Source organism: Cornus florida, unplaced genomic scaffold (assembly GCF_030987335.1).
Source record: "Cornus florida cultivar Cherokee Brave unplaced genomic scaffold, ASM3098733v1 CherokeeBrave_3.0.0_Hap2_Chr10, whole genome shotgun sequence".
NCBI lineage: Eukaryota > Viridiplantae > Streptophyta > Magnoliopsida > Cornales > Cornaceae > Cornus > Cornus florida.
Window position 1 is genome coordinate 3,923,862 of NW_026775580.1, and position 72,089 is coordinate 3,995,950.

The following is a 72,089-nucleotide window of genomic DNA, read 5'->3' on the forward strand; positions in this document are numbered from 1 at the left end:
AGCTTATTTTGGTGATAAGTACCTGAAAATGGAAATAATACAAAATCAATCTAAAGCGGAAAAATAAGATAGATAAATGTTCTAGAATACGTAAGCTTAAGGGGTTTAGATGTGCACTTTTTAGCGCTCATCAGAATGACCAACAATAACTCTGTAAGCTTCGATATCAGTCTTTTCATCATAACGTTCCAGTTTTAACCATTTCTTTGGGAAAGTATATATAAACACATAATAAGCATAAATCAGTCTAATAATGGATAGAAGTATCACTTTAGGCCTTAACATACGTATATTTAGGGGCTTGAATATACAATATTCAACGCTCATCACCTTGTGGGTCGTAATTGCCTGGAATAATTTGTATGGTCCTGATTGAAAACTAAGATCACATGTCATAGTCTTTCCAACTACTTGATTTCGCATTCAACTTCTAAGTTGTTAATCGTTGATTACTTGTAACTTGTGATTTGGTGCTTGTGTTTTAAATTCCATTTAGTATACTTGTACCTTGTATACTTGTTTCAGATATATTTAAATTTCATTTATCATACTTATACCTTGTATTCTTGCATGTTGTGTATTTCATTTCAATCACTTATGTAGCTTGAGATGAACCCTTAGTTCACCTTAGAACATAGACGTTAGGTGGCATTAACCACATGGATCAATTTATATCAACTTGCAAAACTTTAGGTTATACGCATGTTCATTTCCTACGAGTAACTTGTTTACTCACCCTAGTGGTTTAGATTATTTTTCAGGTAAAGAAATGTTATTTTGGGATGCACAACATCCCTAAGTTGCTAAGATAGTTTGGAGTATTGCATTCATGCACTTGTTAGCATGTTTTGCTTTATTTTAGTTTTATATGCCAAACTTGTATCTTTTGTTCTAAATATGTAATATGCACTTCAGTGCACCTTTTGAGACATATTTGACGTGTATGTAATGTGGCCAAGGGCCATTTACCTTTAAGTTACTTTTATGTTATTTGGATTTCATATTTAATTATGAAAATGATGTAATTCGGAGGTTTGGTATATGATATTTTGCATATGACATGTATTAAGGCTGTAGGCCATTGGAACACGCTTAAATATGCATATTACGTTTATGTACATGTTTACAATTGCACACAGCATTATTATTGATGAAATGAACACGTGGTAGCACTCATTTTCACATTTTTTGCGAAATCTAGTTTAAGGGATATTTAGCGTTTTTCCTTTGAAAAATAAGCTTCGGCCTTGACATGGTCATTTAGAAAACGTGATTTTAGGGGGGGGGGGGGGGGGGGGAACATTTTTCCAAAAAAAGTCGTCTCGGTCTCGAAAACCCCACGTCAAAATATGATTCTGGTGCATGCAGTTTTCAAGAAAAAGTCTGATCTAAGGGGCATTTTGGGTATTTAACTTGAAAAATAAAAATTTCTTTCGACATGGTTGTATAGAAAACATGATTTTGGGGGAAGGGGGGTCATTTCATAACTTTTTTTTTCCAAAAAATGTCATTTAAGCCCTCAAAACCCCATTTGAAACTCAAAATTTGGTGTAGGCCCTATTGGCTTGTCAGGGGGTTGCAACACGCACGCGCGGCGTGCACCGTGGGTGCCCATGGTACCCCGCCTTGGTAGCCTTGACGGCCTGTTTTCATTTGGCCGTAACTCCTTCGTCTAGACTCCGAAACAGGCAATTCTTGAGTCTAACTTCGTTGATTTTTCGTTGTTTTTCCAATGTTGTGCACGGTGGCCCACTTTTGTTTTTAAATGACCATTTTACCACTAGGGTTGCATTTGTCCATTTTTAAAACGTCGCTTCCGCATTTTGTTATCTTTTAAGTTCCATAGCTTCGTAAGAAGTTATGTTGGCATCTTAGGGATAACGTGTATACCTAGAGACTTTGTTTCTGGGTAAAAAGACCATTTTGCCCTTGGGACCATACTTGGTCTATTTTCAACCCTAGCTTCCGTTTTCGTTCTCGTTGAGTTCTGTGATTTCATGGAAGGTCACTTTGGCATCTTAGGGATGATGTACATCCCTAGAGGCATTGTTTATGTTTTTGCTTCCGTATTCGGGATCCATTTTTGGGTTAACTTTTGGGTCATCATAGGACGCACCGAAGTTGAATCTGCTACAGGTCCAATGGGATACCTAAACATGCATTCTAAATGCTTAAAAATGGTTTCATTGGTACCCAAAAATGATGAATAAGCTCCCCAAACATGAATGATCATTTGCAAGTGTGTGTAATATACTTAAGTGTGCAATTTAATCAATAAAAGGGCAATAAGCAAAGGATGACTCTAAGGCCTCATTACATGTAATCCAAGGTTATACAAAAGATGATACTAAGGTGGAAATGACATTAGGGCTCAACCAAGAAGTTTACAAGTCCCAATTCCATTTGCCCCTTAAAAAATGATCCATATTACACATTTCCAAGGAAGCTAAACAAGCTTCTAAATACCATACATCTATAGTTTACAAAGAGAATTAAAAGAGGCATGCTAAACAAGTGCATGCATATAAAATTACACAAAAGGTATTCTAATGTGACCAAGCCAAATCTAGGGATGTTGTGCATCCTAAAACAAAGTCTCCTTACCTAAAAAATGTTCCAAATAACGAGGGTGAGTAAACAAGTTACTCGTAAGAAGAAGTGCATGCGTATACCTCAAAGTTTCAAGTGTCTTGCAAATTCAATATAGACTAATACAAGGGAGCATTCCACCTAACATCCAAGTTGTAAGGTACACTGAGGGATCATCTAAAGCTACACAAGAAATTGAATGATAAAATACAATGCACAAGCATACAAGGCACAAGTATACTAAACGTAATCGAAACCTCAAGCACTAAATCACAAGCTACAAGTAATCTATGATTAACAACTTGGAATTGAATGCAAAATCAAGTTTTAAAAAAACTAGGACATCTGATCTGGGTTTTAATCAAGACCTTACGAGTTGTTCCGGGTAATTACGACCCACAAGGTACTACTTAGTGCGCACATTTGGGAAGAACTCATACCTCCCACACTAAAGCCAAACTTTAGCCATCCCAAAGATATGTCCTTACAAGATTTTCAAAATCAACAAGTTTATAACTCATACTCAAATATCAATGCATGAATCTACCTTCCATGCACAAGTAGGGTGAAACCACACAAACCATGTCCTAGGGTTTCATGTCTACAATGGCATACGAAATGTTGAATCTTTAATGTGTGATTCGCTACACTTACAATGATATTGAATGCAATGTTTTCGTTTTTAATCATTTTCCTTTTTCTGGAATTTTCTATTTTTGTAAGGGTATTTTGGTCTTTTCCCATTTTGTGTGCCGGACACCGTGGTGTGTGCCAGGTGTGTCTGTGAGTTGGTTGGGGCATTTATTTTAGTTCAGGACTCTTAAAAATGCAATGGTTACCATTTCAGCATTTTCCCATTTTTTGGGCCGGACGGTCCCGTGTGGGACCTGCTACCGGAATTGTCGAGTATAGGGGTTTTGGTTGGTCTATTTGTATTTTATTCATTCTTATTTATTGTGATTTATGTGATTATTGTATGGTTTGTGTTTATGTGTGTGTGTGTGGTGGAAAAAGAAAAGCAAGAAATGTAAAAAAAAAAGGATTTTTAACTGTGGGACCCACCACTAATACACTTTAAGGCCAAGAGACCACATTTTTGGTCTGATTTTTCTCTCTCACCCTTGTTGAAGCTTCCTCTCCCTCTTTTCTCTTTATTTTTCTTTTCTTTTCCCACAAAACTTCCATCTTTGATTACTCTCTCATCCTTTAGAATTTTTGGGTGCCGTTTGCGGCAAATCGAAGAGCTCGGCGAGGTCTTCGCATTGATATAAGCAATTTCAACTTTTAGCCACCCTAGGGATTTCAAAATCTAGGGTTTAAATTGGGGGTTTTTGCATTCTTGAAGGTAGGGGTTTTTAATGTACAAATCTCTTACTCCTTTGTGAATTGCCTTAATAATTTGCTACTTAGCATGCTAATTTGAGTTAATTTCCTTATAAATGATTAAATTGATTTAAATAAATCACATGACTATGTGGTTTAGTTGATATATGTGTAATAGCATGCTTGAATGATGTGGAATTCTTGTTTTACGTGCTTATCTTACTAGATTATTGATGAGCACTGAAAAGTGCGTATTTAAACCCCTTAAGCTTAAGCATTCTAGCACTACTTTACCATTTTAGATTGATTTCGTATTATTTCCATTTTCGGGCACTTATCCCGAAAATAAGCTAACTCAGCTAAATAAGAGCTTAATTGAAGCAATTCTGGGATTAAACAAAGAAAGGAGCAAAGTGGAGAAAGAAGAAAGCGAATGAAGCCAAATGTGGGAAGCAGCAAAGTTTGATCGATCCAAGCTCAAGGTTCGATCGATCGAATAATGATCGATCTCAGCACTTCAAGATAGATCCAAGCCCTGGCCCAAAAGCATAAAGTCCAAAAGTTCGATCGATCCAACACCACCCTTCGATCGATCGAACATTTTTGTTCTTATTCAAATGATTGATCCTATCCACATCTGTACCACCCACTAACCACTTTTGTCCTTTTCCCATAAATATCTCCCAAAATATCTCGGATTTGTCTTTTCCCAAAAAGCTCAACTAGTTGGATCGATCCAGCCTAAGTTCGATGGATCTCAGCAAGTTCGATCGATCCTAGTCCAAGTTTCGATCGATCGAACTTCCTCCAGTGTGAAAAAGTTAAATTTCCATCTCATTGAAAGTTGTCCTTTATCCAATCATTAGGGAATATTGTGTGCATGACCCTAGCTCATTTTGGGTGTCATTTTAACCTACCTATATAAGGATAAGGATTGCTTTTTACAAAGAGAGCCAAAAAATAATATCATTTTTGATTATCATCTCTTGGAGAGGAAGCATAGATAAGGAGCTGATTTCTTCCATGGAGTTAGCCCTTGAGGGTTAGAGCAACATCACCATGAGTGGCTAGACATCCTCTTGGGGCTAGAGTTAGCCCCAAGCATGCTTTCTATATCTTAATCTTGTGTATTATTGAGGGATTAGTGTTGTAATTGATGTTTTGATACTTTGATATATATAGATCTTGTTTATTCAATGATTTATGTTGTTTAATGCTTCCAATTGATCATTCCATTCTATCCATATGTTTATGTATGCTAGAGTAGATGTTCATGTGCTTGTCTCTAGATTTTGTGTTATTGATGCATGTCTATGTGTATTGATGCTATAGATTTGGAGATTGTCAAAACATAGTGCTTAAAAGAATGCTCTTATGATTTTCTTGATGGTTCATACTTATTCCTTGATGGATTGTGCCTCTCCCCTAGTTTATTTTCATGCTAGTAGTGTAGATGTAGTGTAGTTGTAGTGTAGTGTTAAATGGGAGGACAATCCATGCTTGTTGTTTGATGATCCAAGGTTTTGAATACAAGTAGCATATATCTCTATCCTTGTGTTGTATTTGGATTGTGAGCTTAATGAAATGATTAATGACTTGTTTTGATCTATTGTGCCTTTCACATGTTGTTTAGACAATATATGCTTCATTGCTTAGATATATTGTGCCTTTCACATGATGTTTAGACAATTCATGCTTAACTAGTCATCTTTGCTTGTTGAATCAACCAAACACACACACACACCAATATTGCAACACACCATTTGCCCTCACTAATCACTTGTCAATAGTATAGAAATGCATTGCTTAGTGGTGATCTCTAAACCCCAAGATCTCTCTCTCTCTCTTACTTACTCTTAATTTCATTCTTTTGTTATCACTTAGTTTAATTTAGTTGTTCTCTAATCAACCAACCAACCAATTGTTTGATCACTCGATATAGTAGCCCTAATAACGATTCCACGACATTGCTTGATCCTCATAATCCCTTGGGACGATCCCTACTCGCCCTAGCTATATTTATAGTGAAAGGTAGTAGTGGCTTCTATAAATGTAAAACTCTTGGCCCTTGCCTTATAATACACACACTCTCAAGCTTGATGTTGTGGTTTACGGCAAACGCCGCACCAATTATTGTTAAATGTGAGAAATGTTATAACTCTTTAGAAACTCTTGTAAAGCATGTTAAATGGCATGAGTATGGTTTAGTTATAGAATGATAAATGTTGATATGGCATGAAAAAAATGTATCATCGTTGCACTACATTGGCAAAGAAATGGAAAATTGAGTTTGAAAGAAATAAAGATGGGATTTTGGGGAAGAATGTTTTTGAATAAGGTTTTATGAAAAACCCGGTCGCCTAAGGGTTAGCGAAGGGCTGTGGTGTTAGTGAGGCCTAGAGGGGACTAGGAAAGTTTTCTTAGTGCAGTTGAGCTATTTGGGCCCTAAATGATGCCATGGGGTTACCATGGGTCAGGGACAGTAGCTAATCCTCCTCTCGAGTCACTAGGGGGTCACCATGGGACGGGTTTCACAACGTTTTGGAAATGACAATGGAAATGGTTTTGGAAACGGGGAGCGACATTGCATGACATTGCATCCCATTCCATGGTATTTGCATCCATGATTTCGGATATGTTGATGATGTTATGTGGCTATTTTATTCCCAGAAAAGCATGACCCCAATGACTTTGTTTCTATTCATTGTTTAGATTCATGAGGTCTCAAGAGGTGTGCCTTAAGCACTACCTACTAAGCAATTTGTTCACGCCTTATATTAACATTTTTCAGGACATGGCAAGGAGTTGGCGGATGACAATCCACCACAGGCATGAAAAAACTTGAAGTGTATTTTGAAATCATTTTGTAAACTTGAGCTCATTTTTGTATAGCACCATGACATGGAATGTATTAAGTTTGTTTAGCATGGATTTGTATTATAACTTCGAGTTTGACTTCATTTTGTTGTAAATTGAACTTGTTATAAAGACTATGTATAATCTTCATGTAAATGAAGAAAATGGTGTTACCTTATATCATAATATTGATGTTCATAACCATGGAATGTAGTATGTTATTGTGGTGCATTGGGACAGGTTTTTAAATCAAGCTTAAACCTTTACAGGGGTTATTGTACACTTTGGAAATTCCGGTATCAGGTCCTGGGCTCTCGGAGCCATTTCGGTCGACCGAAATGGCACTTCCGTTGACCAATTCTTTTACAAGCCTCGGGACTTTGCATTTCGGCTGACAGAAAAGGCCATTTCAGTCGACCGGTTCAGGGTTATTTTTTAGGCCATTTTGGCCGACTGAAACCCCATTTTGGTCGACTGAATGAGGCTGCTTGTGCATTTTGTTCCTCTTTTGGTTTTGTAAGTTTCCCCAAGTCTTGGAATGTCGTCTAGCACCTTAAAAAGCAAATATAAGATGTAAGGATGATGTTTTGACCCAAGATTTGAGGTGATTGACTTAGGTGACCTTAGGTTCGGGTAAGGACCCGATTAACGGTTCAGACCCTCAGGTTCGGGTCGTTACATAGAAGATGTTAAATCTTCAATGTGCGATTCGTTACACACAACAATAGCATCATAAATCATACTAAATCAATCCACCATCTTAGTAAACCACAAGTACTAAATCTACTATAATTTAGTAACAAGCTCACAAGGCAAATATAAATGATATTCTACATGACTCCATTATCATGTCAAGATAAATCTCTAGAATTCAACAAGTTATTAAACACCATAAAATCTCTACATAATATATATATATATATATATATATATATATATAAACTATACATGCTTTAAATCATAAAATCTAAGTCAAGCATATAAAATCTCTATTTATATGCAATACAACAATTCCACAAGCATGTGATCAATATATATTAAACTCCATAAACACTAAAACACTTAAAATATAAACATACAACAACCTTCTACCTCACTAGAGAATGGAATCTCTAGAATCCAAGGCAACCAAAGGTAAAATGAAAAACCAAGCAGGGATGTTCTAGCGGAGGAAGAGGGGAAGCTTTTGTATTTCAAAAGCTAAGCCAAAAGGTGAGAGGAAGGGGCTTGAAATCAAAGGTTAAGGTCTAGGGTTTCAAGGAACAACAATTGAGGCAAGGTGAAAGATTAGAGAAGATGAAAATAAAATCTCTAATTTCTTCACTCACACTAGTCAAAGATAGTAAAAAAACACACACACTCATACACTACCCCTCTCACATACAATTGAAAGACTCCATATTGGCCCTCCACTTGCCTCATAAGATCTCATGTAAGGCCTACACTTGTCACTATTGTAAGCCTCCTCCTAAGGCTTATCTAAGCCCTACACTTGTCTACATCCTAAGCCAACAAGTGGACCAATCCTAGGCCACCAAGTGGGTGAATCCTCACCCTCCACGTGTCAGCATCCAAGGCTCCCAAGTGTCACCAATGGGATGCCTACAAGTGGACCAATAAGAGTGTGACACTTGTCACGCTTTTTTTAAAAATTGCAAAAAGGTCCCTCTACAAAATATCTCACAAAATAAATTGCAAAATGGTCCCTAAGAAAAATATCCCAAGAAAATTTAATTAACCAAAACACCACGTAAAACAAAAATGTTTCCGAAGAAACTATGCATCCATGCCCCTACGGGAAAAGTAAACAAGTAGCATAGTTTTTTACAAAAGTATAATTACGCATTTCATGGAAACTAAATGTATTGGATGCACGTGAAGTCAGAAATCAAATCCAAACTCAAAACCAAACCAAAATCCTATCTCGGGTCTCTAAAACCCTAAGGTTACACGAAAAAAAAATGCCGAAAAAATAAAAGAAGGAAAATGACCGGGTCATTACATTACGCATTCAAGGAATGGTTTAATGATCACAGCAGTGGGTGACAGACTGCCGAACTTGAATTTTTAGTTTTGAACCTGGGCATAATGACCAACAGTTGGATGGGACAGAAATTAGATTTTGTAACCCATTTGATAGATTTGTTTCAGAACTCCACATACTTCTTTGACTAGTTGAATATATTTATTACTCACACTGACACAGGAGTTATATATAGTATTAATGGTTGATGTTAGTACAATTGAAAGGAAATGTTGATATCAATAATAGGAGGATGACTCATTCTTTCCTTATAATATATGAATATAATAATTCCAGCTAATTGTAACTAATTCTAAAATTTTAATTTCACTTTCTATTAAACATTCACAATTCTATCCTAATGTAAATTTTGTTCCTCCTCCCACCTTTCTATTAAATATATATTTAACTAATAATTGTGAAAAATAATTTTTAATTAAATTGAAAAATAATACTACTTGAACAATAACACAATTGTGAAAATAAAATATTATTCACTTAGATATTTGTTGCCCTACTATCAAACCGTTTCATTTAAATAATATTATTCATATATTAAGGACAAATCCATCACAAAAAACTGTTTTACACTTTCTCATTAAAATTTTCAATTCTTATTAAATTATTTTTATTATCTTTTATCTTATACAAATATCAAATATACTATTTACCTCAATTTTTATTTTTAGTAACAATTTATAAAAAAATTTAAAAAGAATACATAAATTTATTTAAATATGTTCAATTATTTAAGTTGGCTGGAAATTGAGTGTCTAAATAAAAAATTTGCATTACACACCCACATTTACACATACATTAACAAATGAAACAGAAAAATACAACCGCAATGGAGTTTTTGTTATGGAAAGGAAATATGTAATTTACGGTGGTAAAAATTCTACTTGTATACCCACATTAGACTACATCTTTACACGACATGGTCGTATTTCATTGGTCAATTGCATGATATGCATATCACATTGACACAGATTGCATAAAACATTATCCTCGTTAATGGGATTGTCATGCCAATTAACAGAACACAAAGTTGGACAACATGACCGATAATAAGCGAGAATAGGGGACCAACATAACTTTCCTTCACTAATGACTGATTTCATCCTCAAGCGGGCTTGTTTTAGGCAGGAATCTGCTAGGTGATCATGCTTAATCTTAGTGAGCATGTCTACGCCCTCTTCTACGTCAGCCTCATCGCCATATAGATAAATAATCCCAACCGCAAACCGGCAAGCAACATGTTCCAAGTCCACACCCATTGGAAGGTAATCGAACCCCTTACTAGTTCTAAAATTTTTTAACAATAACTCATGTGACTCAAATTGAAACAGGTATGTCACGAACGAAAAAAATGAAATGTATTGATATCTTTATAGTATTAGGGATATATAAACATACCATTCCTACCACAAACATGGCATCCGCATTGTCATTCGCGATACATTTGGTGAGGAAGCGACATTCTGGTTTCTTTATATTGAAATCACCTCGCCGTTTAATTGATTTTAGTGAGGTAAAGGGCAATTGTTGTAGAGTGAGGGGTGCATTGCATAATCGATAGAGCTTCTTAGAACTGAACATAATGTGTAACAATATTTTTTAGATAAATTATTACAAAACTTATTAGTCGAATGATGACTTTGATACCCTAAACCATAAAAAATGTAAAGGAAACAAAAATTTAATTGGATAACATAACATACATTATACATAGGATTTGCTACAAGAAGAGAAGAAAAGAAAAAAAAAAAACATGGAAAATAACACAATACATACCATCGCTGCAATGATAGTAAGTCCGATACACTATTCACAGCGACAAAACTAGCAACTTTGGACACCAAGTCATCGGTTAGACGATCCATTAATTAATAATGACTAATATTTACAAGTTACTTCGGAAGAGCAAAACACAAGATTATATTGGAGGAGTGGAGAACAAGCATAAACTATTGTTGTTTTCTTAGAAGCACACACAAACACAAATATGTGAGGGGAAACAATCCTTTTATGGACATATAAGAATTAGAACCTATTAATTATGTATATGTGATAGTATTAAATAAAATAATTAAAATAATACATGGTCACTCCACATATAAACGCAACTAATATAGGCCTATTAATTATATGGACTTCTTCTCTGTAAGATGCTTTGGGCTAAAGGCCTTATTTTCCCTTGCGTCAATATATAATACTATAAAATTCAAGCCAGGTTTACTTTAACATCAACCATCAAGTGTATTTAAAGCCCAACAACTACGGTAAGTAACCAATTAAATAATTTAAGTACATACAACAATACAAGAAAAAAGGTCTTTTACAAGTGTTTGGACCTCCCGTGAAAACTTTTTCACGGGACTTCTGAGCCCCTTGTCTATTATGGTCCTATAAATACTCTCCACTTGCTACGGGAAATAATAACACTAGCAAAAGATTAGAGCACGACGATTCTAGCGTTTCGTAATTAAAACTATCATGAGATTACTACCCTTTCATTAATAATTAATTTACGAGACTACTAACTTCTCATTAATAATTAATTTATGAAAAAAGGTCTTTTACGAGTGTCTGGACCTCCTGTGAAAACTTTTTCACGACCTTTGAGCCCTCGTCTATTATGGTCCTGTAAATACTCTCCACTTGCTACTAGAAATAATAACACTCGTAAAAGATTAAAGCACGACCATTCTAGCGTCCCGTAAATAAAACTCTCACGAGATTTCTAGCCATTTGTTAATAATTAATTTACGACACTACTAGCCTCTCGTTAATAATTAATTTACGAGATTAATGACCTTCTGTTAATAATTAATTTACGAGATATATGAAGTGTCGTTATTAATTAATTAACGAGTTGTTTATCCTTTCGTTAATAATTAATTTACGAAACTAATAACCTCTTGTTAATAATTAATGTACGACACATTTGGCCTCTCGTCGATACATCTATATATATATATATATATAATAAATGCACTCTGCTACCTAATCATTTACATATATAACCTGACCACAGTTTAAACTAAACAATAATATAGAATGCTAAAAATTTACACTTAATGCCATTACCAAAAATAATCCATGTTTAAATTCACCATTAAACATATCAAAAGAGTAAGGCATTAATTTACAATTCATCATTAATTGTTCAACGTGCCAAAATTAAAAAGAAAATTCAATATTTCCCTGAAATTGATATTAATCTTCACATTGTTCATTAATTCCTCGCGTAAGTTGACTTCCAATTTTTCACACTTCCTCCACCTCGTTATCCATTGTACAAAATCCAAGTACGTACCTGCATCACACAAGTCCTAATTTTAGTATGATAATAATGTATATGAAGTAATGATAAAATGCTAGTTTTCTATTTCATACTCTCTAAAATATTTACCATGGTGTGAACATCAAAAATAGAGTCTCACACTTTGAGAAGCCAACAATCAAAAAACCCCCAAAAAGAAACATGCAATCCACATGACCATGCTTTGCTAGGGACTCAACTCCGTCATTTAATCGTCCAATTCTAGATAGAACAAAAAGGTCAAAAAAGGGCAAACACTCGGCAAGTGCAAGTTCCGCGTCTACAACTTGATTACCAAGAATGTAAACTACCAATAAAGGTTTAGACATAGAATGTAAGAAACATAACTGTTATGCTCTTTTAAATCTCTAAGGCATATTGATAGTTTGACATCAAAGAAAAAATAACAACTTTAAGATGGAACAAATATAGTTAACAGTTGTAAAATAACAACAAAGCTAAACTCATGCTAGTAATTAGTTCAATAGGACATATTGGAGAATTCATTGGCTTTAACATAATATACTACAAGAAAAACGTATTGGAGAACTTATTAGAATCATATCAACTAGTGAAATTTTTGTATAACATACAATTCAACAAAAAAAAAAAAGACAGAGAAAAATTTAATCAATGATTTGCTATCATTTTTGTTCTTGTTCTTCCCTTTATTGAAATTATATCAATGGCATTATCTTTATCGCTTTGTAATTTTCTTTAATAATGCACTTAACTATTAGATCCAATCATCCAAATAAAATAGACCAGAAGTTTAAAATAAAGGGGAAACATGAATAATACCAATATGCAAGCAATGAAGAAAAATATTATGAAAACGAATGAGTATTTCAAAGTTACACTTTAGAATTGTTTTGTTATATAATTTGCATTACCATGATTGTTGTTCTCTATTCATCTCTCTCCCTATAAAACAAAAAGAAAGCACAAGAAAGGAATAATTTCTTAGAAAAGGCTCTTTTTACCTGATAATAATTATGATAAGAAATAGTGTTATTTTCCATACCCCTGAACGGGGATAACTGGGTAAATTCTATCTTCTTCCAGCCTAATTTATAATTTATCTTTTGAAAATTTTGAAGATTTAACTTATCCAAGAAATCCCAAATGCATATAATGTTGTAGTTTATTGCTTGGTTCAACTGTAATTACCTTGTGCCATTCCTTATCTCTTTCATTCCTGCCAAAGACGTGACAAAAATATAGCTCTAATTTATATAAGGCCTAAACTTTATAATTAGTTAATATTATGAGCAAAGAAATAAGATATTGGGAACTTAAGAAAGATTATTTCTTGCCCCATTTACTACATATATATGTGTATATATATATATATATATATATATATATATATATTTGATAAGTACTAATAACATAAAAAGGCGTTCAAAAGGGGAACGCGTCCCTTTTACAAAAATGGAACCGGGACTAAGGCCCAAAGAATCCAAAAAAATAATTATATCATCAGAAGAAGAGCAAGAACTTCTCTTCACATAATTGAATAGAGAACAAAGAATGTGATGTTTCACCATTGCCGTAGATTACTCTTTATCTTCAAACATTCTACTATTTCTCTCCTTCCAAATACACCACCAGACACAATATGGGATAACTCTCCAGAAATCGCGACATCCCTTCTTACGTGACAACCTCTCCATACATGAATCAATTCCTTAGTAGATCGTGGCATTACCCAACATATGCCAAATAACCCAAAAATAAGATTCCAACAGTCATTCGTTACAGGGCAATGCATAAGGAGGTGGTCAATAGACTCCCCATCTTTCTTGCATAGACAACACTGATTAACAATATAGTTTCCCCTTTTCCTTAAATTATCAATTGTCAAAATCTTTCCCCAAACAACGGTCCAAACAAAGAAAGTCACCCTAGTTGGAGCCATGGATCACCAAATAGTTTTCCACGAGAAAACATAATTAACAAAATGAGATAGACATAAGAATAGGGATCTTAATTCGGAACGACCGTGGGAAGAAGGAACCCAAATCAAATCATCATTTCCTCTGCCAACACCCTCCTGCCGATACAGAAGATCCAAAAAAACACATACCTCATCTATCTCCCAATCCTGAAAAGAGCACCAAAAGTACTCATCCCACGTAATCCCACTGCTATCAAGATGATAACAATGAGCTACAAAGGCGTGTTTATCAACTGCAATACTAAATAATCTAGGAAATAAACGAGATAGTGGTTGATCACCACACCAAAGATCTTCCTAAAACTGAACGCGACGTTCATCACGAACTTTGAATCTGATGTGAGCAGAAAAGGCATCCCAACCCTTCCGAATAGACTTCTACATCCCTACTCCTCCCACAAGAGTAACCGGACGTGTAAACTAGCCTCCATCTTCTTCCCCAAACCGACAGGAAACTAACCTGTGCCAAGGACGGTGTCTTTCCCTTCCATATCTCCATAACCATTTTCCTAAGAGGGCTTAATTAAAAGGAACTATTTGTCTTATGCCAAGTCCACCTAATTTCACAGGCTTGCAAACTTGTTCCCATCTGACAAGGTGATACTTGAACTCATCTCCCCTTCCTCCCTATAGAAAATCCCTTAAATTTTTTTCAATCTTATCCGCAATGGAACAAGGGATTTGGAACATAGAAAGAAAATAAGTGGGAAGACTCGATAACGTACTCTTAATAAGAGTAACTTTACCCCCCTTGAACAAATATTGCTTTTTCTATCATGCTAATCTCTTCGCATACTTGTCAATCACTGAATCCCAACTCCCCACTATCCTTAAAGAGACCCTTAAGGGCAACCCCAAATAAGGAATAGGAAAAGAACCCACCCTGCATCCAAGAACTGCAGCTAAGGAGGAGATATCCTGAACATTCCCTACTGGGACAAGCACACTCTTAGCTACATTGACTTTTAGCCCGAAGACCGCCTGAAAATAAGTAAGGATGCATCTCAAATAACGAAGTTGAGACACATCAGCATCACAGAAAACTAGGGTATCGTCTGCGAAAAGTAAATGAGAAATCTCTATCTGATGGGCTAAGTCTCTACCCACTCTGTAATGACCCGGTCATTTTCTTCTTTTCTTTTTCCCTCAAATTTTACAGATAAATTTTTTCTGCTGTCTTTTCCTTTCGATGTTTGGTTTCTCATCACTTAGTGTCATCTCGAGTGTTCAAAAATGGATTCCGAGACTCTTTTATTTGGATTGACAACTTCCCTTGAGAACCGAGTCATTCCCACATTTTTCGTTTTTTGACATTATTCACTTTTCGACCTTTTTCCTATTTTGTCTTTTCTCGGTTTCCTTTTTCATTGCATAACCTCACTTTTTGTGCTCGGATTTTATTCTGACTTTGCATTCATCCATGATATTTATTTTTTATGATATCTACATTTTTACTTTTGTAGAAAAGCATGCTAGATGTTTACTTTTCTTGTAAAGGACATTGATGCATAACTTATAGGAAATATTCTTGACTTTTGGTGTTTTAGTGTAATTTTAGAAAGTAATTATTTTTCATCTTAGGGACCTTTTTGCAATTTAATTTGGAAGATATTTTGAAAAATGACCTTTTTACAATTTTTAAAAAATGTGACAAGTGTCACATTCTCATGGTGCCACTTGTTGGCATTGTGGTGGAAAGACTTGGAAGCATAATCTTGCAACACATGGAGGGTGGAGATTCGCCCACTTGTTGGCCTAGGATTGGTGCACTTGTTGGCTTGGATGGTTGACAAGTGTAGGCTTAGGATTAAGCCTAGGAAGGAGCCATTGATTAGTGACAAGTGTAGGCACCAAAATGAGTCTTGCATTAGTGTGTGTGAGAGGTAGTGTAAGAGCACCTAGTGAGTGGAGGATTACTAGATCATCCATTCACCATTTTTTTCACTTTATCTCTTTCATTACACTTGTTCTTCAAAACCCTAACCTAGCCACCATTGAAGAAAAGCTTGGTTAAAAGCTTGTTCCATCATTTTGGCCTCCTTCCACTCACCTTAGATCTTAAACCTTGGGAGGTAAAAGTTTCCTCTTACTCTCCTCTACAAAACCCTTGAAGGATCTATCCTAACTCCTAGTTTTGCTTTGGTATCTAGAGATTCAATTCTCTAGTGAGGTATTGATCTATGTTTTTGAAGTATTTTTATGTCATTATTGAGTGTTTTACATGCATAGAAGAGAAGAACTTGTATTCCGCCCTTAAACTATTTTAACTTGAAATTAATCTTGTCAAATTAAATATAGAATATGAAAATATAATCAATTATCTTTCATTTAGTTTTGGTTTCATGTAATTTGGATTTTAAATGAATTAGTTATGAATTTTTGATTTTCCAAGCTAGTTGTTGGAAATTTAAATCTTTTCCTTATCTGGTCCGGAAATGAATTTTTATATGGAGCTATGTTGCTTCAATGGTCATGGGTCTTACACTACTCATAATTTTTTTACGATTTTAGAGCATGACTAAATTTTATTAAAAATCTAAAACTATCTGCTGTCCATATTTTTATTGCAGCTGGAAAACATATTTTTAGATGATTTATTTCACTAACCTTTTGACATTGGATCATGGTTTAAATTTCCAATTTTGCACTCTCATATATTAAGTTTTCCCAAAATAAATTAAGTTTTCCCAATTTGGATGTCAAATGAATTTTTCATAAATTTTCAAAGTTAGAAGCTACAGGCTAAAAATGTGTTTTCTGGGTAGAATTTGTTTCGAAGTTGTGGGTCAAAACTGTTTCAATTGGGAAAGTATTTTGTTAAACTAAATTGATATTATCAAATTACAGTGTGTAATATTTCATTAGGCTTTGGATTCATTCAATTTGGATTAGAATTGATTTTTTTATGAATTTTCCGAGTTGAAGGTAACAAGCTGAAAAATCTGTCTTGCGGACCAAAAAAATTTGGGGCAATTTCATTTCGGTGGTAATTGAGATTTTCATTCCAATTAAGGTAGGGGATGTTTTAGGATTTTGTGTGTGTTGCATTGAGTGTTTTTCATGATTATACAATTTATTTGCATGCCTTGTATCAAATCTAGAAAATTAGTAATATTTAATTCTTTGTATAAGATTAAATTTACAAAGATGTATATAGCTTAGAATTAAATTGTGGCATGATGATAAATTAGGCCTTAATATGTTTGTTAACATATATTAAATTTTGGTCATTTGCATAAGAATTGCAACTTTTATTTAATATTTTTCTTTTGTAAAAGATTAATTCCCATGGCCGTGCCTTACATGAAATTAATTTATGATATGCTTTTAAATTAAGTCTTGACATATTCTTTAACATACTTTAATTTGAGAGCATTTGGATGAGTTTGAAAATCTAGAGATTTTTATTAAAAATGATTAATTAAAATCAATTTAAGGGTTCCATTGGCTTAATCAAGTTTTTAATTTCATAACTGTGATGACTAGAACTTGTATACTAGCGTATGTTAATTTGGGACCATTTGATATTTTAGAAATTAGGGATCTGATAATCATGATTTAATTAAATTCCATTTTGTTGTTTCAATGGCCTAATTAAGTTTTTGAATTGATATATGTAATGATCAAGTTATGTTGTATAACATGTGTTAATTAGGGACCATTTGGTTGAGAATTGAAACTTAGATAAATTAATTAGTTTACATGATTAATTTCCGTTTCTATTGTATTATTGATTTAATCGTGAGTTGACATTGGTGGTATGTTTAAGGCATGATTTTAAACTTGTGTTAGATTCTTCAGTTTATACTTTTAATATTGAATTATATTGTTATAGCGTGTAATGAATCGCACACTGAAGATTCGACATGTGATGTTATTATAGTGTATAACGAATCACGCTCCGAAGATTCGACATTTGTCATCCTATAGTAGTTGTGGATTTAGAGCATGAGTTGTGTGGTTACAACCTACTTGTGCATGGAATGTAGTTTCGTGCTTTATATATATTTTATATATAAGTTGTCAACTTATTTATTTTGGAGTCACTTGGGACATTGTTATGAAGACATGGCTAGAGTTTGGCTCTAGTGCGGGAGGTATGAGTTCTCCCCATTTATAATGCGCACTTAGGGTGGTATTCCTAGCGGGTCAATGCCCGGAATAACCATTTAAGTCTTGGCTTTATCTAAGATTTGATGTCCAAGTCTTCCACTACTTAATTTCGAATTCAATTCCAAGTTGGCAACCAATGTTTAATTGTGACTTGTTGTTTTGGTTATTGATGATTTAATGTTGTTAAAGTACATTCAGGCATTAAGATTTCTAATGAATCATTGCAGGTTTTTGATGTTATTAAGTACATTCAGGCATTATGATTTCTAATGAATCATTGCAGGTTTTTGATGTTGTTAAGTACATTCACGCATTATGATTTCTAATGAATCATTGCAGATTTTTGATGTTGTTAAGTACATTTAGGCATTATGATTTCTAATGAATCATTGCAGGTTTTTGATGTCGTTAAGTACATCTATGCTATTTTGTTCAAGTGCAACTTATGAATGATCCTATAGATTCATTTGGAATATAGACGTTAGGTGGCATGATCCACTTTAGTTGTTTTCGCATTTTAGATTTCAAGTCAATGGCTTTGAAGATCTATATCTTGTTGCTTTGTATATCATGCTTCTATGTTATTTGAATTGCATGAATGATGTGATTTATACTAGAAATATTTTAAGGTAGCTTAGGATGCTCCTTGAGTCTCACCTTTGACATAGACGTTAGGTGGTATGACTCTTTTGAATTGTTTTAAGTTAATATAATAACTTTGTAAAACGTTAGGTCGAAGCATGCTCATTTCCTACGAGTAGCTTTATATTACTCACTCACGTAGTGGGGACATTTTCAGGTACAAGGACCTTGATTCGGGATGCACACTAAGCCATGGAAGTTTCGTAGACTTGAAGTATCATTTTCATGAAAATGTTGGCATGAAATCCTATTTGTAGCTTTGTATGTCAAAACTTGTGTCTTTGATTCCATATCTGTAATGTGTACATAAGTACACCTTTTACGATATATTTGACTTGTGTGAGATGAGGCCGGAGGCCAATGACATTTATATTGCATCTTATGTAATTCTTGATTTCATGAAATGTTATGAAAATATTGGAAAATGATAAGTCCTTACTTCACCATGTTTGCATCAGGTGTGGGAATTCCATTCTTTTTCTTTCATAAGGTCTCTATGATCATGTATGAGGTGTGGCTAAGGGCTAAACACCATTTTGTTATAGGTTTTGTATTTTTGTTTCATTTATTGCATTTTAAGGCACTTTTGGCCATTGAGAGGTCATATTTTGCCCTTAGTGTCAAATTTGTCCGGTCTTTCAATTTGTTTTCGCTACTTTCTTTTGAGTTCCATGACTTCACGGGAAGTCATGGATGTGTCTCGGGAATAATATACATTCTAGGGACGTCATTTTTATGTAAAATGACTATTTTACCCCTGGGGGCTTATGTGTCATATTTTCGATCTTCTATTTCCACATCAGTTCTCATTGAGTTCCACGACCTCATGGAAGGTCACTTTGACTTCTTAGAGTCTTGTTTTCTATTTTCGCTTCCGCATTCGGATTCGTTATTAGGTCAATCTTCAATTCATCACAGGACGCACTGGTTTGAAAAACCAGGGCCGTCACAGGTGGTACCAGGGCTCCTAGGTTTGAATACCTTGGACGATGGGTTTTGGGTGCATATCATGTTTTTGTTGCTATGTTATACGTATGCATATGCTAATTATTAACATGTTTTGGTATTATAACATGTTTATGTGTTTCTCGATAATACGTTTGGTTTTATGACATGTCTCTATGCTTATATGCTTATGTGTTTAAAAGCATCCTTTTTTTTTAATTTTTTTTTTTAAAATTGTTTTACATGTATGCTTATTTGCTTAAGTACTTATCCCTTTAGACTACTTTCTTTAAATGCTTTAGCATAACTGTATGTTGTATACATTGATCTGCTACTTATTTGATGCATTCATTGTGTGAGTTGTATTTGATCATAATAACTCATGTTATTATTGATCTCATTTCCTTTTTACTCATATAGCGTCACAGTTTTGAGTCACGGAGAGTCTTCTCATTAGGGCTCATGTGAATGTAGAGTTGTAGTCTTCGTCTGGCGAGATGAAACGTAAGCCTCGGAGGCACCGTTTCGTCTCATTTTCTTTTGTCTTTTCGTGATGTAGTCATAGTGGTGTTAGAGGTGTCGGTGCCATCTCTTAGGACTTCGTAGTGGTCTTGACGTCATTGATGTCATGGAGGTCCTTGTTTCTAGCGTCATGGGATGATGAGTCAGGATTGACTCGAATCCTTCCTTAGGGAGCTGGGAAGTTGCCTTGTGAGCCTCAGGGCGAGGTTCTTGTGTCTTGCCTTCTTAGGACGATGGTTTCGGGATTTGGATGGGTGTGCTCACCTAGAATCTTTCTTGTGTTGCCTTAGTTAGCTCTTACGAGCTACGGTTGGGATGTGAGTCATTCTGTGTAATTAATTACACTGGCGCAAGTAATTGCTCTCCTTGGTCTTTGGAGACTTGGTGCATTACATTAGGGTTCTGGTAGAATCCCGTAGAGTTCCTATAGAGCTCGTTGGCATCTTGGTTTAGGAGATGGTTCCTTTCCTCGTAATGAGAGATTGGACTCATCCAGGTTTTGTGTTGCATTTTTGCGCGCTGTCTTTTGAGAGGCATTCCATTCATTTCTGTTGATTTTACGAACTTGCCATTTGTATAATCACTTTTACATGTTTATAAGCTCCATTATTTTCGGGCATACCTTAGAAATATGTTTATGATTTTTGACTATGTGGTAGTCTGTGTGCGCATGTATATGATACATTGTTTATATTGTATCTACTTACCATGTTTATGCCGTTGGTGGTGTAGAGCACGTTGTTATATGTTTAACCTCTATGTGATAGGTGGTTTATTTGGTTTACCTTATGTGTACTGTCCTTAGTACTATGATATTATTTGATTTATGTCATTTAAATTTTTCGAGCATATATTATATGAGTATTTGGTTTATACTGTTTTATATTGGGATTTTGTGACCTTAGATGTCGGGATTGTTATGAGCGAGCTACGTAGTAGATTTGTGTTTTGAGGTTTTAATTGCCTATGATAGGGATTTAGACCCAATGTTTTGTCTTCTGTATGTAGCCTTACTGTAGGTCTACTTTAGATCCGGCTTGGGGTTTTGGTTTTGTGGGTCCAATCCATTGGCTTGAGGGCATAGACTCGTCAGGCTGTGGATTCGGGACTGGTGCTGTTGTTGTTACATTTTCAGATGTGGCAGTCATTAGTTACGCCAGCGATAGGGATTTAAGGCCTTAAGCGTAACGGTGCCGATGACATTGTTGTTAGAGTTTTGGGATTAGCTACCCCAACTCTCGCGGATACCTGGTTCCCGTGGTACTTTTGGTAATGATTATTTTCGACATTGATGTCATTTGTATCGAAAAGTTTCTTTCTGAGTTAATCTGTTGAGGGCATGTTATGAACTAGTGCCTTATACTGTCATGCTACCTTACTGACGAGTAAGTGTGGGCGGGTTTTGGTCATTGTTCGTATTGCTATATCGTTCTTAGCCATTTGTCATGATTTGACTTGTCGTTGTCTTAGGATTCTCTCGGTGATTGACTTTGAGTTGATATGCCGATTTGTTTGGGAAGTGTCACTCAGTTCTTGATTTTTGTGTCCCTTCGGATGACCTTCAGGCTATTAGAGTTGTCCTTTAGCACCTTATGGTTTGTCCTTTGGTTTGATCTTGCTTTGATCTTGTTCGGTTCTCTTTTGTCTGTTCCTGATTTCGGGGACGAAATCCCTTTAAGAAGGGTAGGTTGTAATGACCCGGTCATTTTCTTCCTTTCTTTTTTCCTCAAATTTTACGGATAAATTTTTTCCGTTGTCTTTTCTTTTCGATGTTTGGTTTTTCATCACTTAGTGTCATCTCGAGTGTTCGGAAATGGTTTTTGAGACTCTTTCCTTTGGATTGACAACTTCCTTTGAGGACCGAGTCATTTCCATATTTTTCATTTTTTGACACTATTCATTTTTCGTCCTTTTTCTTATTTTGTCTTTTCCCGGTTTCCTTTTTCATTGCACAACCTCACTGTTTGTGCTCGGATTTTATTCTGACTTTGCATTCATCTATGATATTTATTTTCCATGATACCTACATTTTTACTTTTGTAGAAAAGCATGCTAGATGTTTACTTTTCTTGTAGAGGGCATTGATGCATAACTTATTGGAAAAAATTCTTGACTTTTGGGATTTTAGTATAATTTTGAAAAGTAATTATGTTTCATCTTAGAGACCTTTTTGCAATTTAATTTGGAAGATATTTTGAAAAATGACCTTTTTGCAATTTTTGAAAAATGTGACAAGTGTCACATTCTCATGGTGCCACTTGTTGGCATTGGGGTGGAAAGATTTAGAAGCATAATCTTGTAACACATAGAGGGTGGAGATTCACCCACTTGTTGGCCTTGGATTGGTGCACTTGTTGGCTTAGATGGTTGACAAATGTAGTCACCAAAATGAGTCTTGCATTAGTGTGTGTGAGAGGTAATGTACGAGCACCTAGTCAGTGGAAGATTATTAGATCCTTTACTCACCATTTTTTTCACTTTATCTCTTTCATTACACTTGTACTTCAAAACCCTAACCTAACCAACATTGAAGAAAAGCTTAATTAAGAGCATGTTCCATCATATTGGCCTCCTTCCATCACCTTAGATCTTAAACTCGGGAGGTAAAGTTTCCTCTCACTCTCCTCTACAAAACCCTTGAAGGATCTAGCCTAACTCCTAATTTTGCTTTGGTATCTAGAGATTCAATTTTCTAGTGAGGTATTGATTTATAATTTTGAAGTATTTTTATGTCATTATTGAGTGTTTTACATGCATAGAAGAGAAGGACTTCTATTCTGCCCTTAAATTGTTTTAACTTGAAATTAATCTTGTCAAATTAAATATAGAACATGAAAATATAATCAATTAGCTTTCATTTAGTTTTAGTTTCATGTAATTTGGAATTAAAATGAATTAGTTATGAATTTTTGAAGTTGCCAGTTAGTTGCTGGAAATTTAAATCTTTTCCTTATCTGGTCCGGAAATGAATTTTTATATGGAACTGTGTTGCTTCAATTGCCTTGAAATTTTTATTGGAACTTCCCCCATGGGTGTTACACTACTCAGAATGTTTTCACGATTTTATAGCATGTCTAAATTTTATTAAAAATCCGAAACTATCTACTGTCTATGTTTTTATTGCAGCTGGAAAACATATTTTTAGATGATTTATTTCACTAACCTTTTGACATTGGATCATGGTTTAAATTTCCAGTTTTATACTCTCATATGTTTACTTCCAAAATAAATTAAGTTTGCCCAATTTGGATGTCAAATTAATTTTTCATGAATTTTCAAAGTTGGAAGCTACAGGCTGGAAATGTGTTTTTTGGGCAGAATTTGTTTCAAAGTTGTTGGTCAAAACTGTTTCAATTGGGAAAATATTTTGTTAAACTAAATTGATATTATCAATTTATAGTGTTTAAGTTATCATTGGGCTTTGGATTCATTCAATTTGGATTAGAATTGAATTTGTTATGAATTTTCCAATTTGAAGGTAATAAGTTAAAAAATCTATCTTGCGGACCAAAAAAATTTGGGACGATTTTATTTCGATGGTAATTGGAATTTTCATTCCAATTGTGGTAGGGGATGTTTTAGGATTTTGTGTGTGTTGTATTGAGTGTTTTCCATAATTATACAACTTATTTGCATGCCTTGTATCAAATCTAGAAAATTAGTAATATTTAATTCTTTGTATAAGATTAAATTTACAAAGATGTATATAGCTTAGAATTGAATTGTGGCATGATGATAAATTAGGCCTTAATATGTTTGTTAGCATATATTAAATTTTGGTCATTTGCATAAGAATTGCAACTTTTATTTAATATTTTTCTTTTGTGAAAGATTAATTCCCATGGGCGTGCCTTACATGAAATTAATTTATGATATACTTTTAAATTAAGTCTTGACATATTCTTTAACATACTTTAATTTGAGAGCATTTGGATGAGTTTGAAAATCTAGAGATTTTTATTAAAAATGATTAATTAAAATCAATTTAAGGGTTCTATTGGCTTAATCAAGTTTTTAATTTCATAACTGTGATGACTAGAACTTGTAGACTAGCGTATATTAATTTGGGACCATTTGATATTTTAGAAATTAGGGATTTGATTATCATGATTTAATTAAATTCTATTTTGTTGTTTCAATGGCCTAATTAAGTTTTTGAATTGATATATGTAATGATCGAGTTATGTTGTATGACATGTGTTAATTAGGGACCATTTGGTTGAGAATTGAAACTTAGATAAATTAATTAGTTTACTTGATTAGTTTCCGTTTTTATCGCATTATTGATTTAATTATGAGTTGACATTGGTGGTATGTTTAAAGCATGATTCTAGACTTGTGTTAGATTCTTCAGTTTTTACTTTCAATATTGAATTATATTGTTATAGCGTGTAACGATTCACACACTGAAGATTCGACATGTGATGTTATTATAGCGGGTAACGAATCGCGCTCTGAAGATTCGACATTTGTCATCCTATAGTTGTAATGACCCAGTCATTTTCTTTCCTTTCCTTTTCTCAGAATTTCACGGATATTTTTTTTCCGTTGATCTTTTCCTTTCTACGTTCGGTTTCTCGCCACATTATGTCATCTTGAGTGCTCGGGGATGGTTTCCGAGACTCTTTTCCTTGGATTGACGACTTCCTTTGAGGACCGAGTCATTTTCACATTTTCACTTTTGTGACACTATTCACATTTCGTCTTTTTATCGGTTGTCACTTGTTAGCTTAACCTCACTTTTCGTGTTCGGATTTGATTCCGGTTTTGCATGCATCCACAATATTTAAATTCCATGCTATGTGTATTTTCACTTTTGTAGAAAAGCATGCTAAGTGCTTACTTTTCTTGTAAAGGGTATAGATGCATGACCTTTTTGTAATTTTCTAAACTTTAGGGGTTTTTGTGTAAGTACTGTAAAGTAATTATTTTTCGTCTTAGGGACCATTTTATAATTTAATTTTGGAGATATTTTCAAAAAGGACCTTTTTGCAATTTTCGAAAAGTGTGACAAGTGTCACACTCTCATTGGTCTACTTGTTGACATTTGTGTGGAGACACTTTGAGGCCTTGGATGATGACACATGGAGGGTGAAGATTCACCCACTTATTGACCTAGGATTGGTGCACTTGTTGGCTTAGATGGTTGACAAGTGTAGGCTTAGGATTAAGCCTACAATGGATGCTTGAATGAGTGACAAGTGTAGGCTCACAATTTGATCTTGCATCAGTGTGTGTGTGAGAGGTAGTGTAAGAGCACATAGTGAGTGGAGGATCTCTATCCCCTCCACTCACAATTCAACTTCATCATTTTTTCCATTTCCTCCCTCTCTTGTAAAGAAAACCCTAGCCTCCATGGATGGAGCCTAAAGCCTTAAGCTTTGACCTTAATTTTTGAGAGCCTTCCATTGATTTCCAAGCTTGAACTTGGGAATACTTTTTGTTCCTCTCATCCTCCTCTTCATAACCCTTGAAGGGTTTACCATTTTATGTTGATTTGCCTTGGATTCTAGAGAGACACTTCTTTAGTGAGGTAGGGGATGTTATAGGGTTGTTTCTTGCATGCTATTGATGCTTATATAAGTTGTATGCATGTCTTTTGCAATTTGAGAAATTAGTGATTCATCATATCTTGCATATAAATCATTTTAGACTTGGTAAATGGCATGGCCATGAGTTGATCCTTGATATATATTAATTTAGCATGATTTAGATGAGTTTTCAATTCTAGAGATTAAATGGAATTAATTTGATTTAAATTCTAGTAAATTGTATTTTACTTGTATCCCATTTTAGACTTGAGATATGGTATGACCATGATTTGGTACTTGATATATATTAATTTGGGATCATTTGAATAACTTTTGAAATCTAGAGATTTGATTAATTTAAATTAATTAAATTTTATATGATGCTATCTTGCTCATTTAACACTTTTGATTTGATATATGTAATGAGCATGCTATGTTGTTTAACATATATTAATTTGAGGTTATTCGAATTTGATCTGAAATCTAGAGAATTTGATTATATTGTTTAATTAAATTCTCTCTAATGGCTCCATGGATCTATTGGTATTTTAGAAGTTGTTTCTATATTCAAATCATGGACTTGAACTTGTTATGTATTCACTTTGTTGTGTTCTGAGCATTGGACAACTTTGTTGTTATATTTATATTCATGAGAACATGTTTTCTTTATGGAATATATTGATGCCATGTGTAGTGAATTGCACACTTTGTAATTGACATTATGTATGTCCTTTTAGAATTGAAACTCTAAGGCATGGATTGTGCGGTTTCAACCTACTTGTGCATGGAAGGTGTTTTCATGCATTATATAAGTTATGTATAAGTTGTGAACTTATTTGGTTTATTTTTGGAATCTTGGGACATGGTTACTAGTAATATGGCTAGAGTTTGGCTCTAGTGTGGGAGGTATGAGTTCTCCTCAATTGAGATAGTGCACACTTAGGGTGGTCTTCCCTGCGGGTTAGTGCCTGGAATAACCATTGAGGTCTCGGCAGAATTCCTAACTTAGATGTCCAAGTCTTCCACTATTTGGTTTCGCATTCAATTCCAAGTTAAAAATCATGTTTATATTGTAACTTGTGGTTTTGGTTATTGGCGATTTTGATGTTGTTAAGTACAACCATGTTTATAATTTTAATGAATCATTTTGATGTTGTTAAGTACATCTATATTTATGATTTTAATGAATCATATTGATGTTGTTAAGTACATCTACATTTATGATTTTAATGAATCATTTTGATGTTGTTAAGTACATCTATGTTTTATGATTTTTGTGAATCATTTTGATGTTGTTAAGTACATTTATGTTTTATGATTTTTGTGAATCATTTTGATGTTGTTAAGGGCATCTATGTTTTATGATTTTAGTGAATCATTGTGAACTTTGATGTTGTTAAGTACATTATGCCTTATATGTTCAAATGTGGTTTAGGAATGATTCTACAGATTCATTTGGAACATAGACGTTAGGTGGCATGACCCACTTTGGTTATTCTAGCATTTTAGATTTCAAGTTGATAACTTTGAAAATCTATATCTTGTTACTTGTATAGCATGTTCCTATATTGTTTGGAATTGCATGAAAGAGCTGATTGATGCTAGAAATGATCTTTGGTAGCTAGGATGCTCCTTGAGTCTCACATTTGACATAGACGTTAGGTGGAATGAACCACAATAATTAAATCATGCAAACTTGTAAAACGTAGGTCGATGCATGCTCATTTCCTACGAGTAGATTTATGTTGCTCACCCCAAAGTTACTGGGGCATATTTCAGGTACAAGAATCAAGGTTGCGATTCTCGTCATGCTTGGATGATTAGTGGACTTGAAGATTTCCATTTCTTGTAAAGGTTGGCTTGAAAAGCCATTTTGTAGTCTTATATGTCAAAATGTATATATTTGATTCCATATATATAATGTGTACATGAGTACACACTTTTCAATGTATTTGACATGTATGAGATGAAGCCGGAGGCCAATGACTTGTATTTTGTATCATTTGTACTTTTTGACTCCATGAAATATTATGAATATATTGAGAAATGTTAAGTTATTGTCTCACTATGTTTGCATCGCGTGTGGGAATTCCATTTCGATTCTTCCGTAGGATCTCATTAATCATGCATGAAGTGTGGCCAAGGGCCAAATGGTAATTTCCAATCATTTGTTAATTTTGGTTTTCAAAATTTCCATTTCATATTTATTTTTGCCTTTTTGGCCGTTGGGGAGTCGGATTTTGACTCGACAATTTTCGGGAGCCGTGGACCATTCCTGTGTGCTCAAAATCACTTATTACGTTTGCGTTCATATTCGTTTCAGCCTAGAAATGCACTTGGGGTCAAATGCATACTTGGTGCAAAGTTGCATTTTTGCCGTTTTGAGCCTAAACTGAGCATAAGGGCATTTTGGGGTTTTCACATAAAAAATAAAGTTTTATTTTGGCATGGTTGGCTAGAAAACATGATTTTGAGGGTAGTTTCTTCTTTGTGTTTTTTTGAAAAAGGCCTAAAAAGTCCTCAAAATTGCATTTCAAGGTTGCATTTCAGGTGCAGCCTTCAGCAGTTCGAGCGCTCTAAGGGGGGTTCGAGCGCTCGAAGTTGGGGCAGAGAGTTTTAGCCCTTGGGCATGTGCCATTCGAGCACTTGAAGCCCTTGCACGAGCGCTCGAGGTACTGTTCATATGTGTGTGTGTTTGTGTCTTGGTTCAGCACTGCACCTCCGACTTCAAACTATCATATCTTCTTCGTTTTAACTCCAAATTGGTCCGTTAAATTGACCGCATTGAAATAAGCTTTCCAATGGATCCAATTACATCTTCAGATTCTTCTTGTAACTCAAGATATTCAAGTTTTAGTAAGGTAGTGTCTGTTTTTGGTTCGAATCGGGATAGGGTTTCCCTTCCTTCGACTTCAGAACTTAATATCTTTGCCGTTCGGACTCCGAATCAAGTGATTATTGAGTCTATCTTTATTAATTTTTTGTTTTATTTCTAATGGTGTGCACGGTGGCACCCATTTGAGTATGGAATGACCATTTTGCCCCTAGGTTCATTCTTATCCGTTTTTGAAACGTTGCTTCTGCATTTACTTCCTTTGGGTTTCGTGACCTCGTTGAGGGTCACATTGGTGTCTTAGAGGAGTGTTGTATCTCTAGAGACCATTGTTTTATCTTTTACTTCCGCATTTTGGATCCATTTTGGGTCATCACAGGACCACACTGGGTTGAAAAATCCAGGGTCATCACAATAGTAGTTGTGGATTTAGAGCATGAGCTGTGTGGTTACAACCTACTTATGCATGGAATGTAGTTTCGTGCTTTATATATATTTCGTATATAAGTTGTTAACTTATTTATTTTGGAGTCACTTGGGACATTATTACAGAGACATGGCTAGAGTTTAGCTCTAGTGCGGGAGGTATGAGTTCTCCTCATTTATAGTGCGCACTTAGGGCGGTATTCTTAGCGGGTTAGTGTCCAGAATAACCGTTTAGGTCTTGGCTTTATCCAAGATTTGATGTCCAAGTCTTCCACTACTTGATTTCGCATTCAATTCCAAGTTGGCAACCAATGTTTAATTATGACTTGTGGTTTTAGTTATTGGCGATTTAATGTTGTTAAGTACATTCAGGCATTATGATTTCTAATGAATCATTGCAGGTTTTTTATGTTGTTAAGTACATTCAGGCATTATGATTTCTAATGGATCATTGCAGGTTTTTTATGTTGTTAAGTACATTCAAGCATTATGATTTATAATAAATCATTGCAGGTTTTTGATATTGATAAGTACATCTATGCTATATTGTTTAAGTGCAACTTATGAATGATCGTATAGATTCATTTGGAACATAGACGTTAGGTGGCATGACCCACTTTAGTTGTTTTCGCATTTTAGATTTCAAGTCAATGGCTTTGAAGATTTATATCTTGTTGCTTTGTATAGCATGCTTCTATGTTGTTTGAATTGTATGAATGATGTAATTTATGCTAGAAATGTTTTAAGGTAGCTTAGGATGCTCCCTGAGTCTTACCTTTGACATAGACGTTAGGTGGCATGACCCTTTTGAATTGTTTTTAGTTAATGAAATAACTTTGTAAAACGTTAGGTCGATGCATGCTCATTTTCTACGAGTAGCTTTATGTTACACACCCACGTAGTGGGGACATTTTTCAGGTACAGGGACCTTGATTCAAGATGCACACTAAGCCATAGAAGTTTTGTAGACTTGAAGTATCATTTTCATGAAAATGTTAGTATGAAATCCTATTTGTAACTTTGTATGTTAAAATTTGTATCTTTGATTCCATATATCTAATGTGTACGTAAGTACACCTTTTACGATGTATTTGACTTGTGTGAGATGAGGCCAGAGGCCAATGACATTTATATTGCATCTTATGTAATTCTTGATTTCATGAAATGTTATGAAAATATTGGAAAATGTTAAGTCCTTATTTCACCATGTTTGCATTGGGTGTGGGAATTCCATTCTTTTTCTTTGATAGGGTCTTTATGATCATGTATGAGGTGTGACCAAGGGCTAAACACCATTTTGTTATAGGTTTTGCATTTTTGTTTCATTTATTGCATTTTAAGGCACTTTTGGCCATTGAGAGGTCATATTTTGCCCATGGGGTTAAATTTGTCCGCTTTTTGTTCAATTTATTTCCGTTACTTTCTTTTGAGTTCCGTGACTTCATAAGAAGTCATGGATGTGTCTCGGGAATAATATACATTCTAGGGACGTCAATTTCTATGTAAAATGACTATTTTGCCCCTGGGGGCTTATTTGTCATATTTTCAATCTTTTGTTTCCACGTCAGTTCTCATTGAGTTCCACAATCTCATGGAAGGTCACTTTGACTTCTTAGAGTCTTGTTTTCTGTTTTCGCTTCTGCATTTGGATCCGTTATTGGGTCAATTTTCGTTTTATTACAGGACGCACTGGCTTGAAAAACTAAGGCTGTCACATACACTGACACTGTTAATAAAGCCAAGATCCTCTGCCCTGCGCATAAGTTTGCTTAATCCCTCCATAACAACAAGAAAGATGAAAGATGACAAAGGATCGCCTTGTTTTGATGACCTTTTAGTCTAAGCCATGGTATGACGATGATTTTTACGCTTTTCAGTTACATGGAGATCAACATGCACCTATTCTAGTTATGTGGCTAATAAAACACCGGTATGCTGTGCTTCACTCTCATCATTTTATAATCGACCATCACATCATTCCCCAATTGTAGCTGTGGATGCCGAGCAACAGACCAGAATACTACTAAATGCACTAGGTTTGTTATTACTAACAGCATCCTTAAATTATGAGAGCAAGCAGCTAAAGGCATGTTTTTGTTTTGTGATTATCTTTTTATCACCAGACTATAGTTTGCAATTTAATTCACCACTTGTATCCGTATTTGTGTTCAACAGAGAAAGTTCTCCTTTATCAATGGAAAATGCTCTTTATAATTGACCTGATCCTGACATTGTGCAATGCTCTGATCATATGTGCCCACTTCGAGTTCACTGGCATGTTAAGACCAACTACATGGATCACTGGAGGGTGAAACTGACAATCTCTAACTATAATTATGGAAGAAACTACTCAGACTGGAATGTGTTGGTTCAGCATCTAGGTTTCAGTCAATCTATTCGAACCTATAGCTTCAACAGTACAGTGCTTCCTACTGCTGACATAAAAGGTATTATAGCCAATGCGGCATTTCATGCCCTAAATGGAATCTCTTTTATCTGAAAATGTTATAATATCATGTGGCAGTAGTGGAAGTAACTCAAATTAGAAGAATATTCCTAACTAAAAAGCAAGGTATGTATACCTCTTAACCTTGATGCATGCATTAAATATATGTGTGTGTGTCATGGTCTAGCAACCCAAATATCTTTACCTTACCAGTGTCAAATGATTATCTGGACATGTAATGTGATTGACCCTGTTGTACCGATTAAGATCATATATTGAATATGATCAATGGAAGAGATTTAACTATCCATCAAAAAGTTTGATATACATTAAATCACTAAATTAACTAACTGGTCTGGATTTAGTAGACTGAGACATATCAAAAGTTAGATCTTCATTTGACTTAAACATAGTTACTAGTGCTATGTAAAGATTTCTCGAACCACTGGTCATTTAGTTTGAGCAATTTACCTCCTTTTATGAAGTATGTTGGGGTGGATCGAGACCGCACTATAAGAAAATTGATATTTTACTACTTTAATTGGCGACATTCATAAAAAACAAGCCATCTATATACTAATTCACAACTTATTTTTCCAGCAAGTCATTAAAAGTTAAAAAAATGGTTATATTGACGGCTTGCACTTAATTTTCCTTTCAAGTTTCTTTTCAAGGTCGGCATTTTCTATTATAACGACTTATATGCTATATCGTTAATATTAGGCCCAAAATTTTTTTAAAGATTGCCACTTTCCCTCAAATTTTTGGGCCAAAATTTATTTAAAGACCCACTTTCCCTCCTATATGACTTCAAGAAAAAAAAAGATTCCCTCACTATAAACCTAGTACACACGATTGTTTCTTTTTCCCTTTGTAAACCCTAAATTTCATCCAGTTTCAGCAGAGCCCCTAATCTACTCCTTCATCGGAGAAAAATACTAAGACATGAAATTGATGTCTGAAAAAGGCAGGAATGAGACGGGTCTATATCCAGGGAAAGCTTGAACTCAATTCCAATCTTTGATTGTTGCTTAGGAGCTGCTCCTACATAAGAAAATGAGAAGGAAATTATATGTGTTTGATAATGGGTCATTCAGGTTTCTTTATTTTTGTTGATTCAGGTCAATCGAATGTGTTGGATAATGGGTCATCCAGAGATAATTATGCAGATTCAATGTTTGATATTGAGAACCTTAAAAGGTCTGAGCGATCAAAATTTTGTACACTACACATATGCTACTCCTCTATGACCAGTATATAATATTGAAGTTGTACATTTTACATTTGTTGGGATTATATTTTTGTCCAAATTCCACCTTGTTCTTTTATATTTCAAATATTTTTAAAGTGGTATCAAACTTTTTGAAATACCTGTATCCATTGTTAGGTTGCTCTATTCTCCATAGACACGGATGTTTTGCCTACTTAATATATATATATATATATATATATATATATATATATATATATATATTCATGGTAACTGTCACACATTTTTTCCACATCCATGATTCTAAGTTGAAGTGGGTGAAAGATTTTAATGATATGTGCATATTATTTTATTAAATGAGATATTTTTCACAAATTATGTTCAAATTTTGATGGACGACTGATTATAATATTGAATACAATCCAAACAATCACAACCTTAGCTTCGAAATAGGGGGAGCTAAATGTTTCAACTTGTAGAAAAAACAGGATTTGTTGAAAATTCTATGTTATGATTGACTATCTAAAAACTTCATTACCTACACGGAATTATTTACTTTTTTTATTTATTCTTTCATCGGAAGTTTCAGAAGATGCATACACCCAACCTTGACCTTTATGGACTCGAAGTCTTGAACTTTCAATTTTCTCTTTGAAGTAAAATAGCTCTTATTAGACGATTACTAGTGTTAATTATTGTTTACTGCAAAGAATAAAAAAGAATGTTGCAAGTTGTGAGTTGGTTTTTGAGAGCACAAGAGAAAATAGATTATGAAATACATATCTTTTATTATAATTACCAACCAAAAGTGAAACCTAATTAAACACAAGTCCTCTAGGCTTTGGAGCTTGAACTCCAGGAGAGATTTGACCTAGAGGAGGTTGTTGGATCATATTGGGGTTTAGATAACCAAGATTCACATTGTGGTATTCTATTAGAGTGATGTGATGGTCAAAATTGGAATGAGAGGAATGATAAAAAACTTTCTACCTCACGTACACAACAACAACCAACAACAACTTCACAACAATCAACAACAAATAACAATCAACTACAAATAACAATCAAACACAACCTCCACATACGATGTTCCCATACTCCCATGTTATATCAATGCAATAAAGTAATGGCCACGACAAGGACCCATGCTTTCAACATTAAAGTAATAGCCATGATAAGAGCTTATGCTTGACAAAAGTTGGAAATCTAATTTTAACGCATATAATATTATTTTTCAACATAGGTCTTACAAGTTATAGCAATGTGACTTTAATATATCATTGATCAAGATCACTTTGGCAGGTTAATTTTACCTGACTTCACATAGAGATAATTGAAAAATGAACTTCATTAGCTAGATGAATTTAGAACATACCTGGCAGAGATGAAGATTGAGAACCAGAACTATGCTCCTAATCTTACTTCAAAAGTAATGATTTTGTTCTGCTCCTAGTAAACTGGTTAAAATAGATCATGTGAGGAAAAAAATTAAAAATGTAATGCCAACATATATAAAAAATAAAATAAAATAAAATCAGATCATATATTAATTACTACTTTTTTAAAAAAAAAAAAAAAATTAATGAATGACCAATTGACCTCTAAAACTTTCACATATTTGGTAGGCTATATAACCATGCTTTCACAATAAGTTAAGATTATGAGAAATTACATTATGGGAACAAGTAAATACAGGAGGAGGAATGCATATAGATGCAACACCCAAACTGAATAGATAAAAATATGAAATTAAAAGAACTTACCAGCATAAAATCTTCCGGTTAGATTCTTAAGGGTGTTCGTAGCATGTTCTTCCTCTATAAACTAAAAATAAACATTACCTATTTTTCATTAAAGTAGAAGTAATATTATACAACAAATCAAACAAGAAGCACAAGAAATTTTTGAACAACACCAAGCAAGCTGGGAGTGGGTACATAAAGGGGAGGTTTCAACTAAGCCAAAGAAATTGGTCGATAAATGGGTGGTTAAACAGAAAGGCAATTTGGTATTAATAATATTGAGAGGCTACCAAAATTGTATGGAATATTGGGGTGTGGTGGTAAATGAGAATCAAACAACACTACTCCAACTCTTTTAAAGTACCCTCCAAAAAACCATACAACTCAGGAGAATCTCTTTGCTATCTATTAATTGTTTGTTTTATGTTTTCAACTTCAACTCTATCAAACACAACCAACAGTATCTTCCTTCTACTGAGATCCTTTCCTTCCAAACATGTACACTTATGATGTGTTCACAAAACAGAATTTACCATTTCCGAATTTCCTTTCCAATTATGCATTGCCCAGAGCAATCATCCACGCATTTAGCTAGCTGTAGTGACAATGCAAGATTCAAAATCTATCCGTGGTTAGAATATAGAGCTCGGAAATTCAGAAAGTAGTTATACAAGTATTCGTAGTGTTTTGATGGATGACTATGAGGGAAAGCTGCATTAATGCATTTGAATCTACAATATATATACCTACTTTTCATCAATATCAAATTTATAGACTTAGATGATTTTTGTGATTAATTTAAGAATATATATATATATATATATATATATATATAACTGGAAATAATAGAATTATAATACTTGAGGGAGAGACCACAAGGTAATGATAGGGATAGACCAGTACAGTACAGTGTTACACAACCAAATTAGCTTAGTAATGAATTAAAAGTGTTAGGTATATAAATTTAATTTCGTGACTAATGAATGATGACTAAGTAGTGTCAGTAGCATCAAGTTCGGGATGTGTTGATTAAGAGTGGGCAATGATTAAACAATTAATAAGTAGTCCCCAATTCTACTAGTAAAGTGGTCTTTAAAGCTTCTCTTCTTGGCTTGGATCCATCTATAACTCACTTAGCTTTAAGACACTCAAATATAGTTCACCGACATTAATATCAATATCAATATCAATATCATCAATACGTACACACAATTATTATTATGATCCATTCTACAGCTTGCTAACCGCCTATATATATATTCATGTATACATATATCATTCATACTCTTTAATAATTCTCAGCCAATGTATTTTTAAATATATAGTCGCACGCTTAGAACCTAGCTTATACCAAATTTTGTACCACCTATAATGTTATACGAAGTACAAAACTAGTTGGAATTTTAATTAGAGCAACATTATTGAGGCTGTAAAATATTTTTTGCAATGATATATAGAAGCATTCATATTTGATTGAGACTTCACATTGTTTATCCTTGGAGACTTGGACCCATTTTTCCTTCATGTATGCACCTATTGAGGGAGGGATAATAATTTTTTTTGATACATATATATATATACACACACACATATATATATTAGCAATCTATACATATATATATGTCTGATTAGAGGGAATATTGTTACACAGTCAACTAGTATGGAGAATTAATTTGGTCCATTGCTTGGTGACCACTATATATCAAAATTGAGTTTGACAGATTGTAGAACACAACTAGTTTGAATATATATATGTGTGTGTGTGGGCGCGCGTGTTGTGTGTGTCAGCATGAGATTTTTTTATTTACTACTGATTTTAAATCAGATTTACGGTGGCATTCATTTGTTACGCACTCATAACAATCTGTAAGAAGTAGGTTCAGTGAAATTAATACAAAATTATATATATTCTTTAGATATATACATATGTTCATATACAGCTTTAGCCTTTCCATATTATTGATGTGCTTTCTTTTCTAGGCTAGCTCACTTCTAAAAAAAAATTATTAGGTATAGTTAACTGAACACGCGCGCGCACACAGACAATTATCATTGAATAGTTTTTGTTTGGTCATTTAGGAATGTAAACAAAGATGTCATATATACATTAGTGTTTGGGAGGATCATATATCATTCTCTACCGTTTAATTAATATTTTTGTATATAGTTCCAATTCCAATTAAGTGGTAGCTACTGAGAAGTATAATATTAATAAAATTAAGCATCGCAAACTAGTGGACATTATGAAACAAGAAAGTAAAGCATCCAAACCAAAGGCCTGGCACTGAAAATAAAACATCTCTAATAATAAATGTTCCAAAAATAGGAATTTATTAATTAACTATAATATTTGAAAAAATCAGGTAATTAGTAGTATCGTGCAAGCTAGTTTTATTTTTTAAATCAAAGTGGGTTATTTCTATGTCATCATAGGTTCTGTTCAATTTTGATCTATACACATTTTGTATTCATGCCTCTGGACCAAACACTAATATAAAATAAAACAAAGAAATAAAAATAAAAAAGATTACCTATGTATTGGCCAATCATATAGTATAAGAATTGGGGATAATGGGGACATAATCATACCGTTTTCTTCATTCTTGAAGATCAATTTTGGATTATTTGGGGCCAGGATGATCAATGTTTTGTTTTCCAATATCTTGAAATGCAGGTGTTTTAACAAACATGAGGGGCACAAGACTAACAACTTTATTTATATATATTTATGAAAAAGGAAATTCAAGAGAATATTTTAATTAAGCTTAAGTTTGTAATTGGTTTATTAATTTTCTAATATTGTGATTATGTGCATTTGCTGCAAGGTCACTGTATTGAGCCCTCAATGTGGCATGAGAATGTTTATACACTATCAGCCTATCACATATGGTCATTTTCACTTTTCTCCCGACAAATACTTTGTACAAGCTAAAATTAAATAATTATTTATTTTCTAATCATCTTTTCTTTGTATTCCTTCCTTCCTTCCTTCATATCAAACAATTAATTGGGCATTAAAATTAAAAAAATTAAACATTTGACTTAGGAGCATCAACATATATAATTAGATGATTATTCTCTACTTTTTGGTAAGCAATTATTTCTAAATGGAGGGAAAGTGCTTAAAATTCTTCCCAGAAAAAAAGTAAAGTTAATAATGACAACATTTAATCAACTCTTATTTATGCTATAGTTTCATTCTTGACTCATATATGTGTATATGTATATATATATATATATATATATATATATATATATATATACTTGATGCATTCTTAAGTAATCCTTTGCCAAACTTGTACTCTCGTATGCAAAAAAATTGTAAGGAATGTTTCTTATTCTTGTAAGCTAGCTAGAGAACTTAAAGCAAGCATTAACTATAGTTGTTGACTTAATCAGTGACAATTAATGCAATAATTAACGTATTAAATCTTTATTTGAATTTTCTTATTCGATTTTTTCATTTAAATTTATAAAATATATTAAGGAGCTACGCAGCCTTTGATCCATCGCTGGACCTTAGATCCATATAATTTGAGTCCCAAAAAGAATATATATATATATATATATATATCAAATTTACTTCGAGGCTTGCAGATGACAAGTTTGTAGGTGATGCACATATATTATAAAAAAAAATCCAGAAAGAGTTAGAGGAAGTGGTGGGCATGGACAGATTAGTGGAGGATATATATATATATATATATATATATATATATATATATATATATATATATATATATATTATATGAATGCAAATAAAAACTGAAACCCATTCAATAATGAAATATAAAACAAAAAAAACCCAAATCCAGTCACAACCAAAGCAAATTCAGCAAATAAAATCGACAATAAACCAAGAAAAAAAATATGCATGAGTTAACCCTAAAAATGTTTAAGAAATAGGGATTGAAGAAAACCCTTAAAATGTTTGAGAAAGAGGGATTGTAGATTACCTGAAAAATGAAGCTAAGTCCGGATCCTTGGTTCTAAAGAGTAAAGAGAGGGTTGAACTCTGTGTTGGTCAAGGTAAAAATTGGTTGAGATAGCTCAACTCTCCTTTTCCTGTCGAACCAGAAGATGTGGCCTTCACACAGCGGACCTTCTGCTGAATCTGATTTCTTGAAGTGAGACCAGATGATATCGATAATGGAAGAAACAAAAGGATTAAGGCAATTTGAGAGACTGGCTGCTGTGTAATGACCCGGTCATTTTCATTCTTTTCTTTTTGGGTAATTTTTTTTTTCGTCTTTTTCCCTATTTCGTCTTTTTTTTTAGTTTATCATTTTTCCTTATATAACCTCACTTTTTGTGCTCGAATTTGATTATGTCTTTGCATACATCCATGATATTCAATTTCCATGATATCTACATTTTTACTTTTGTAGGAAAACATGCTAGATGTTTACTTTTCTTGTAAAGGTTTTGGATGCATAACTTTTTGGTAATATTCTTGACTTTTGAGGTTTTAGTGTAATTATGCAAAGTAATTATTTTTCGTCTTAAGAACCATTTTGTAATTTAATGTGGAAGATATTTTTAAAAAGGACCTTTTTGCAAATTTTGAAAAATGTGACAAGTGTCACATTCTTATGGTGCCACTTGTTGATCTTGTGGTGAAACTACTTAGAGGCTTAATCTCATGACACATGGAGGGTGGAGATTCACCCATTTGTTGGCCTAGGATATGAGCACTTGTTGGCAAGGATGGTTGACAAGTGTAGGCTTAATATTAAGTCTTGGAACTTTACTTAGATTAATGACAAGTGTAGGTCTCACATTTAGTCTTGCATTGTGTGTGTGAGAGAGGTAGTGTAAGAGCATCTAGTGAGTGGAGGATCCCATCACATTTAGCTTAGGGTATTCATTTCTTTTTCATTCATCCCTTTCCTCTCAAGAACCCTAACCTAGCCACTGTTGAAGGCAAAGCATGGTTTAAGGCTTTAACTTCATTTTTGACCTCCTTCCACTTACCTTAGACCATTAAGCTCGGAATACAAAAGCCTTGCCTCATCTTCCTCTTCATAATCGTAGAAGGAAAACTTGAAATTCCTTTGCTTCCCTTGGATTCAAGAGGAATAATTATCTTGTGAGGTAAGGGGTGTTCTAGTTTATTATTCAAGTTAATTATTGTTTTTCTAATGATGTATAAGTTGTATGCATGATTGTATAAAATTAAATAACTAATGACTAATGGTAGCTTGTATATAACTCATTTTAAACTTGATATATGGCATGGCCATGACTTGATCTTTGTGGTATATTAATTTGGCATGATTTAAATGAGCTTTTAAATCTAGAGAATTAATTAATGTAAATTGATTTAAATTCTACTTAATTATACCAAGCTTGAATTCCATACTAGACTTGAAATATGGCTTGGTCATGACTTACTCCTTGTTATATATTAAATTGGAATCATTTGGACAACTCTTGAAATCTAGGGAAATTAACTATTTAGTCTACTTAATTTCTATCTTATTGATCTAATGATTTATTCATGAAATTTATGGAGCTTTATTGTGCTTTTATCACATATCATGATTTGTTGCTCAACTTGTTGATTTTGGAAACTTATGATATTATCAAGAACATGACTTGGCTAGGACTTGGTTCTAGTACAGGAGATAGAGAGCTCCCTACACTATAGTGCACATTAGGGGAAGGTACCCTTGGGTTAATAGCCCTAAAGTGATCTTAAGAGTATGGTTTTAATTCGGGCAATATCCAAGTATCCACTTTGGTTTGATTTCGCACTTTAATTTCCAAGTTGATAACTTAGTGAAATTGCATCTAATTATGCTATGTTAAAAGTTCCAATGTCATTTTAATAGCATGGATTAAATGATATTGAATTGCAATTTTGTGTAAAGATAAGTTTATGCATGCTCATTCCCTACGAGTAAACTTGTTTACTCACCCTAAAGTTACCGGGTGTTTTTCAGGTAAAGAAGCTTTATTGTGGGATACACAACATTCTTAGGCTTACTTGACTACTTGGAGTAATTTTGTTATAGTAAAATGTGCACTTGTTAGCATATCACGCTTTATTTTGGTTATTATGTCAAAACTTATATTTTTAGTTCAACCTAAGTAATGTGCACTTAAGTGCACCTTTTGATACTCTTTGGACATGTGTGTAATGAGGCCAAGGGCCAAGCATGTTTAATTTAGCACTTGTACTCATGTGGAACCATATTTTGCTTTAAAAATGTATTTTAACCAACTTTGGAGGTTTAGCATGTGAGATTCTTGTAATTGATGTGTATGAGGCCATGAGCCATTGTTCTATGTACAAATAATTCATATTATGCATGTTGACGTGTACACATGCTTAATTTCCCTTAAAAAGAATCAGTTTTGACTTATGCATGTGGGTAGAATGAATTCTATAGGTACAATTGCAAATCTCCCATGTTTAGTAAAGCTTCCAGCAGGTTTCGAGGTGTTTCAGTCGACCAAAACACCATTTCGGTCGACCGGTGCCTTTTTTATTTCTAAAAATGCACATTCCAGTAGCCAAAAACACCTTTCAGGGCCATTTCGGTCAACCGATGGCTTATTTCGGTCGACAGATGGCTTATTACGGTCTACCGAAGTAACCACCCTTCAAAAACAAGATTTCAGAAAAGTTTCTGTGAGTTTCGGCATCCAAAACTCTTTTTCGGTCGACCGAAATAGCCCTCATACCATAGTCTTCCAGATTTAGTTTAAGTACTAATGTTCCAACTTCAAAAGGCCATAACTCCCTTGTTCTTAACCCAAATGGGGTGATTCTTGAGCCTAAACTCAAGGATTTTGAGTCATCTTTCCAATGGTACCTATGCCATTCTCAGATTCAAATCATAGTGAGATTTATTCATATTTTAGTGAGATAGTGTCAGTTTTCGCTTAAACCGGGAAAGGGCATTTTGTGGGATTCTTGTCCAAAGTTCTTAGAACATTTTGGAATGTTGTGAAATAATTAGATTAGGTTGTATTCACCTTATTTGACTCATTTAGAGTCAATTTTCTCTTTATATTTATGAATTAACCATTTTACCCTTAATTAACAGATTTTACCCGTTTTAACTCTCATTTCCTTTTTCGTTCTCCTTGAGTTCTGTAACCTCATGGAGTGTCACTCTTGTGTCTTAGAGATGACTTATATCTCTAGAGACCTCATTTACATCTTTTGCTTCCGCATTTTGGACTTTTGGGTCATCACTGACCCACCGGGTTGAATAAAAACTTGGGTCACGACAAGTGAGGTGTTGTCAGCAGAGTAAGCAACAAGGTGGAGTAGCACTCGTGGGAAAGAAAGAAGATCTTGTGGGAAATAAAGAAGGGCCGGGCTTGTGGTCTGTGTATTGGTGACGTGGAAAAAAGGGCTTTAGGCGGGCTGTTCACCATTGCTCTTTTGCGCGCGCGGGAGACGAAAAGTGAGGGCGGGATTTTTATTTTCATATTCACGAGAGGAAATTACTCCCTTAAAAATATTTATCTACGAGTGGCTTTTTTCACGTTAAGTGAGGGCGGGATTTTTATTTTCATATTCATGGGAGGAAAATACTCCCTTAAAAATATATTTATCTATGAGTGGCTTTTTCCCCCCGTTAAAGTTGGACAATCCTCCGTAAATATATGTAAACATAAACGGGCTCTTTAAACTCCAGTGAAAATGGTTTTTAACGAGGATTCTTTTAACATCCTATGAAAACATGACCCTTTATGTGTAAAATGGGGCTTCTACAAGAGAAAATAAAAGATCCCGTAAATGCTACCTCGTAAAAGCCCACTTTTCTTCATAAATGGTTCTTTTTACTCCATTTCCTTTTATGTCTGATTTCATCAAGTTATAGTGAGAATTAGGGAGACAGATAATTAAGAATGTGAGAGATCTTGATGAGAAATACAATGTCAAGTGCTGCCCATTTTTTGTATTCGAGCAGTTTCAAATTCGGGCATAATGTCACGGGCCTAGAGATTCGGCGCAGCGGCACGGCCCGTGCGGCACCAAGGCGTTGCTTCAGCTCGCGCAAGCGCCCTGGTCAGCCACCACGACCTGCCCTCCCAAGGATACATGCTGACTGGTTTCGGCCTGCCATGGCCTCGTCAGGGGAACGGCTCCAGCTCCCGACCAGTTTGTACAGGGATGGCCAACTCCCTTCTTCATAGTCAAGTCCACGACCAGCGACAAGCACCTCGAACTGAACCGAGTCGACCTGCCTGAACTCTGAAGAGGTACCATCCTGTGCTCCTGCACGCCCCTTCCCTGGAACCATTCCCAGTCAAACTCTGCTCTTTGCCAACCAGCATGCATGTCTTCCATCCTCCAAGCGTCTTAGGAATCACTTCGTGACATTCTCCCCCACCCAAATCCTGCGACGTCCTCGTCGCAGTGCGGCGCTTCACTACTGCGTCCACTCCCTTCCAAAGTCTGCCTCCATGCGGTATGCTCGCCTTCCCACCATCGCTTCCTTGTGCAGCTCCCTGCACTGCACTCGCCCAATGATAGGCCTCGGACCAAGGGGACGTCCACTCCTCAAGGACGTGACTCTTCTCCGTCATGCCGCCTCCGCGACATCCCGAGCAAGCAATGGCCTTCTGCCGACTTGATGCTCGCCCTTCACCATGGTTTGCATCACCCAAGGACTAAGCACGAACTTTGGTGCGCGCGGCCCTCCGGCCCTTCAATGCGCAACTTCAACGGACGCCTCTTCCTAGGGAGATGGAGGCTCTCCCCCCCAACTGCATTGATTCCTCCACATCGACGCAACTTCAATGCACCGTCTTCATTCTTTGACCCCTCCCGGACCGACAAGGGGGCACCCCACCGTGCTTTACCCCAAGTCCTGCTCTGATACCATTTGTCACGGGCCTAGAGATTCGGCGCAGCGGCACGGCCCGTGCGGCACCAAGGCGTTGCTTCAGCTCGCGCAAGCGCCCTGGTCAGCCACCACGACCTGCCCTCCCAAGGATACATGCTGACTGGTTTCGGCCTGCCATGGCCTCGTCAGGGGAACGGCTCCAGCTCCCGACCAGTTTGTACAGGGATGGCCAACTCCCTTCTTCATAGTCAAGTCCACGACCAGCGACAAGCACCTCGAACTGAACCGAGTCGACCTGCCTGAACTCTGAAGAGGTACCATCCTGTGCTCCTGCACGCCCCTTCCCTGGAACCATTCCCAGTCAAACTCTGCTCTTTGCCAACCAGCATGCATGTCTTCCATCCTCCAAGCGTCTTAGGAATCACTTCGTGACAATAAGCTAAGGATAAGAGGCGGAGCCAATTGAGTCCTGGAGGGGGTACGTTCCCCGCCCTGGATCCAACTTATCATACATAGGTATATATATTTGTTCTATACACATATACTTATATGGTAATTTTAAATAATGCCCCCCCTCCCCCCCAGGAAAAATTTTCATATTCCTCTAACTTTCCTTTTCAAAAAAAGAAAATGTTACATATATCCCCTTCTTTAATTACACCATATATTTTTTCTTTGTCTAATTTTTGTTTTCCTTTAAAAAAAATTTCTTTTTTTTAACTTATGTATAATTATGTATTGTTCCATTTTTTCCACTTCTTTCTTTATATAATATATATATATATATATTATTTTTTGTAAAGGTCAAATTCAATTAATTAAAACACAACACAAACCAAAACAAACACAATTGTTACAGCCAACAGCTTAGGTTATTATGTCATCTTCATTCATAATGCCTCTTAATAACATCATATGTATGCCACATTGACAGTATTTTGCACTGTACTTGTCCCTCGACAAGTGGTAGCATACTTCACAGATCACATTCTAGTTGACGACACACATACTAAAACTACTCGACCCAGGGAACATCATAGAGGATATCAAAATCCTCACTAATGTAGATCATCCTACGCCGAGATTCCTTTACTATTATCAAATCTTCCACATCTGACTTCAAATCTGCCAATATCTCCACTGCGTTGTTCCACATATCATTTTTGTTGCTATGCAGTCTCATAATTACTAGGGCAAAAAGACAACCTACATGTCCAGATAGATATCCATAATACAGGTAATCGAACCCCTCTTCCCACATCACAAAAGGCCGTCTAAAACATAGATTCTACACAATTCACAAGTCAGTACACAAGAGTACTTATCATTGCAATTAACATACTTACAAATAATGGATGTAAGGGTAATGGTATGTAAACACTTACAACTCCCACTATAAAAATGGCCCATACATTGCCATCGTCAATGCATCTCTTTAGGAATTTTGACCCTGGGCGGCCATTATCATAACCTCCTTCGGCATATAAAATTTCTACTAGCGAGTTGTATGAAACTCTCAGCAGAGTCCGTTGTTCTTTACCAATTTCATTTAATCTCCTACAACTGCAACTCATAAAAATTTATAGTAAGCGATGACCTATTATTACTGCAACAATCATTCATATCTGAAAAGGGAAAACTGGTGGTTGCCGTCACGTTGCACCAAAAGTTTGCAAAGAGATGAACTAAGAGTGTGAGTGTGCAATGTGGCCAAGTTTTAAATTTATAAATGCCACTACTACCTCTAACTAAAAATATAGCTAGGGTGAGTAAGGATTGTCCCAAGGGATTGGTTGGTCGTGTTACTATGAAAATAAGATTAGGGTCAGTAGGTCGAGTGATCAAAATGTGGTTGGTTTGGTTGATTAAACTACAATTAAGACTAAACAAGCTCAATATAAAACAAGTAATTAAAGGACAGGGAAAACAAAAGAGAGAGGTCTTAGGACTTAGAGGTCACAACTAAGCATCACCTTTCTATACACTCAATTCATAATTAATGAGGGGGAAAATATATGTTGCAACAATAGTGAGTGTGTGGCTGTTTCAACGAGCATGGATGACTAATTAAGTATATATTGTCTAAATAACACAATAAATAGCACAATATATCAAACTAAGCCATTAATCCTTCCTTTAAGCTCACAATCCAAACACATCACATGATTAGAGAAATATACTACTTGCATTCATAAGTATGGAACATCAAACAACAAGCATGAATTGTCCTCCCATTTAACAACTAAGGTAACTACACTACATCTAAGCTAATGACATGAAAATTAAACTAATTAAACTAAGGGAGAGACACAATCCATCAAAAAATGAGTATGAACCATCAAATAAACCACAAGAGCATTCTATTAAGCACTATGTCTTGACAATCTCTAGATCTATAGCATCAACACACATAGATATGCATCAACAACACAAGAGCTAGAGATAAACACATGAACATCTATTCTAGCATACATAGACATATGGATAGAATGAAATGATCAATTGGAAGAATTAAACCACACAAATCATTGAATAAACAAGATCTATATATATAAAAATGTCAAAACATGTATTACAACACAAATCGTCTCAAAAATACATAAATCAAGGTTAAGAAGGCATGCTTAGGGCTAACTCTAGCCCCAAGAGGATGTCTAGTCACTCATGGATGGTGTCCTCCAACCCTCAAGGGCTATCTCGATGGTAGAAAATGCTCTTCTTCTTGAGGTAGATGGAGGACTTCCTAAGAATGTGTCTTTAGCCTCCTCTTCTCTTTTCTTCCTCTCTAAGAATGATATTAAATGTTGTATCTAAAAACATATGTGTAAATTGGCTCATAATCCTTATATAGGTAGCTTAAATGTCACACCCAATGGTCTAGGCTCGTACACAAGGGCTCCTTCAATGATTGCACCATGAGACAACTTTTAATGAGCTGGAAATTGATTTAATTCGCACTTAAGAGGGTTCGATCAATCGAACCTATGCTGAGATCGATCAAACTTGGCTGAGATCTATCAAACTTTGGCTGGATCGATCCTCCCATGGCGGCGCCTTTTTGGATAAAGATAAATCTGAGATATTTTGGGAAGGAGACAAAAGTGGTAGGTGGGGTGGTACAACAGGATAAGATGGAATCTTTTCGATCGATCTGATAAACGTTAGATTGATCGAACATTGTGGGATTTTTGGATAAAGACAAAAGAGTTTGGATCCATCTTGGAGTGCAAAGATCGATCTATGTCAGATTGATCGAAGAAATTCTGTGATCGATCGAACTTTGCTGAACTTCCACCACTTGCCTCATTTTGCTTCCACTTTACTCCTTTTTTTCATTCATTTTAAGATTGCTTCAATTATGCTTTTATTCGGCTGAATTAGCTATTTTGGGGATAAGTGCCTGAAAACGGAAATAACATGAAATCAATCTAAAGTGGGAAAATAAGATAGATAAAGGTCCTAGAATACCTAAGCTTAACGGGTTTAAATGCGCACTTTTCAGCTCTCATCACACCCCCAAACTTAAATATTGCTAGTCCCTAGCAATGAACTAGAAAGTAAATGAATGAAATGAACAACTATACAACTATGAACTAGAAAGCAATAAATGGATAACGCTACTTTCCTAAGGAACACGATTGTATTTAGCATATGCAACAAGCCTTTTAAACCCTTACGTTACCCCTAGTGGACGAGTGAAGTCTCGTGAGGGTTTTCAGAAATGATACCCATAAACATTAAGCTCATTCTCATAAAAGAGGTACCAATACTGCAAACAAGCATTGGGAGAAAACTACCTAAAATATGCAATTTTTCAACTCTTTCTAAGCAATCTCCCAAAATCTCAACACCAAGCAAATAAGTATGGTCCTCCACACATCAAGAAAATGATCATACAAATCAAAACAACTCTAGAATCCTTTTTGAGTGGACCAGCATCAAATATATTGCTATCTTAGCCAACTAAAGAAATGATCACATCCTTACCCTCAAACTAGCATACAAATCTAGTACCAATCATTAAGACAAAAAGTGAACCTTTTATTAAAGCTTTATTGATCTAGGTGCGCTTATTCTTTTCACTCGATTTTTTTTTTTTAATCCTAAGGATCAAAGATAGAAGCATAGTTCAATGTGTTGATCTATTAAGCTTTCTAGTGATCCATGAGGTCGAGCGTTAGGTTAATGACTCTAAAACCAGATGGCTTTAGGGCATTAGGTGTTCAAACATCCCTAAGGACTTACAAGCTCAAATCAACTAGGCTATAAATTAAAACAACCTCCATCTAATCATTTCCCACTTCTCACCTTTTGGGAGAAGTCCTCACGTTTTATTGCCTTTTTTTTTTTTTTTTGTGTTCAATTATTAACCTAGAGTTTGGGCCCTTCACATTTCGGCGCGAGAAATTCAATGCTTGATGAGGCTAGAATCCCGGCTACTCAATGAAAAGGGTTTGTTATCCACTTTTATCAAGATAAAAGCTTTTAATGCACTACTAGCCCAATCGGGATATAACCAATTCAATAATCAACAAAGCATGTACCCCACAAATGAATGCTAGTGTGCACCTGTGCTAGTGTAGAATCTTAGAGTGAATCTCAAAACAATCTCAAAATCAGGATGATATGGACCACAAGTGCAAGCAAGATATAAATCTTTCAAAAAATTTACTCCTAAATGGCATCCACAAGGCATACAAGGAGTATTGGACTCTTAAGTCAAGCAATTTTTAAATTCTAAGCAGTATAGTCCTCAAAAGATCAAAATCATAGCTAACATGGATCTCCAATTCTCAATTATGCATTAAAAACTCAACTTTAAGTAGAATGCAACAAAGACACCTTACCCCCAAACTTAAACCGCACATTATCTGCAATATGCAATGAGAACAATAGAAAAGAGGGAAAGAGTATACCGCGGTGGTAAAGACATGAAGCCCGGTCATAATCCAAGTCGAAAGACGTCTCCCCCAAACTTGGAATCAACAACCTACTCAAATAACTACACTAGTAAACTTACATCAAATATCAAATGGGATAAGAATAATCAAATCATGCATTCGAAGGCAATGTAACACAAGATGAGAGAGATATGAGATATGAGATCAAACCCTAATTAAAGTATAAAGCATGGATGACTGCGTATAAGGGTACAATGTTGAAAAGGGTTTTTTTTCATGGAATAAACAAGTTTGTATAAAAGTATGTACAATAAAATAAAATGCAAGAAAAACAAAGAATTGAAAATTTAAAAGTATAATACAAAACATAAGAGACACAATGGGTCATGAAGGTGCTAAGTTTAACGTCTCTAGCTAGACGAAATGTTGCATTAAAGAGGTTTTTATTTTTTATTTATTTTTTATTTTTTACAATAGAATTTAAAATTCAAAATTTAAAACAAAGTCAAAGTAAAAGTCAACAGTGAACAAAGAGCATAGATCGAATCAATCCAAGATCGATCTCAAAGAGGCTCAGATCGATCGAACATGCAAAAACCTGCATACATGTTCGAACAATGCAACAGAGAGCTTGTTTTCATGGGGTTCAAAATTTTTCTAACTGTTGGAACTGAAGATCGATCCAAGAGGATGTTGGATCGATCTTGGAACTTAAGATCGATTAGAACTGAAGTTCACACGATGGAACAAAGAGCTAAAATATGTAAGTTTTCTTCGCACGATCAAACAAAGAGGTGATTGGATGCAGAGATGGTGTTTGATCGATCGAACAAGCAAGAATTCTTGCATTTTGCATCACAACACTCAATATCTTCATAAATAGGGTCTACTAGATGTGTAGCTTCCATATGTCTTTGAAAGACTTGTCCCTCTATGTAGGGTTTCAATCTTTGCCCATTAACCTTGAAAATGTTTCCCTTTTTCAAACTTTTAATTTCTACCGCCCCATGAGGCTCAACAAAGATGATCTCGTATGGACCTTCCCATTTAGTTCTCAATTTTCCCAAAAAGGGTTTTAATCTAGAGTTGAAGAGCCACACTTTTTGACCGGGTTCAAAAGATTTTTTCACAATGTGCTTATCATGAAAAACTTTAGTTCTTTCTTTGTTGAGTTTGGCATTATCATAAGCATTGTGTCTCAACTCTTCCAACTCACTCAATTGGAGTAACCGATTCTCTCTGGCTTTATCAAGGTCAAGATTGAGCTTTTTAACCGCCCACAAGGCTTTATGTTGTAGCGCAACCGAACGATGACAAGGCTTTCCATATATAAGTTTATAAGGAGACATGCTAATGGAAGTCTTATATGCCGTCTGATAAGCCCACAAAGTATCATTCAATTTCCGTGACCAATCTTTCTGGGTAGTGTTCACCATTTTCTCAAGAATATGCTTAATCTCTCGGTTAGACACTTCTACTTACCCACTTGTTCGAGGTTGGTAAGGAGTGGCTACTTTATGAGTAACGGAGTACTTAAGAAATAAATGCCTTAAGAACTAATTACAAAAATGCTTTCCTCCTTCACTTATCATAGCCCATGGCATACCGAAACGACCAAATATATTGGATTTAATGAATTGAATAACCACGGAGTGGTAATTTTTTTTGCTAGCACAAGCCTCCACCCACTTGGAAACATAATGAACGGCAAGTAGAATATATTGAAAACCATATGACATAGGAAATTGACCCATAAAATCAATGCCCCATATGTTAAAGATCTCTACAATAAGAATATTTGTTAAAGGCATCATGTCTCTTCTCGACATTGAGCCCATCTTTTGACATCTTTCACACGATTTGCAAAAATTGTAAGCATCTCTATGGATGGTGGGCCAAAAGAGCTCACTTTAAAGAACCTTCAAGGCGGTCTTCTTTACACTAAAATGCCCACCACATGCAAGAGTATGACAAAACACAAGAACGCTTGGAATTTCACTCTCCGGTTAGCATCTTCTCACAATTTGATCCAGACAATATCAGTACAAGACAGGATCTTTCCAATAGTAATTCCGGATGTTGGCAAAGAAACAAATCTTTTTGTTCTTTAACCAAGTAGTTGGAATCTTGCCAATTGCCAAATAGTTTATAATATCGGCAAACCAAGGCATTTGTTCATTAGAAACTTAGAAAAGTTGTTCATCCAGAAATGAATCATGAATTGGTGGACTAGGGGAAGGTTCTATCAATAACCTTGAGAGATGATTGGCAACCATATTTTCGGTGTCTTTCTTGTTTTTGATTTCAAAATCGAATTCCTGAAGAAGCAAAATCCATCTAATTAACCGAGGTTTTGTTTCTTTCTTTGTCAAAAGGTGTCTCAAAGCAGCATGGTCAGAATAGACGACAACATTAGACCCTAAGAGATAGGACCGAAATTTATCAAGAGCGTACACTACGGCAAGTAATTCCTTCTCAGTAGTGGAGTAATTCAATTGAGCTCCCGAGAAAGTTTTACTTGCATAGTATATGGCACAAGGTAGTTTTCTTACTCTTTACCCCAAAACTGCTCCCATGGTATAATAAGAAGCATCACACATGATTTCAAATGGTAATGATCAATTGGGAGGTTGCATGATGGGGGCAGATGACAGTAAATCACATAATTTATGGAAAGCATCTAGGCATGCTTGATCAAAGACAAAGGGAGTTTCCTTGGCAAGAAGATTGTACAAGGGTCTAGCAATTTTTCTAAAGTCCTTGATGAAATGGTGATAGAAGCCGGCATGCCCTAGAAAGGAGCGAACTTCTCTCACCGTTGAAGGTGGAGGCAATTCAGCAATAAGCTCAACTTTCACTTTATCCACCTCAATTCCCCTCCTTGAGATGACATGACCCAAAACAATACCTTCTTGAACCATGAAATGGCTCTTTTCCTAACTAAGAACAAGGTTTGTTTCACGACATCTTTTAAGCACTAAATTCAAAATTTTGAGGCATGCATCAAATGAAAACCCGAAGATAGAAAAATCATCCATGAAGACCTCTAGATACCCTTCCACTATGTCCGAGAAAATTGACATCATACACCTTTGGAATGTGGCAGGGGCATTGCACAACCCGAAAGGCATCCGTCTATAAGTAGACATGCCAAAAGGATAAGTAAAGGTGGTTTTCTCTTGGTTTAAGGGGTCAAGGGCTACTTGATTATAACCCAAATAGCCATCAAGAAAGCAATAATATTGTTGCCCGGCCAATCTCTCTAGAATTTGATCAATGAATGGCAAAGGGAAGTGATCTTTTCTAGTGGCGGCATTTAATTTGCGGTAATCAATGCATACACGCCACGAATTGGTGGTACGCTTGGAGATTTCCTCACCTTTTACATTTTCAACCACCGTAATCCCCAATTTTTTAGGAATTACTTGAGTTGGACTCACCCATTTGCTATCAGAGATTAGGTAAATGATTCCGGCATCTAAAAGTTTGACAACTTCTTTCTTGACTACCTCCTTCATGTTTGGATTAAGTCTTCTTTGAGTATCCCTAAAAGGTTTTGCATCCTCTTCCATAAGTATGCGATGTATGCAAATAGAAGGATCAATTCCTTTTTGATCCGCCACACTCCATCCTATGGATTTCTTATTTTCTTTAAGCACATTTAAAAAGGCATTCTCTTGGTTTTTTTCAAGACTTGAAGAAATGATGATCGGAAGAGTCTCTTTTGTGCCTAGAAAGGCATACTTAAGATTGGAAGGTAGAGTTTTGAGCTCAAGAGTTAGTGGAGAGACTAAAGATGGGACCGGTGGAGTGCTAGAGAGTGGAGGGAGAGGTTCTATTGGAGTTTTTCAAGGTGGAAAATCCAAGCTTACAACTGATTCTATGAGATTGCTTACTTCATTCATTGATTTTCATCATCAAACCCACAATTACCAAACATTTCAAGAAGACAAGATGCAAGAGGATCCTCGGAGAGGAAAGATGAGAGATTTTCCTCGGTTAGTTGTTTCATTACCATGGTGGGAATAGATTCCTCAACAACCACATCCAACATATCTATAAGACAACACTCGTCTTCATCTATGTGATGTCTACTTGCATTGAAAACATTAAGCTTGACCATCATATTTCCAAAAGAAAGGTCCATAACCCCGGATCTACAATTAATGGTTGCATTTGCGGTAGCAAGAAATGGCCTTCCAAGATGATCGGGATGTGGTTAGTAGGATTGGCAACCAGTTCGGTATCAAGATTTATAAAATCAACCGGGAAGTAGAACTTATCAACTTTGATGAGTATATCCTCAACCATGGCCCTAGGTGTTTTGACGGATCTATCGGCCAATTAAAGCACCACCGAGGTTGGCTTCTACTCATTCAAGCCTAGTTGGATATACACGGAGTAAGGAATCAAATTAACACTCGCTTCTAAATTAAGAAGAGCCCTATCACATATGAAATAGTCGGAGCACTGGGATCTTTGAACTTAGGTGGAGTGTTATGTTGAATGATAGAGCTCACTTGCTCTGTGAGAAACACTTTTTTAGAGCCTTGTCCCTTGCTCTTCCTCTTTTGTGTGCAAAGATCTTTCAAAATTTTTGCATAAGGTAGAATTTGCCTAATTTCATACAAAAGAGGAAGATTTATGTTGACTTGCTTAAACACCTCCATCATGTCATGAATTTTTCCTTCTTGCCTCCCAAGAGGCGAGGTTTCTTTTAAAGCATATGGAAATGGAGCTTTTGGCTCATAAGGTCTTGTAACTTAAGTGAATGATGAGGAGGATTGGAAATTTTGATTACGAACATTTTCATCCAAGGAAGTAAGAATAGGATTGGGAATAGGATGGGTGACAGCTTTTGGTTGCACCGGTTCACTATCTTTCTTTGGTTGTTCAACCCTATTGTCAACTTGTTTACCGCTTCTCAAAGTGGTGATGGCTTGCACTTGTGTTTGGGAAGAACACCCCGAGGTAGGGTTTGCTTCCACACAATATTGGGCTTTTGGATTCCTCTCGGGTTGGCTAGGTAATTTACCAATTTCTCTTGCATTAGCTATGGTCTCAATTTGGGATTCAAGCTTTAATATTGATTGAGAATGAGAATACAACAAATTGGTGTTCATTTCTAAACTACCCAAAGCCACCAAAACCTTATCTTTGAATGTAGAATTGCTAGAAAGTGTATGAAGGTAATGAAGGCAAATTTGGGAATCATACATTTGAGTATGTGAGAAGTGATTCATTCTTTGGTGATGAGAAGAAGAAGAAACAAATCCTTGGGAACCTTCATTTCTTTTATGAGGTGGAATATATTTACTTTGAAAATTTTTAGCTTGATAAGGATTTGAATTTTCATTCCACACCGGAGCATACGCACTTGAATAAGGATGAACAAATGTAGCATTGACTTGTTCAAAGTGTTCATTAAATACATGTCCATGGGGACAATTAGAAGTAGTATGTAAAACACTTGAACAAGTTATGCACGGCTCACAAGGATGGAAAGCATGATGAAAAGGAGATGACTTGATAGCCGATTTTTGACTTAATAAGAATTGATCAAGTTTTTGAGAAAGAGTCTTAACCTCGGCTACAATTTCCATTGAACTTTCAATTTGACACATCTTTAAATTTTTCTTCTTTTCATTAGAACCATGGTCAAACCGAGAAGTGTGTAATGACCCGGTCTTTTTCATTCCTTTCTTTTTCTCAGATTTTCACAGATATTTTTTTTCTGTTGATCTTTTTCCTTCCTGGGTTCTGTTCCTCATCGCTTAGTGTCATCTCAAGTGCTCTGGAGTGAGTTCTGAGACTCTTTTCTTTGGATTGACAACTTCTTTTGAGGACTGAGTCAATTCCACATTTTTTCGTTTTTTAACATTATTCACTTTTCGTCTTTTCCCTATTTCGTCATTTTTCCTATTTTGTCTTTTCTCCATTTGTCACTTTGTTGGCATAACCTCACTTCTTGTGTTTGAAGTTAGTTTTTCACTGCACATATCTTCATTCTAAGTGGTTTCCATGAAATACGTATTTTTACTTTTGTAAGAAAGTACTCTAGTTGCTCCCGGTGTCCATAGGGGCATGGATGCATAGTTTTTCAGAATCTTTTTCTTTTCTTAGGGTGTTTTTCATAAATATCTTTTGAAGATATTTTATTTCAGGGGTTTTTAAGAAAATATTTTTGGAAGATATTTTCATTTTGGGTCATTAGTGCAGTTTTCACTTTTTGGAGGGGCTATTGTGCAATTAATGAAAGTTATTGCTAAATTCCTTGTTTTGAGCCTGAATCCTCGTACATGATTCATTTTCACTTTTTATTGAGTCGCGTACTCTTTGAATTTCCTTCTGGCTGTTTTTCTCTAGTTTCAGGGTTTTCGGCACCGGTTGCCGCCGAACTTGTTTAGGGCATAACTTTCTGTTCGGGACTCAGTTTTCGACATCATTTCTTCTGTTGTTCATATTCTCTCATTTTATATCTTTTTCATTCACATAGTTTTGCCGTTTGAGTGTGTTTGCTCAAATTCCACTTTTCCGGATCCGGCGGGGCTCGTTCGGGGCACTTTTTGAGATTTTCTATAAATAAAATGACTTAAGAGAAAATATTAGATTTTCTCTCTCTCTCCCCTCTCTTGGCCGGTTATCCATGGCAGCCATGGCTGCCGGTCTTCTTTCTTCTTTTTCAGTCACTTCCCTTTTGTAAAAAGGTGTAGTGCCTTAGTGTTTATTGCTCGTCTTGACGATGCACATCTTTCACCCTTATTAGAACCTGTTTTTGGCCAATTTTTGAGTTTGGATTTGAGGCCAAGTTAGGATTTTTGTAGGTCCTCTTTGGAGTTTATTGTTCACGGCGTTGTCCCCGACAAAACCCCGAAGTATCGTCGGATTCGGAGCCGTTTCATTTTGGTGGCTTTTGAGATTTTCATCTCAAATTGAGGTAGGGGATGTTTTAGGATTTTTTATGTGTTGTATTTAGTGTTCTCCATTATTATACAGCTTATTTGCATGCTTTGTATCAAATCTAGAAAAATTAGTATTATTTATTTCTTTGTATAAGATTTAATTTTCAAGGATGTATATAGTCTAGAATTGAGTTGTGGCATGATGATTAATTATGTTTTAATATGTTTGTTAACAAATATTAAATTGGAATTATTTGAATAAGAATTCCACTTTTTATTTAATATTTATCTTTTGTGAAAGATTAAATTCCATGGTCGTACATTGCATGAAATGAACTTGTGATGTTATTTTAAATTAAGTCTTGGCATGTCCTTTAACATACTTTAATTTGAGAGCAATTGGATAAGTATGAAAATCTAGAGATTTTAATTAAAATGATTAATTAAAATCCATTTAATGGTTCCATTGGCCCAATTAAGTTTTTAAGTTGATATTTGTGATGACTAGGGCTTGTATACTAGCATATGTTAATTTGGGACCATTTGATGTTGTTTTAGAATTTAAGGATTTGATTATCATGATTTGATTAAATTCCATTTTGTTGTTCAAATGGCCTAATCAAAATTTTGAATTGATATATGTAGTGATCAAGTTATGTTGTATAACATGTGTTAATTAGGGACCATTTGATTGGGATTTGAAACATAGGGAAATTAATTAGTTATTTGATTAATTTCCATTTCTATTGCATTATTGATTAAATTATGTATTTGACATTGATAATATGTTTGAAGCATGATTTTAGACTTGGAATGGATGTATGAGTTTATGTTTCAATGTTGATCTATATTGTGATAACGTGTAACGAATCGCACACTGAAGATTTGACATGTGATGTTATTATAGCGCGTAACGAATCGCGCTCTGAAGATTCAACATTGTCATCCTATAGTAGTTATGGATTTAGAGCATGTATTGTGTGGTTTCAACCTACTTGTGCATGGAATGTTGTTTCGTGCTGTATATAAGTTGTTAACTTATTTATTTTGAAGTCTTGGGACATTGTTATTGTGATATGGCTAGAGTTTAGCTCTAGTGCGGGAGCTATGAGTTCTCCCTATTTAGATAGTGCGCACTAGGGTGGTCTTCCCAACGGGTTAATGCCTATAATAACCATTTTGTTCTTGGTTTAGTCCGAGACGTGATGTCCAAGTCTTCCACTATTTGTTTTCGCATTCAATTCCAAGTTGACAACCAATGCTTAATTGTGAATTGTGGTTTTGGTTATTGGCGATTTAATGTTGTTAAGTACATTTATGCATTATGATTTTGAATGAATCATAGCATGCTTTAATGTTGTTAAGTACATTCATGTTTTATGATTTTTAATGAATCATTATAAATTTTGATGTTGCTAAGTACATTTATGCTATATTGTTCAAATGTGACTTAGGAATAATCCTATAGATTCATTTGGACCATAGACGTTAGGTGGTATGACCCACTTTAGTCGTTTACACACTTTTAGATTTCAAGTTGATTACTTTGAGAATCTATATTTTATCGCTTTATATAGCATGCTCCTATGTTGTTTGAATTGCATGAATGATGTGTTTTATGCTAGAAATGATCTTAGGCAGCTTAGGATGCTCCTTGAGTCTCACATTTGACATAGACGCTAGGTGGAATGTACCACGATGTTTAAATCATGCAAACATGTAAAACGTTAGGTCGATGCATGCTTATTTCATACAAGTAGCTTTATGTTGCTCACCCCAAAGTTACTGGGGCATATTTCAAATACAGGATACAAGATTGGAGATTTACACTTGCTTTGGGTGAATTAAAGAATGGAAGTTTCTTTAGAAGCATTCTTGTTCATATGCAAGTGTTAGCATGTTTAAGTTTTGCCTATGAAATGTAATTTTTCTAACTTGGAGGTTTGACATGTCAAATGTTGTATATGAATTGTAATAAGGCCATAGGCCATTTAAGTATGTTTAAAATGTTATCTTACACTTGCGTGTATGTTCACATCATCGCACACTTGCATACAATTCAATTTGACTATGCAATGGGGGATCCAATTGAGCCTTAGGGACTTCTTTTCATTTTTGGTGCATAATAGGTTCATTTTTGCATTTTCAACCTATTTCGATCAACCGATAGCTTGTTTTGGTCGACCAATGGGCTTTGAATTTCAATTGAACAGCAAAAATCCAATTCTAGTAGCCTTTTTCAATTTCGAGCCACAAACCGGTCGACCGGTTTGTCATTTCGGTCGACCGAAATGAAGGCTCTTTTCCTTCTTTCTCCTGGCTCATTTTGGCAGACCGAAGCTCAATTTCGGTCGACGGAGATGGAGCTATCTTGTAGGTTTTGTTTGGTTGATTGTTTTTTCAGGTCTTTATCACTTCGTTCCTTTCTACTAGATTTTGTTAATCTTGTGTAAGCCATTTAGTGGTGTTCTTGGTTTAGTTTGAACTAGATTTTGTCCCTTTGGTTGTCATTGGTGCCATAGGGTACCATTTGACCCTTTTCATGTTAGTTTTTGCTTCCGGTTATTTCCTTGAGCTCTGTGACTTTATGGAAGGTCACATTGGTGTCTTAGGGATGGTTTGCATCTCTATAGACTTTGGATTTATCTTTTGCTTCCACATTTCAGATCTATTATCTGGTCAACTTTTGGTTCATCACAGTACACACTGGGTTAAAAAATTCAGGGTCGTTACACTCTAGGACACGATGTCCATAGGGTTCATTGTTGCATCATTTTTATCTTATGCAGTTTCGTTTACTACTATGTTAGTAATAAGATTTATGTTATTGTGATGCATGAGTAGGTGGAGGTCTATCCACATTTGCCTTCTTGTTGTATGGCATTAGCATGCCTTCTTTATATGCTTAGAGATGCCATGTTGTTACTGTATTTTAGTGACATGATTTTGTGCTTACATAGAGACGTGTTGCATGTACCCTTGATTTTATCTATATGAGTAGATTTACTTTCTTGGTAGTTGCATTTCCTTGTTATTTGCATGACTTTGATGTTTAGTTTTTCCCTTTTGTTTCCCCTCGGTCGCACGTAGTGTGTATGTGGGTTTCCATAAGGGTTTCGTTATGAGATTCCTTGTAGAGGAGTTGTCACATTTGTTTTGTTTTGGGCTGTCCACTTCCCTAAGGTGGGAAGGATGCTCCATTTTCATGTTTTTCATATCGACACTTGTAGGAGAATAGGATTTCTTCTCTTTTCTTGGTTCAAGTAAGGGACTTCATAAGGAGTGAGTCTCTTCTCTTCGTTGCGTTGTGCACAGCTTTGGGGTTGGCTGGTCCGTAAGGACCACTATCGTTTTCTTGAGTCCTTGGTGAGGATTTGATGAATTTTGGTCGACTTACTTCCATGTAGGGGGTGAAGTCTTTAACCTTATTGTCTTTCATTTCAGAGATGAAGTTGTGGTGTTATCTTTCTTAGGATTGGTGGTTCATTTCCTTCGTGTATTCTCTTGAGGAGTTTTACCGTGGTTGTTGACGAAGTTGTGGTGCTCAGAGTGAGTTGATTGGTGTGAGATCATTTGTACGGGGACTTATGTCCATATCATTGAGGAATTGTTTGATTCGTGAGGTGAGCTCGATGCTCTTTTGAGGATGTCTTTTGGAGACTTGTGTAAGACCCCTAGTTTTAAAAGGGTTATAATTGGAATTTTAATATTCCTTTTATTGTTTTCATTATTTATTTTATTTGTTTTTGGTATTTATGTGGTTAGGCTTTTCTGAATTAAATTAAGTGTTGGGTGAATTTAAATGGTTATACATTAAATTGATTTGTTAGTTGTTTCATTTTTCCTTGGTTTAGTTGGTAATTTTGATATTTAAATTAATTGGATTTTTATTTTATTATTTGAATTGTTGGACCTATTTGTAATTATTTGAATTATTTGCGTTAATGATATTATTATTTGACTGAATGGATTTATTGGTGATTATTGGTATTGGTTGCGTTAATTTCATTATTGGGTTTAAATTATTGTAATTAAGTTAAGTGGGTTTTTAGACGTCACCTAAGTGTAGCCGACAAAGATTTTAAATGTAGGCTCTGTTTATGGGCCGACTAGTATTTAGATTAGGGCTCTGTTTTTAATCCTACAGGGAATAGGGTTTCAATTAAGTCTATATATATATATATAGAGCAGTATGTCACCTTAAGGTTTTAGCAATCACAGACCTTATTTACGTTCAGAGTATTAAGAGAACAACAGAGAGGAACAGAGAGGGGTCGTGAGAAACAAACAGAGCTACTTTGGTGAGGGTTTGGCCGTGGCTTACAGGACGGATGTAGGAGAAGGGAAGATGGAGCAATATGAGATTTAACAGTGAATGGGATCGCCGGAAAAACTTAGAACGACAACAACAGAGTTTTGAATCCAAAACTGTAAAGGCAAGTTCTTTCCTTTCTCTCTCCCGTTGCCTGTGTTCTGTGCATCCTTAGATTGTCTCTAGGGTTTTAATTGATCAATAATTAAATTATACATGTTTGTTATATGCTAAATCAGATGTCTATATGTGTGGAATTTTTCTGTTAAAGTTCTGGTACCTCTGGGTTGCAGTTTGGAGTGGAAGCATGTTTAATCGGTTAAGGTTTTAAACACTGTAATTGAATTGAACTATTATGAACAAGTCATGGGGATGTTATAAGACCTTAGGTTCAGTTTTGAAGAGGAGCAGAGGGGTTGGAATGGAACTGTAGTTGCAAGATTGTATTCAGTGTTTGATCGTAAAAGCGTGTTAAGACGATGTTGTTTTTGTTGTTGTTTTAATTCCTACTGTTATAGCAAACTGAGGGGATGCTACTGGGTGTTAATTAAACTCCTAAGATCAGTTTTAAAGACCAACAAAGTGTTAGGAATAGACCAGAGATGAAGAGGATGGACTGAAACAAAGCAGGAACGGACTGAAGCTCGCAGAAGGGGAAAAAGACGGCTCCACGGAGGGAGGAGACGGCTCCCCCATGAGTAGAGCCTGCTCTAGAGGAAGTAGAGCAGGCTCTACCTCTAAAGGAGGCGGCTCTAGGCAGGTTAGAGCTTGCTCTATTTATTTGGAGAAGGCTCTGTGATCCTATTTGTGTTCTAGGGCTGTTTGTGTGTTGTTTGGTTCGATGGTGGTTTTTCTGAGCTGTGTTTGGGTTAGGGAAATGGATTTATATATTAATTTAAGAAATATTAAAGCCCTAGGATGTATTAATTTATTTATATGCTAAGGTTTTAAACCGTAGGAAAATCTAAGGCAAGACGCAGGCAGTTTACGGACTTAGCGGACCGAAAGGACTTAATTGTGCAAACTGCGTCTGGAAATTAAAAAGAGTTGGAACATGGAATCCCAGCATTATATTATGCTATACTAGAGTCATGTTTAATAAATTAAGGTCTTTATACTCAGGGGTTTAAGCGTGGGAAGGTATACAACAGTGCAGGTTGTTAACAAATGAAAGAAGTTTAATTGTTTTTTTTAGTTTAGCAATTTAACAGAATATGTATATATTTATAAATCTTGTTGGGGTGCCATGCTAGGATCATTTAATTAACAAGTTTGATCTAGGCATATCCTGGATGTTAATTGTTGAAATACTAAATACTTTTCTGGAATGCATGGACTTAAGCTTGTAATCTTAATTGCGGTAACATTAAGCATTTCACTGCAATTACTTGGATTAGGGTTTGGACTTAAATTGCTGAACTAGTACTTAGGTTCTGTCAATCTAATTGGATGTTGGCCTAGAATTAATTGAAGAATTAAATATATATTTTCTGTCAATTACAGGGATGAATGCTGGAATTTAACTTGACGAATTAGTAAACTTTGTCTTATTTGATTACGTGGATGGATTCTGGATTTGTAGTTGATAACTTGTTTAAATTATGTGTTTATCAACTATATGGATAATGTGGACTTTATTTGATGTACTGCTTATATTGTTGCATCATTTACGGATCATATGCATGGTATGTACCGGTATGGGACGGTGACATACGGAGGGACGGATTAGATCAAAACGCTAAATCCAACCCATTCATACATACGGAATGGATTAACTAAAACAGTTAAATCCTACATGGTTTCATGTCCTGTCAACTAAAATAGTTAAACGACATATTGGATGGTTGTTTATATTTTCCGTTAATAGGAAGGATAGGGATTTGATTAAAATATTTAAATCCTAATTATATGTTGTGTTTTGTCGACGAATAGTTAACCGGCTCAACATTGTATTTAGATGGGTTGTATATACACTTAATGTATGTTAGTCTGTGCGGCTGAACAAGCTGAATGACTAGCTGGATTTCTTATGGTTGGATAGGATCGGACTTTATATATATAATTATGGTACCGCGATCTGAGCTTGAGTCTCATAGTCGACGGTTAGGGAGCGTATATGCAGTAGGATGCATAGCTAGCTATGTTGGTTGAGGTATACCCTGTTAGGCTTAGGTAGTCATGCCCACTCAGGTGCGTTTTTGCATGTTGCCTTCTATTCAGGTTGAGACCCTCAGCATAGTCTAGTGAGAGTCCTGTAGTATGGTTATATGTATATATCTATTTACAGACTATATAGATATGGTTGAGACATCTAGGATGTATCTGCGTATCGGGTCTCTGTTTGGATTGTAGTTAGGATAGAACTTGTTCGTGGGCCTGACCCACTATTATTTTTCAGGTAACGGACGGTTCCAGGTCTTAGAGCTTGTTCATGCTGAGCAGAGACGTCTTCTCATTCTTCCGACGACGTAGGCGGTTCCTGTATGGTTTAGCATTGGATTCTTTTTCGGTGGTTCATTTCTCAGTGATGATTTTTATTAGGGGTCCACCAGAGGGATTCCCGAGTTGTATTAGAAATGGAGAATTCGGTTGTATCAGAATAATTTTTTATTAATTTAATTTTATTCTGAGGTTTCAGTATTTGGTTTATCATTCTAGTTTCTTTTCAGCAAATTTTTATTTATTCCTGTTTCCTTAATTGTATTCTGTGTTCGTTTATTGCTAATTTGTTTGATATCCTCGGGTAGTCGGGCATGGGCCTGGCCAACCCACATCCGGAAATCCGGGGGTATCACAGTTGGTATCAGAGCACTCTAGGTTCTAGTGTCCTTAGGAGTGTTTTTCATTATAGGACTTTCGCGTTGCGTCTCTTAAAACTTAGAGCCATATTAGGATTCGTTGTACTCTCTTTACGGTTCATTTGGAGAAGTTGATGTCAATTATATTCCTTAAATGGTTGACACTAGGAGGAGGATGGGGTTCAAGGCGAAAGCGATATAGACCCAAAGAAGTAAAGGAGTAGGTTGTCGAGTTCTTTGCCAGAAGTAGAACTTGGGATCAAAAATTTAGTTCCAAGGTTGGCATTACTTAGAAAGTATACGCCATGAACGGTTCAGGGTATAGGTGTTAGGTCACCACATGTCGGGGCCAACATAACTTCGGATGATCTCAAAAAGGAGACAAATGAAGAGTAGGATTCTGAAAAGGATCCTAAGGGAGGAAATATCAGCGTCTCCAAGAAAGGGGATATTGAAGCTTGAAGATGAAGGATCTCACGAGGGTGCTCTCGTTCACCAGCAATACAGTGCATGATACTAGTAGAGTGGGTGTGAACCAATCTATATATGGATGAATTTTCATATCGTCTCTCAGAGAGTTAATTGAAAAGTACCCTTTAGGAGTTTGGGAATCGGATGGAGTTCTTACCAGAACAAAGACGTGATTTTATATCACATTCCGGAGAGTATGGGGATTAAGTTGTGACATTCGAAGTTGGTTTGTAAAGTCATGATAGACGGTTTACATTCTACATATTAGGAGGATGAGGGTTAAGCTTTTGGATATTTGTTTAAGCAAAGGATTGTGCAGTTAAACTACGGTTAATGGAGAAGTTTCGAGGTTGGATAATTACCAACGAAACTATGGTATGAACTTTTGCGAACTTGAGTTCAAATGAGGTTTTCTTCTCTGGAATGGAGGACGTTTTAATTGGAAATTATATTTTGGTTGTTTTGTTGCATTGTGTGTATCTATGTGTTTGATTTTGTTATTCTGTGTTGCATTTTGATATTATGTGTTTCGTTTTGTTGTTACGTGTTTCATTTTTGTTAATTTGTCCGGATTGGGAGTATGGAGTGGTTGGGGACACAAGTACGTGATCAACCAACTATTATGTTGATGACATGGATAATAGCGCTATGTACGTTAGGATTTGTGACAGTATGGTCATAGGATTGGGTAGAAATACAAACTTCTAGGCAATCTAATGGATCTGGGTATGCATCAATATGGTATGCTAGTTAGGATGGGATAGTTAAACTATCAAAATGAGACAAATAATAAAAAAGGATTAGTTTGATATGCTCAATGCTAGGTGGGGATTCATTTTTTACAACGCTATAATAATGGTGGTTGTTAGTGTCTTGGGGATTCGTGAGGTTGTGGTAGGTAAAGATCACTGTAATTCCACTATGGTTCAGACGGAGGATTTTGTACTGGTAGGTACTTATTAGAATGACGCTGAGAAAGGATAGTGGGCTGATAAAATCTTTAGCAGTCTATTCGTAATCAAGACATTATTTTACGAGGGTGTCATTTGAAGGAGTTGCTGGTGTTACACTTGGAGGAGGAACCAAAGTTTCTACACTGTATAAAAAAGTGGAAATTTTTTTTTCAGGGTTATCTTTTGCAACAATTAGCTATTGCTCTGCTACTGATGACTATATGGAGGATGGCAAAGGTTTCATATTCAATTAAAATGCGACAAGGAGTTAACCTACGCTGACTGGAAGTACCGGTTCATTTTATTATCGGTGAATTTATCACTTACTGGTGATGCAACACTATAGTTGCAGTGTTAGCTTTTGATGATGCTTCGAGATAAGCAATAGGTGCAGACAGAAGCTGGTGGTACCAGACCAGTTGGTACTTTCTGCAGACAAACGGGAAGGAAGGATGTAAGGACTGAGGTTCACACCTTTTAGTTTTTATTTATCCTGGTGAAAACAAAATGTTTCACAGTGTGAAGCCGAGGTTTGGGGAATTGGCAAGTAGAGGGATGTAGTGATTTTGACATCATTTCTAATATGATCGAGATGGACCATTCGAGATTCCTAGACCCTTGTAGACATTTTCTATGTTCAACTGATAGACCTTTTTCATGGATTTGGATTCGGATTTGGTTAGGATGTTGGTTCGTTTCTTTATCAAGTCAGCTAAATTCTGGTTTATTGCGAACTGGTGGGTCATCAGTTCATCTGAATAGAGGGGAATACAAGATGACTTAGATGCATCAAGTTGGTGATTCACACTTTGCATTAAGTTCTGTTCGGGGGAAAGGAATAGGGAGGTGGACGCTCTCAACAACCGATCTTATATTCATATCTTGCGACTCATTGTTGAGTTCGTAGTTGTAGTTTCGCCTGTATAATAATGACACAGGCTATTATTACGGAAATTAAGGACGACAACTGCAAATATTAAGGTTGATCTTTGTGGAGGTGTTACTTTACTTAACTAGAGCTTAAGGTACTGACAGAGATTTAGTGGTTTCTGTTAGGGTTGTCGGAATGAATTGTGATTTAAAATCGGCACTTCTTCTTAATGTACTCGGATAATTATACGGTACAATAGGACTTCGACTGTCGGGTCACGTGAACCGGATGATGTAAGACATGTTCATTTGTCTATCTGGATTGGTTGTTTTAAATTAATATGTTTGATATGCATGCTCGGATTAGGTGAGATTTAGTTCTTTGTTAAGCTTAAAATCGGTATATGGTTCCAAAGGCATGGTTGAATGGTCGGTATGGTTGATTTGTCAAGTATAACTAAATACACTTAAGGTGGCATGGGTGATTTGCCACAGACATAGTTGAATTGTCGGCATGGTTGATTTGCAACGGTTATCACAATATACAACAAGGGGGCATGGTTTATTTGCCAAAGTATAAATAACTATACTTAGGAAGGCATGGGTTAGTTACCAAGTTATGACTCAATCTATTCGTACTGATAGAGCGAAGTCTACACGAGAATGGAAATGAATTTTAATAAAAATAATTCAGAGTTTTCGTGAATTCCGAGGACGAAATTCCTTTTGTTAGGGGGGAAGAATGTAAGACCCCTAGTTTTAAAAGGGTTATAATTGGAATTTTAATATTCCTTTTATTGTTTTCATTATTTATTTTATTTGTTTTTGGTATTTATGTGGTTAGGCTTTTCTGAATTAAATTAAGTGTTGGGTGAATTTAAATGGTTATACATTAAATTGATTTGTTAGTTGTTTTATTTTTCCTTGGTTTAGTTGGTAATTGTGATATTTAAATTAATTGGATTTTTATTTTATTATTTGAATTGTTGGACCTATTTGTAATTATTTGAATTATTTGCGTTAATGATATTATTATTTGACTGAATGGATTTATTGGTGATTATTGGTATTGGTTGCGTAATTTCATTATTGGGTTTAAATTATTGTAATTAAGTTAAGTGTGTTTTTAGACGTCACCTAAGTGTAGCCGACATAGATTTAAACGTAGGCTCTGTTTATGGGCTGACTAGTATTTAGATTAGGGCTCTATTTTTAATCCTACAGGGAATAGGGTTTCAATTAAGTCTATATATATATATAGAGCAGTATGTCACCTTAGGGTTTTAGCAATCACAGACCTTATTTACGTTCAGAGTATTGAGAGAACAAGAGAGAGGAACATAGAGGGGTTGTGAGAAACAAACAGAGCTACTTTGGTGAGGGTTTGGCCGTGGCTTACAGGACGGACGTAAGAGAAGGGAAGATGGAGCAATAGGAGATTTAACAGTGAATGGGATCGCCGGAAAAACTTAGAACGACAACAACAGAGTTTTGAATCCAAAACTGTAAAGGCAAGTTCTTTCCTTTCTCTCTCCCGTTGCCTGTGTTCTGTGCATCCTTAGACTATCTCTAGGGTTTTAATTGATCAATAATTAAATTATACATGTTTTTTATATGCTAAATCAGATGTCTATATGTGTGGAATTTTTCTGTTAAAGTTCTGGTACCTCTGGGTTGCAGTTTGGAGTGGAAACATGTTTAATCGGTTAAGGTTTTAAACACTATAATTGAATTGAACTATTATGAACAAGTCATGGGGATGTTATAAGACTTTAGGTTCAGTTTTGTAGAGGAGCAGAGGGGTTGGAATGGAACTGTAGTTGCAAGATTGTATTCAGTGTTTGATCGTAAAAGCGTGTTAAGACGATTGTTGTTTCTGTTGTTGTTTTAATTCCTACTGTTATAGCAAACTGATAGGATGCTACTAGGTGTTAATTAAACTCCTAAGATCAGTTTTAAAGACCAACAAAGTGTTAGGAATAGACCAGAGGTGAAGAGGACGGACTGAAACAAAGAAGGAACGGACTGAAGCTCGTAGAAGGGGAAAGAGACGACTCCACGAGGGGAGGAGACGGCTCCCCCATGAGTAGAGCCTGCTCTAGAGGAAGTAGAGCAGGCTCTACCTCTAAAAGAGGCGGCTCTAGGCAGGTTAGAGCCTGCTCCATTTATTTGGAGAAGGCTCCGTGATCCTATTTGTGTTCTGGGGCTGTTTGTGTGTTGTTTGGTTCGATGGTGGTTTTTCTGAGCTGTGTTTGGGTTAGGGAAATGGATTTATATATTAATTCAAGAAATATTAAAGGCCTAGGATGTATTGATTTATTTATATGCTAAGGTTTTAAACCGTAGGAAAATCTAAGGCAAGACGCAGGCAGTTTACGGACTTAGCGGACCGAAATGACTTAATTGTGCAAACTGTGTCTGGAAATTAAAAAAAGTTGGAACATGGATTCCAAGCATTATATTATGCTATACTAGAGCCATGTTTAATAAATTAAGGTCTTTATACTCAGGGGTTTAAGCGTGGGAAGGTATACAGCAGTGTAGGTTGTTAACAAATGAAAGAAGTTTAATTGTTTTTTTTAGTTTAGCAATTTAACGGAATATGTATATATTTATAAATCTTGTTGGGGTGCCATGCTAGGATCATTTAATTAACAAGTTTGATCTAGGCATATCCTGGATGTTAATTGTTGAAATACTAAATACTTTTCTGGAATGCATGGACTTAAGCTTGTAATCTTAATTGCAGTAACATTAAGCATTTCACTGCAATTACTTGGATTAGGGTTTGGACTTAAATTGCTGAACTAGCACTTAGGTTCTGTCAATCTAATTGGATGTTGGTCTGGAATTAATTGAAGAATTAAATATATATTTTCTGTCAATTACAGGGATGAATGCTGGAATTTAACTTGACGAATTAGTAAACTTTGTCTTGTTTGATTACGTGGATGGATTCTTGATTTGTAGTTGATAACTTGTTTAAATTATGTGTTTATCAACTATATGGATAATGTGGACTTTATTTGATGTACTGCTTATATTGTTGCATCATTTACGGATCATATGCATGGTATGTACCTGTATGGGACGGTGACATACGAAGGGACGGATTAGATCAAAACGGTAAATCCAACCCATTCATACATACGGAATGGATTAACTAAAACAGTTAAATCCTACATGGTTTCATGTCCTGTCAACTAAAATAGTTGAACGACATATTGGATGGTTGTTTATATTTTCTGTTAATAGGAAGGATAAGGATTTAATTAAAATATTTAAATCCTAATTATATGTTGTGTTTTGGCGACGAATAGTTGACCGGCTCAACATTGTATTTGGATGGGTTGTATATACACTTAATGTATGTTAGTCTGTGCGGCTGAACAAGCTGAACGACTAGCTGGATTTCTTATGGTTGGATAGGATCGGACTTTATATATATAATTATGGTACCGCGATCTGAGCTTGAGTCTCATAGTCGACGGTTAGGGAGCGTATATGCAGTAAGATGCATAGTTAGCTATGTTGGTTGAGGTATACCCTGTTAGGCTTAGGTAGTCATGCCCACTCAGGTGCGTTTTTGCATGTTGCCTTCTATTCAGGTTGAGACCCTCAGCATAGTCTAGTGAGAGTCCTGTAGTATGGTTATATGTATATATCTATTTACGGACTATATAGATATGGTTGAGACATCTAGGATGTATCTGCGTATCGGGTCTCTGTTTGGATTGTAGTTAGGATAGAACTTGTTCGTGGGCCTAACCCACTATTATTTTTCAGGTAACGGATGGTTCCAGGTTTTAGAGCTTTTTCGTGCTGAGCAGAGACGTCTTCTCATTCTTCCGACGACGTAGGCGGTTCCTGTATGGTTTAGCTTTGGATTCTTTTTCGGTGATTCATTTCTCAGTGATGATTTTTATTAGGGGTCCACCAGAGGGATTCCCGAGTTGTATTAGAAATGGAGAATTTGGTTGTATCAGAATAATTCTTTATTAATTTAATTTTATTCTGAGGTTTCAGTATTTGGTTTATTATTCTAGTTTCTTTTCAGCAAATTTTTATTTATTCCTATTTCCTTAATTGTATTCTGTGTTCATTTATTGCTAATTTGTTTGATATCCTCAGGTAGTCAGGCGTGGGCCTGGCCAACCCGCATCCGGAAATCCGGGGGTATCACAACTTGCTTTGGTTTTAGAGATCTAGATGTGGTTGACTCTTAGGAGAAGTTTTGGAGGATCGTTGTTGGATATGGCTTGTTTGTGGAGTTTTCTCGTCCTAGCTATGGCTAGGCGTAGTTTTGAGGAATCGTAGTTCCAATGATTAGTTGTGGATCGAAATTGAGGAATTTTGATTTAGCTTGGTGTTGCCAAACACGATTTTGAGAGACTCGTTTTGTGACCTCGTTCGTCAAGATTATGATATGTGTGCCACTTGGTGGACTTGTATTTCGAGGATTTAGTTATCCATCATTTTTAGTGCATAACAGGTTCATTTTTGCATTTTCAACCTGTTTCGGTCGACCGATAGCTTGTTTCAGTCGACCGATGGCCTTTGAATTTCAATTGAACAGTAAAAATTCAATTCCAGTACCCTTTTTCAGTTTCAAGGCACAAACCGGTCAACCAGTTTGTCATTTCGGTCGACCGAAATGAAGGCTCTTTTCCTTCTTTTTCCTGGCTCATTTCGGCAGACCGAAGCTCCATTTCGGCCGACCGAGATGGAGCTATCTTGTAGGTTTTGTTTAGTTGATTGTTTTTTCAAGCCTTTATCATTTCATTCCTTCCTAATAAATTTTGTTAATCTTATGTAAGCCATTTAGTGGTGTTCTTGGTTTAGTTTGAGCTAGATTTTGTCCCTTTGGTTGTCATTGGTGCCATAGGGTAACATTTGACCCTTTTCATGTTAGTTTTCGCTTTCGGTTATTTCCTTGAGCTCCGTGACTTTATGGAAGGTCACATTGGTGTCTTGGGGATGGTTTGCATCTCCATAGACTTTGGATTTATCTTTTGCTTCCGCATTTCGGATCCGTTATTGGGTCAATTTTCGGTTCATCACAGTACACACTGGGTTGAAAAATCCAGGGTCATTACATAGTGTAATATTTATGCAAAGAATTTTCACTCATTTTCTCAAAAAGGTGCCAAATATCATCTTCATGTTTTCTAAAATAAGAACCTCCACATGACATATCAACTATGTCCTTATGAGTGTCAGATAGGCTTTCATAGAAATATTGGACAACTTGCCATTTTGGAATACCAAGATATGGACATTTCCTTAGCAAGTCGTTCAATCTTTCCCAAGCCTCATGTAACAACTCCCTTTCCCTTTGTGAAAATTCTCTAATTGAAGCTCTCATTACATTGGTCAAACTTACGGGGTAATTTTTTTAAAAAAATTCATTTTGCATTTGCATCCAAGAAGTTATTGTATTTGCCCCCAATTTATTGAACCAATGTTTTGCTTTATTTTTTAGTGTGAAAGGGAAGAGAAGTAGTCTAAGGACTTCTTCCGGGATGTTCATATACTTCACGGTGGAACATATTTCAAGAAATTCATTGAGATGTTTATATGGTTCCTCATCATCTAAGCCATAAAAAAGTGGACACATTTGAATGGTCTCGGGCTTAATTTCATATTGGTGAGCTTCAAAATTAGGAAGCACAATACATGTACGTGCATGATACGCATGAAGATTGTAATGATCACGAAGGACCATTGGAGGAATTGGAGGTTGAACTCCAGGAGGAATTTGATTGTGAGGATTATGTTCTATGAAATGTGGGTCTAAATAGCCAAGATTACCCTCTATATTTTCCATTGCAATGCCTAAGATGAATGATAGGGAAGAGACTACTCAAGACTTCAAGTAACACACTAACATAATAAAGCAAGCAAACACTCCTCCTTCACAACAATCAACAATCGATAAACTTCCTCCACATACAATGATCCCATACTCCCATGCTTTCAACAATTATGTAAGAAAAGTAAATTGCCTCCACGCGGGCTTACGATTTATCTAGAAATGTAAAAACAAGCCTCCACGCGAGCCGACGATTTAACTAGAGATTGAGTTTAGGAAGAGCTCATAAAGGGTCCTTAAGCACTTCAATTTGATTTTTCAACTTTAGCTTTGCAATTTTTAGATTTTTAGCTTTTTCCTTTCTTTTGCTTAGCTCCTTGCTTAGAATGCTCCCTTGTTCACTTTCCTTAGCCCAATGTGCCTAGTCAAACAAGAACCAACACAATAAATAATCAAAAATAAAAATAAAGTAAAGACACAATCAAAAGAGTACTAATTTCTAGTTGTTTCAATAATACGACGTTGCCTAAAAACAATCCCAACGGCGCCAAAAAGTTGGTGGTTGTCGTCACGTTGCACCAAAAGTTTGCAAAGAGATGAACTAAGAGTGTGAGTGTGCAATGTGGCCAAGTTTTAAATTTATAAATGCTGCTACTACCTCTAACTAAAAATATAGTTAGGGTGAGTAGGGATCATCCCAAGGGATTGGTGGGTCGTGTTACCATGAAAACAAGATTAGGGTTAGTAGGTCGAGTGATCAAAATGTGGTTGGTTTGGTTGATTAAACTACAATTAAGACTAAACAAACTTAATATAAAACAAGAAATTAAAGGATAGAGAAAACAAAAGCGAGGTCACCACTAAGCATCACCTTTCTATACACTTCATTCATAATTAATGAGCAGGAAAGCATATGTTGCAACAATAGTGAGTGTGTGTGGTTGTTTCAACAAGTATGAATGACCAATTAAGTATATATTGTCTAAACAATACAATGAATAGCACAATATATCAAACTAAGCCATTAATCCTTCCTTTAAGCTCACAATCCAAACACATCACATGATTAGAAAAATATACTACTTGCATTCATAAGTATGGAATATCAAATAACAAGCATGGATTGTCCTCCCATTTAACAACTAAGGTAATTACACTACATCTAAGCTAATGACATGAAAATTAAACTAATTAAACTAAAGGAGAGGCACAATCCATCAAGAAATGAGTATGAACCATCAAATAAATCACAAGAGCATTCTATTATGCACTATCTCTTGACAATATCTAGATCTATAGCATCAACACATAGACATGCATCAACAATACAAGAGCTAGAGATAAACAAATGAATATCTATTCTAGCATATATAGACATATGGATAGAATGGAATGATCAATTGAAAGAATTAAACCACACAAATCATTGAATAAACATGATCTATGTATATAAAAATGTCAAAACATGTATTACAACACAAATCCCCTAAAAAATACATAAATCAAGGTAAAGAATGCATGCGTAGGGCTAACTCTAGCCCAAAGAAGATGTCTAGCCACTCATGGATGGTGTCCTCCAACCCTCAAGGGCTATCTCCATGGTAAAAAATGCTCTTCTTCTTGAGGTAGATGGAAGACTTCCCAAGAATGTGTCTCTAGCATCCTCTTCTCTTTTCTTCCTCTTTAAGAATGATATCAAATGTTGTATCTAAAAATATATGTGTAAAAGTGGCTCATAATCCTTATATAGGTAGCTTAAATGTCACACCTAATG

The 72,089-nt window shown here is 35.5% G+C and overlaps 1 long non-coding RNA gene across 4 annotated transcripts; it reads right to left on the reverse strand.

The window, feature by feature from the left end:
- Positions 1–11,847: 11,847 nt before the first annotated feature.
- On the reverse strand, positions 11,848–38,657 carry LOC132276052 (uncharacterized). 4 transcript variants are annotated; one of them, XR_009470826.1, is made up of 6 exons: positions 38,443–38,657; positions 35,020–35,081; positions 34,508–34,568; positions 34,120–34,201; positions 12,207–12,338; positions 11,848–12,110 (listed from the first exon to the last, which is right to left on the reverse strand). It is a non-coding gene; the product is annotated as an uncharacterized LOC132276052 (long non-coding RNA). The 4 variants fall into 4 exon arrangements; XR_009470828.1 differs by having other exon boundaries at positions 34,508–34,585; XR_009470827.1 differs by lacking the exon at positions 34,508–34,568 and having other exon boundaries at positions 38,443–38,656.
- Positions 38,658–72,089: the final 33,432 nt, after the last annotated feature.